The sequence below is a fragment of the Sarcophilus harrisii genome, chromosome 4 (genome assembly GCF_902635505.1).
Source record: "Sarcophilus harrisii chromosome 4, mSarHar1.11, whole genome shotgun sequence".
In the NCBI taxonomy this organism is placed as follows: Eukaryota; Metazoa; Chordata; class Mammalia; order Dasyuromorphia; family Dasyuridae; genus Sarcophilus; species Sarcophilus harrisii.
Genome location: NC_045429.1, coordinates 361,984,791 through 362,056,879, shown reverse-complemented (window position 1 = coordinate 362,056,879; position 72,089 = coordinate 361,984,791). Strand labels below are relative to the sequence as shown.

The 72,089-nt window shown below is 40.6% G+C and overlaps 2 protein-coding genes and 1 long non-coding RNA gene across 4 annotated transcripts; 1 reads left to right on the top strand and 2 right to left on the bottom strand.

The window, feature by feature from the left end:
* Positions 1-26,495: 26,495 nt before the first annotated feature.
* On the bottom strand, positions 26,496-30,187 carry ACKR1 (atypical chemokine receptor 1 (Duffy blood group)). Its single transcript, XM_003767882.4, has 2 exons — positions 28,366-30,187; positions 26,496-27,534 (listed from the first exon to the last, which is right to left on the bottom strand). Exons 1-2 carry the CDS (start codon positions 28,384-28,386, stop codon positions 26,614-26,616), a joined length of 942 nt encoding a protein of 313 aa, XP_003767930.1. The 5' UTR covers positions 28,387-30,187; the 3' UTR covers positions 26,496-26,613.
* A 192-nt stretch (positions 30,188-30,379) lies between these two features.
* On the bottom strand, positions 30,380-70,918 carry CADM3 (cell adhesion molecule 3). The gene is made up of 9 exons (XM_031966832.1): positions 70,622-70,918; positions 40,686-40,826; positions 39,978-40,130; positions 37,832-37,969; positions 37,347-37,514; positions 36,893-36,983; positions 36,011-36,180; positions 33,672-33,797; positions 30,380-32,858 (listed from the first exon to the last, which is right to left on the bottom strand). The coding sequence occupies exons 1-9, from the start codon at positions 70,701-70,703 to the stop codon at positions 32,740-32,742; spliced, it is 1,188 nt and encodes a 395-aa protein (XP_031822692.1). The 5' UTR covers positions 70,704-70,918; the 3' UTR covers positions 30,380-32,739.
* On the top strand, positions 46,219-56,942 carry LOC116423356. Of its 2 annotated transcripts, XR_004233943.1 has the most exons (5): positions 46,219-46,780; positions 49,482-49,577; positions 51,484-51,568; positions 56,146-56,252; positions 56,766-56,942. It is a non-coding gene; the product is annotated as an uncharacterized LOC116423356 (long non-coding RNA). The 2 variants fall into 2 exon arrangements; XR_004233942.1 differs by having other exon boundaries at positions 56,146-56,942.
* Positions 70,919-72,089: the final 1,171 nt, after the last annotated feature.

Here is a 72,089-nt window from a genome sequence, read left to right as displayed (position 1 = left end):
GTTGTGTACCCAGCGACCAGCAGGACGATTCCAGAGAGGCCTGGAGAGACTTACATGGACTGATTTTATTTTATTTTATTTATTTATTTTTTTGCCATAAAGGAGTTTATTCCTTTTTTTTTTTAATTAAATAACTTTTTATTGACAGAACCCATGCCAGGGTAATTTTTTTTATAACATTATCCCTTGCACTCACTTCTGTTCCGATTTTTCCCCTCCCTCCCTCCACCCTCTCCCCAAGATGGCAAGCAGTCCTATACATGTTAAATAGATTACAGTAGATTTTGGATACAATGTATGTGTGCAGAACCAAACAGTTTTCTTGTTGCTCAGGGAGAATTGGATTTAGAAGGTATAAATAACCTGGGAAGAATAACAAAAATGCAAGCAGTTTACATTCATTTCCTAGTGTTCTTTCTTTGGGTATAGCTGCTTCTGTCCATCCTTGATCAATTGAAACTAAGTTAGATCTTGTCTTTGTTGAAGAAATCCACTTCCTTCAGAATACATCCTCATACAGTATCATTGTTGAGGTATATAATGATTTCCTGGTTCTGCTCATTTCGCTCAGCATCAGTTCATGTAAGTCTCGCCAATCCTCTCTGTATTCGTCCTGCTGGTCATTTCTAACAGAACAATAATATTCCATAACATTCATATACCACAATTTACTCAACCATTCTCCAATTGATGGGCATCCATTCATTTTCCAGCTTCTGGCCACTACAAACAGGGCTGACACAAACATTTTGGTACATACAGGTCCCTTTCCCTTTTTTAGTATCTCTTTGGGGTATAAGCCCAGTAGAGACACTGCTGGATCAAAGGGTATGCACAGTTTGATAACTTTTTGGGCATAGTTCCAAATTGCTCTACATGGACTGATTTTAAATGAAATGAGCACAATCAGGAGATTATTGTACACAGTAACAGCAATATTATATGATGATCAATTCTTGTGGTCTTTTCTTCTTTTACATAATATGAGATGGTTCTCTGTGGGAGCAGGTTTCTTGGGGAGGCTTTCTGGAGGTAGCCTTAGTTTCATTTCAGAGGAATAATCACCTCAAATACAGCCAGCTGTTAAAATCCAAACATTTATTTCTTATCTCTTTCCAAGCCTGGTTAGCTTTCTTAGAGCCCTCTCTCTCCCCTTGGTTCTAAGAGCTCTTGCAGCTTTGTCCTTTGCTTCTACTCTGATTTCTTAAACCTCCAGCCAGCACAAAAGTGTAAGATGGAATGAATCTGATTCCACCTCGGAGAATGGGCTTGTGGGCTTCCTCCCAGAGTGCTCTGCCAGCTTCAGCTTCTCTTCTTCCAAATAGCTCCAGCCAGCACCAAGGTGAAAGTTGGAATGAATCTGTCTTGTCTCTGAGAGAGGGCTTCTGGTTCTCCCAGAGTGCTCTGTGTCTGGCCCTGAGAGCTTTTTGCTTATATATGCTGTCTAAAGGTGTGAACACAAGCATTGTTTCTAATAGTTCCACTTAGTACCTTGTTTCAGGTTCTGGCCCATAACATCTCCTCTTAGGATCAGATCAATCATACTGAACCATGCTAAATTAGATAATTGTTGTTTCTATCAACTCTAATGAGTTAACACTTTGTAAGGATTCTAACAAATTCTGATGGTTGTGACTGTTTTCAACAATGAGATGATTGAGGCCAGTTCCAATGATCTTGTGATGAAGAGAGCCATCTACACCCAGGGAGAGGACTTTGGGGACTAAGTGTGGATCACAATATAGCATTTTCACTCTTTCTGTTGTTGTTTGTTTGCATTTTGTTTTTTCTCTCATTTTCTTTCTTTTTGATCTGATTTTTCTTGTGCATAATGATAATTGTATAAATATGAATACATATATTGGATTTAACATGTATTTCAACACGTTTAGCATATATTGTATTAATTATCATATAGGGAAGGGCATGGGAGGAATGAAGGGAAAATTTGAAACAGAAGTTTTTGCAAGGGTCAATGTTGAAAAGTTATCCCTGCATATGTTTTGAAAATAAAAAGCTTTAATAAAAAAAGGAAAGAATCTCTTGATGGTCTTCCTGACTATAAACTCTATGATCTACAATCATAAATCAGCCTTCTGGTTTCATAAGAATCTCCCCAAAATTTAGTTAGTATTGAATCAGTTCCTGGGAACATAACTGCCCCCGAGTGAACTAACAAAATTAAGTAATCATAGTGGAAAGAACACTACATTCGTTATCAAAGGGTAAGGGTGTGAATCCTGGCTCTAAAACTTACTGTTTGCTATCTATATGACTTTGTTAGCTAAATCTCCAGATACCAGATTCCATGTCTATAAATTAAGAGATTAGATCATATGATTTCTGAATTTCCAACTCTTAATATGCCATCCTATAAACTGAGATAAGCCCAGCAAAATAGCAACAACCATAGAAGTCCCAGGAATGAACTATCAGCAGGCATTGCCCCTCTTCACCAACTATTAATTAAATACTTATGGTGTTCAGAGATCTGTGCTGGCACAAATTAAGATAACTTAAATGCCCTTGAGGCATTTGCAGTGGTTTTCCTCCCTCCCCAGTCAAACTGCTTCAAATTAAAAAAAAATGGTCTTACACAGAGCAAGTTTAATCTTTCAGGTTCAACTCCAAAAAGGAGTCTTTCTGTCCCTTATGATCCCATCTCTAGAAAAATAAACTTATAATATAATTTATGCCTCAGTTTCCCCAAGTATATGTAATAAATTCTCAAATGTCCATAAAGACTCATTGTAATTCATTAATCTATTCAGACATACATAAAGAATACTAATAGTCCATTAAAATAATCCCCTGAAAGACAAAACCAACTTTAGGAACTGATGAACAAAAATTTCCATTCACAGCAGACCTGAGCTGCCCCAAATTTGGGCAATAACAGGAAGAGAAGACCTCCTGAATTACCTACACAATACAGCTCTCATCTTCTAATATGCTTACTTCTCCAAGAAAGACACCGTGAAGAAAATCTTTTCTCTCTAGCAGGCTGTTGACCAAGTTATAGAACCTAGGAATTCTCAAATGTTCTGTTGCCTACAAACCAAACCTGAAGGCTGAGTTATCCACTCTTAGATTTTCTCTTTTCACACTTCATGTAAGAAAGTGTCTACTTTCCTCTTCCTCAGGAATTCTAATAACACTGCCATATCTTGGTCAGGAAAAGTCCACTCTCAAGAACTGACATGTTCTTAGTAAATGAAATAGAAAGACCTATGGTAACTAATGATGTCAAGTCCAGGAACTCTCTTATCACTCTACCTAGGCAAATACCTGCTGATTCCATGTGTTCCTTTTCAAAAAAATAAAAAATAAAAAACCTAATGTCTTTCTCTGTCTCTTCCCTCCACTTTTTAATTAAAAAGAGAAAAATATTAATATGAATACATAATCAAACAAAATAGTCTTGCATTACTCGTGGCCAAAAATATGTCTCTTCCTGCATCTCATCCTGTTAGGAAGTAGGCAAAATTGTGGTTAGTCGCTTCATTGATGAGATTTTTTGAGTCTTTCAAAATTATTTGTCTTTACAATATTTTTATATCATATAGATTATGGTTCTGCTCATTTTACTCTGTTCAAGGAAATCTTCCTAGGTTTCCATGAAATGTTCCTTTTTGTCATTTTAAAAACATGTTGGTATTCCATTACATTCATATGCCATGCTTTATATTCAGCTATTTCTGAATTGATGAGAATCCTCTGCTTCTAGGTTTGTATAACTACAAAAAGAGCTGCTGTAAGTATTTTTTTTTGTACAAATAGATTCTTTTTCTTTTATCTCTTTGGAGAATAGATTCAATAGTTGTATTTTCATGTACTTTTCCTAAAAGCTGTCAATAACAATTTATGAATGTTCAAGGAGAAATCTTCCATCTTCCTTTTGCTGCTGACTGGAAAAAAAGGAAGTTTTGAAAAGATATTGTCCTCAAGCTGGTCTCACAGTCTACTTTATATAGGCATTGAAGAGAAAGATTTCTTCATATTGACTGTCAACTAACAATAATTATCTTGAAGTTATCCCCCAGTATGAAAAATCAGAGAAGTCCTCTATCTTCCCAGCAATACATCAGCATGCATGCCTCCTCTCCTTTTGGAAGTTGCTCTTCAGAGTTCATATTTTAGTCCTTCCAAATTAAAGTCTTACCCTGCAATCAACTCAAATTGATTGGGATCATAGACTCAAAAATTTCAAGCTGGAGGAGATTTTAAAGGTCATTGAATCCAATCCCTTTATTTTACAAATTAAGAGACAAAAACTCAGAGAAGTGACTTTCAAGAGATCACACAGCCAGAAATTATCTCTGGCAAGATTTCAGTCCAGATCTTCTTAACTCCAAGTCTGCTCTACTCAGAACACTATGCCTCTCTTATATCAACACTATCCTCTTCTATTCCTTTGATCAAATCTACCAAGAATAGTAAAATAGCTGAACCAGAGGAAGACAAAAGTGTGCCATCAACAACTCTGTCAGGAATCAACAGCTCCTCATAGAACACTTCAAAACAACTGTTTGGTTGCATAGACCAAATTGACTTCCTAAGGAAACTGTTGGTTAGTTAATTTGTTCATTTGGAAGGAAAGAAGTAAACAGGACACTAATAACTTTCCAAAGTTAATGTGGCAAATACTATGTTAATTTTCCATTAGCATTAGGGGAAATGGAGAGTCAGTGGTTCTCTCTTGAATTTGGATTATAGCAGCACTTCCTTGGTCTCATTCAGCCTTCTTTTCACTGATTCAAACTTGCTTCTATTCCCTGATTGCGCTCTCTCTCTCTCTCTCTCTCTCTCTCTCTCTCTCTCTCTCTCTCTCTCTCCCCCAACACATTACTTTTCATCTTTTTTAAAGGAGCTAATTTTCCTTTCCTTTAAGTCATTGTTAACTTTTCCTGAGACTCTCATAAACTTCCTCACATTGCTTTTAAGATACAGAGAGTAGAATGGATTTCTCCTAAATTCAAATAAAAGTCATCAGGTCAGCCTTTCACATTGTCAGAATATCCTATGTATTTGAGGAATGCAGGAAATGCAATCAAACCAGTCTCATTCATTTATTTATCTTACACATACTTTTTAAGTGTCCACTTACTATGTTGAGCTCTGGGAGAGATAGGTTCATGGTTTGAATAAAGCAAAGTTATGGGCCACACAAAACTTAGAGACTCCTGGAAGATAAGGCAATGTAATATACGTTCTATGAGAAATTTATCAAAAAGTTTTGAAGTATTTTGGGGAAAAGGAGGATAGGAGGGAGAACATTTGATTTTTGATTATTTGAAAAAAATTTAAAAAATAAAATTTGAAAACAATTCAGAACAAAACATAAGGAAAAACATTATGTGATGACTACATTAAAGAAGTACATAGCCTAGTCCCAGAAAAAGTCTTAGAGTTATATAATTATTTCTGAAGGAGGAAGCATTTAAGTGAAACTTTAAAGAATTTATTAAGTTGGAAAAGGAGGCACTTTTTGCCAAAATAAGACACCTTGAGGATAAATTATTTGGAGAAGAGAAAAAGATTCAGAGTAAGAGGTATTTCTGTAAGGCAATCCCAGGAGAAATATAAGAGCACTGGAATATCAGATACCAAACACAAATTGTTCCCACTTTCCAATAGTGATGAAGTCTGAACTTTCCTTGAGCCCTCTCCTTTACCCTACTTTACCCTACTTTTCTGTTTTTAAAAAGTCTACCCAGGAAGAATCCAGGGGAGGAAAGTGTAAGTGGTAGAGTAAGTTATAGCCAAACCTAATCATGTTTTCTAGTTTTGTGTAGCCCCTGTAAGGCAGAGAGGATTTCAAGGGGGAAGTCCCTAAATTGTACAGTAGATATGGTTATGAGGTATGGAGAAATTAGGGGAAGCTGCTGATAATTCTGGAAAATGTCTTTGTTTCATGCATAATACAAATTTGTGCACTAATGGCCCAATCCCTAGAATTTTCTTGACCCTACAAAAAGCACCCAACAATGCAGCTTCTTACTTTACACATATCAAGTTTTCCACTCCATTCTGGTTGTATTTGCCACCATTTAAAATATTTTCTCTATTGAGCAAAAGAGAGAAAAGGAAAAGTCTCGGAACTTGTCTGAATTCACCTAATCTAAAAAACAGAGCAGGAATACCAATGTGTCTCTCTTTGCCCTTTGGGGAGTTATAGGTTATCCTTAATTAGATAAAATTGTTTTAAAATATCCTTTGATATATTAATGTCAGATGTTTTCATTACCTGAGTACCCAGAGGTTAGGAAAGTTACCAGTCACCACCATACTTGGGATGTGAACGAAGCAAATATAAAGTCCTTTTTAGGCATTTAGTGCTCTTTTCAACCTGTCTCCTTGCTACCTTTCCATTCCCCTTCTCAAACTCTGCAATACAGACATACTGGCCAGTTTGCTGTCCTTCATGCACAATACTTCATTTTCCAACTCCACACCTTTGCTTTGGCTGTACCCAATGTCTGGAACACTCTTTCCTCATTTCCACCTTTTAGAATCCTTGGTTACTTCAATAAAGAATTCAAATGCTACTATCTGAAGGAAGTTATTCCGGTCGCCTAGCTGTTAGAGTTTTCTCTTCTTGCTGTTCAGTTGTTCTTTTCCTTGACAAAGATACTGCAGTGGTCTTCCATTTCCTTCTCCAACTCATTTTATAGACAAGAAATTGAGGCAAATAAGGTTAAAAGTGACTTGCTCATAATACACAGCTAGCAAGTATCTGAGACTGGATTTGAATTCATGACCATGACTTTCTGATTCCAAATCCAGTGTTCTATCCACTGTAATACCTAATTGAACTTAATATCAACTCTGTATTGTGTGTGACATTTACATGTAGCCTTTCCCATTCATATGTAAATTTCTTGAGAGCAGAGACTATTCACCTTTCCTTATATTTGCAGGGCTTAGTCCAATGACTGAACTAATAAATGCTAATTAATTGATTCTTTCATCCCTCTCTGCTCTTGACACTGCAAATTTGACTTATCTGGAAGTCTTGTAGAAGACCTTACTCATCTAGATACTGTAGTAATTGTAATCTAATATGGGGTGGTAAGAGGCTGGAGCCAGGTCACTTTATCTTTTCCCTTGACTCTTGTTTTATTTACCTCTAATTTTATCCTTCTTGCTAATTCTTGAAATGAAGGCCTAATAATGTCCTATTAGATTATTATAGAGTAGAAAGCAGTCTTGGAGGTAATTTAGTCCAGTCTCTTGATTTTGGGAACTAAGTCATGAAGAGATAAAATGGCTTGTCCAAGATTACTTAAGCCATGGCTTTGGATCCAGGTCATTTGGTTCCAAATCTATCATTTATGGAAAGCATACTAGATTTGGGTTCATGATCAACCACACTATCAATCCTAGATCCTCAGAAACTTCAGTGAAAGAAAATGACATACTTGAGACAGGGCATTCTTTTCTTAGAGAGAAGAGTATCTACTCTTGTTCTAAAAAAAATTTAAAGCCTAAGGTTCCTAAGTAAGACTAAGGGAAAGGAGGCAGTTATTCCATAAGGTTAACTGCTGAGATATGTTTTCCTTAGGAAAGTCTTTTGCTGATCTATACTTGGGGTAGCTGCTTTATCAAAAGAATTTTTTGGAGTTTGGGATTTTTTAAGCCTCTGGTTTAAGACTAAGGGAGCATGGACAGAAACTATTCTTATGAGGGAGAGAAAAGCACCATAGTCAAGTTCATCAGGAGAATCTAGCAGTTACAGTTACAGAGAAACTCTACTACCACCATGTGCTTAGTGGGGCTATGCCTGTCAGTGGATACTATGTCTCCAGAAGAGTAGCAATTGACATCTCAGCATTCAACAGAGACTACACCTTCAATAGAGCAAATTGCAGTTGGAATGTACCCTGTCAACACTGTGCATTTGATGGGAAGTAGCAAGATACAGAACTGATGGAAACATTACAATCACATCTCTAGAAGACTTCAGTAGCCCTGCAACATTAAAGACATGTTTCTCTGTTCATATGTATACCCTCATCACATATGTTCCCTAAATCCATATTTCTCTATGAATGAACATTTATCACATATATTCTTACATGTTTGCTTCACCACTCACAATTCTCTCTCCTTTCCCCCTTTCCCTCCTCACCAGTGGCTTCTAACCTCCACCTCCCTCAGTCTGTCCTCCCTTTCTTCAGCTTTCCCTCTTAACCTTTTCCCCCTCTGCTTCTGCCCTCATTTTTATTAGCCTCCTCCTTTCTTTTCCCCTTCCCCCTTCTACTTCCCTATGGGGTGAGACAAATTTCTATATCAAACTAAGTATGTATGTTATTCCCTCTGTGAGTCAAAGCAAATGAGATTAAAGTTCAAACAATGTTCGTCCCCCTCCCTTCTTTACCTCAGCTCTAATAGGTCTTTTGTGCCTCTTTATGTGACATAATTTATTTCCATTTTACCTCCTTTTTCCTCTTTCCCCAATATAATTCATTTCCCACCCCTAATTTTTTTTTATATCATCACATTAGTCAATGCTACCTGACATACTTACACCCTCTAAGAATTTCCCTAACAAAGATACAGTTCTCAAGAGTTACGTATGTCATCTTCCCATGTAGGGATGTCTGCACACATTTCTTAAGTTTAACCTACTTTCCCATTGAGGGAAGATATCCAGACAGACAGACAGATAGATAGATAGATAGATGGATGGATAATAGATAAGAGTAGGTCCAATACTTATAAGAATGTTTAATTACTTTTCTTGTAATACTATCATTTCATCAAATGCCTTTTCTTTTAGTTAATTATGATCTCTGGCTAACTATTCAAGGTAAACACTTTTGGCAGAGACTTTTAAATGCAGACCTTCAAATACCTTGTCTGCCCTGCCCTGAATATTGGGGGAAGGAGTCACCCTCTACTTCCACAGATAAGTGTACACTAAATTAGAACATGATCAATGCATATGAGAAATATAAACACAAAGTTATGAGATCATCTTCTTCTGTCCATTGCAGTCAGGAAAGGACTACATCTGATGCTTTCCCAGATATGAAAGGAGGTGGGAGGGAGGAAGCCAAAAATCCTTAAGTAGGCTTCTGTATTCAAGCAGAAGAGACACAGACATGCACACAGCAAATTAGGAACAGACGGCTCAGATCAGCTGAGCGACCAGCCAGAGATGTGATCGATGATTCAGCGCCAACCAAGGAGACCTGTGAAGAGGGGTCTCTCCCCCCTCAGGGATCCTGATATGTCATACTATCCTCTGTGACCCAACTGAAGGACTCAAAAAGGTGTCCATTAACTTTGAAGAGGACACACAGTCCAACAAGGGGATTGGAATACAACAGAATACAACAGAGAATAAGGACGCAAAATGACATTGACAAATTAAACAAAAATGGATCTTTCAAAGCATCTCCAGGGTCAAAGTATAGTCAAAGAGATGAAAGCAGTTCTGTACCCTAGGGGTGCCACATTGTAATGAATGTCAAGTGAAATCGCATAAAGTAACATAGAAATATTATTATTATAATAAGTGTATTTAAAAGCCAAAAGGGTACCTAGCATAGTCCTAGGCTTATGGAAAACACTAAAGGGGCCCTCAGAGAGTTTACAAGAAGCTTAGGCAGGTCCCATATGGGAACATTTCTCTATTCCCATCAATTCACATCTCTCACTTCTTGGAATTCTAGACTGAGGCAAGTGTTTTTAGTTAAAAAGTGATGGGTGACCTCCAATAAAAGGAAAGGATCTCATAGTCTGAGTAAAAAAAAATTTTTTTCTCTCAGAAGACAGAGGAAGCTACAAGGGGTAAACTACTCCTCTGGAGTGAATTCTAGTAAAGTTCCTGTAAGTTCTCTGAAGGTTTCTTGTTCTTTGCTGGATCTCATGTGTCTAAGATATTGGAAGCATCTTATGGGATTAAAAACAGACTTAAAAGTTTACATTAATATAGCAATGAGAAGAAAGTATTTGGGAATTGAAAATGAGCTACAATTTATAATAGAACAAGAAATGAATCATATCCTGATGTGGCCTTTTAGACTTTGAATAACAAATCTCAAGTTGTTAAACATCAGCTTACTTTGTGGAGAAGCACCTCTTCTCTCTCCCTCCCCCACCTCCCTTCAATCTTGTCCACTACTTGAGGAGCTAAGTAGTGCAATAGATACAGTTCTGGACCTGGAATCAGGAAGATCTGAAGTCAAAGCTAACTTCAGACATTACTAGTTGTTTGACTCTGAGAACGTCACTTACCTTTTATTTGCATAAGTTTCCTTAATTGTAAAAGTCAATGTAATAATACTTTGTATGTAATAAATGCTTCTCTTCTCTTTCCTATTTGAAGCTCACTTCTAAAGCCACCTCATCTAAGAAACCTTGTCTGATTCCTTCTCCCTTTCTCACAAACCCTGATGGAGATGATCTTTCTCTTTGGATGTCATGTAGCCTTTTGTTATGTAATTCTTCATAGTCCTATAGAAAGTAAGCAGGAGGACAGAGATAGTTTCATTTTTGTCCCTCTATGGCCAGCCCAGCATAGCCTGGCATAGAGTAGGTAATGAACAAAATGCTGATTGATTGCAGCTCTCTAAACCATTTATGGAAAGTTTCCTATTTTCTCTATCTACTAATGTTTTATTTCCTCTGTAAGGTCCATGACAGGACAAATGATGTCTTCTCTATCTTTTGTATGGCCCATGGCGCCTAAAGTGTGCTTTGCACACAGTAGGAATTCATTTACCTTTTGTTAAATGAATGAGAATAATTTTTTAAATTTACTTTATTTCCTGTTTTTCACAAACATCTAGAACAAACAGCACCAACTGCACAAAAGAAAGAAGAACCAAGCAACCTTCATTTAAGTTGGTGGATTCCAGTCAACTCTCTTACTTTTAAAAGCAATATTGGGAAAGATGTTAGAAGTCAATCAATTGTTGCAGGGAGGGAATCAACTTTTATACATTGTTTACTATGTAACAATAACTGTGCTACACACTTTACAAAACATTTCATTTGATCCTCACAACAACCCTACAAAGTAGGTGCTGTTTTTATTTTCATTTTCCAGTTGAGGATACGAGACAGGGGAAAGTTGAGTGGCTTTCCGGGTGTCAGACAATAACTAAGTGTTTGAAGCTGGATTTGGTCACAGACCTTCTTGATTCCAGGTCCAGTGTCCTATCCACTGTGCCACCTAGTTGCTATTTATTAAGCCTCAGGAGGAGTCTACAATGACAAAAAGTATGAGAAAATTAATTCTTTAAAGAAAGTTAAAAAGGAGTGGGTAGTAGAAGGGTGGGAAAGGCAAGTTAAGCTCTGGAAACTTTTCTCAATCCCTTGATAATGTTAATGCTTCCTCTCTATTGATTATCTCCAATTGACCTCGTGTGTAGGTAGCTCTAGAGTACCGAGCTCCTCTAGAGTATAGAATAAATTTTGCCTTTCTTTGTAATTCCAGTGCTTAGGCACATTGTAGGCACTTTAAAAATGATACTTGACTGATTCAGAGAAAAGAAGGCTGAGACAAGAGACTGGGTGAGTTCACTGACAGACTGCCTGCCTAACCCAGGCTTGCACAAAAAACATCAGGTTTCTATTTCTCCCGATGCCAAGGGGGCAACCTTGACATTGTGTTCCCACATGAAACATCAAAAGTGAGTAGCTTCCTCCCAACTTCCTGCAAAAGGAGCCATTTCCTTAACAAATCAACAGAAGCTGTAACCAAGCAGCAGGACTGAAGTGTTCTAAGTGTGGATAAGGGCCGGGAGAGCATGATGCTTCTTGAGACTTATTGGGCCCTTGGTGATATTCATGCTGTTTTCCTCTCCCTCCTCTTTTTCAGTGAGTCTCCTCTGTCTCTTTAACTTCTCTCCATCTTCCCAAAACCACCTAACACAAACCATACTCACTGGAAATTCTAGCGTCAGGGCTCAGTGGGTGGGTGAGAAGGAAGTAAGAAGAGGAAAATCAAACCATGACAACCCCAAAGGCTGCAATAATCACATTTTAGCTTGAAAATTGCCTAGGAACAAACCGTATGTCAGTGTAGGCCTATGCAAATGATATGCAAATAAAATGCAAATGTGAATGGCCCTTCTAACTATTTTCTACATCTGGCCCTAGCCCTTGGAGAAGCCTCAGGAAGAGTCTGCTTTAAGTTGATGGATTGAGCTTGATGCTTTGCTCCCTCTAACATCCCCTTCCCCTTCTCTGTTCTTTCCTTAATGTAGGGATTAATGGAGGGAGAGGAGATGGGAGAAAAGGGTGAGATACTTAGCACTGTGCTTTGTGTGAAGAAACAGTCTAATAAACATGTTTTTCATTTGTGTTGAGATAGAAAAGATAATAACACTAGTGAGTTACTGAATTTTCCCAGGTGAGTCCTCTGAAGGAGCAAGATGATTCATAGACGTCTTGCTTCAATTCACTGTTAAACAGAAGCTTCACAAAATCATGGTATTACTGTATAGCAAGTTTTTATTTTCTCCAATAGTGCTGGAGTTCCATCCACATCTGTCTTGTTTTATCCATCAGGTCCTGGTCTCACCTTGTCCTGATTTGCTACCTCAGCTCACCCATATCTTTGCTTTGAAGTGCTCCTCTTGTCTCACATCATCCTTTGACCTCAGTTGATCTTTTGGAACCTTTATTGACTTCTTCCTTGGTGTGGTATTCCTCCGGTATCCTATTGTGACTACACCTTCAGTTCCCAGTGCCCTAGTTCCTTGCTCCTGTCTTTGGATTAGCTGAAAATTGATAATGCACATAAAAAGCTTTGCCTTGTTCCAAGGGATCAGAAGGTCCTTCACCTTCCACTGTTTATTGGCATGATGTGACTTATACAATTTTTTCTTTCCTGTTTATTTTCCTTTCTTTTCTTACCATCCTGGCCACATACTCTGGATAATAATAATGCAACAAAAATAATAAAGAGATCTTTTGGAAACAACTATACTGAACTACCATCAGTAAAATGCAAACAGTTTTGCTAGGAAATAAGAGAATTTTTCATAATCTACAACTCTTTCTTAATTCTGTAATAATCAGGGAAATAATGAGACCAGGGCTGATCCAAGAAAAACTGTGATAAGATAAAAGATAAGACACAAATTTGGGGTCATAGACTCATGTCTTTTAGCAGTAGAAGGAACCTCAATTAGTTCAGATAATAGAATAGATGAGGAAACTGAGGCCTGTGATTGAGAGATAATTTATTCAAGGGATACAGTGACTGGAATTAGAGACAAGGTATATTTATTCAAGTACTATACCATATAATCATTTTACTTTTCCTCTCTGTGTCCTCTCAGTGATTCTCTACTACATTCCTTACATGACTCCATCTTTCTCTTGGTCCTCCTGTTATGAAAAATCATGTAATGAATTATGTCATGTTAAGATATATGGAATTCACTTAACTTCTCTCAGCCTCAATTTCTCTGTCTATAAAATGGCCATACTAAGATTACTTGTCTCCTCTACTTTGTAAGCCTTAACATGCTAAGAAAAAATGCATGATGTTTTTATTATCCATAACTGAAAATGTTACCTCTCCAAGGAAGATTTTTTTTTAAGATTGCAAGGAAAGAAAATGCTTAACCCACAATTCTGGTACAATTCTGAGAAATAGTGTTCCCCAAATAAGCGATTATAATAGATATATTTTTGAGTAGGAGGATCAGCCTTCCCTTATCCTTTGGAATCACATCATTTAGATGATTTTCTAATCTACCAGGCCAATCCTGTCTGTGAGACAGATGGCCTGGGGTTAGGAGTTCAGTCTGTGGTCACAAAACAGTACAAAGCTCTAGCCCCACCCCCACTCCCAGGACTTGAGCCCCAATGACCTTGGAGTTATTAACAGCATCAAGATTAGACATCAAGAGGCTAAATGGTATCTGTCCTGCTCCCCTAAGGGAATCCAGAACAACAGTCCTCCTCACCCTTCCCCCACGTCGGTAGAAAGCTTATTCTTTCTCCTTCCCTTCCCTCCCTGCCTTCTATCTTCCTTCTCCTATCTCATTGGCAGTCTCCCACAGTCTATCTTCTTTACAGGTAAGATCCTTCACCCCAGGAAGCAGCAGCTTCTTTCAGCTCCTGTTGGCTGCATCATTCAGTCAGCACAGGGGGTGGAGGGGAGAAGGAGGAGATGCTGCTATCTTCTCTTGCTCTCGATTCCTCAGTTCTATATTTCTTGTAAGTACGGATGAGCTAGCGAGCTCTGCATTGAGGAAATCTAAGAGAAAAATGAGTAGGGCACACAATAGTCTCCCCTCATTTTTTCCAAAGAGACAGAGAAAAGTTATTGCATGAAAACTGATCCCCACTGCCTTCAGTGGTCTACACTCCATAAATTGACTTAAGAAAGGGAATCTGACACAGGGAAAGCCAACAGAAGGAAAGTCAGAAGACCCAGGATCAAGTACTAGCTTTATCACTAACTAACCCCAGGACACTGGATAAGTTATTTATCTTCTCAGAACCTCAGTTATTTCCTCTAAAAATGTGAAATTTAGACCAACTGATCCTTAAAGTCTCCACAATCTACAAAATTAGACAGTATACTCAGAAGCTCTGTCCTTTTATAGCAATGTAGTATAATGAAAAGATAGATTAATCAGAAAATTTGCGTAATTACAGACAGTTCCTAAAACTCTCTGGTCCTCAATTTCCTCATCTATAAGATAGAGACAACAATTCTTGTATGGATGACCTCATGGGGTTGTTGTAAGAAAGCTGCTTTATAAACATTAGGGCCCTAATGTTTTATTTATGAATCTATGGTTTTAAAACTCTGAGATTCCCAAATATATACTGGGCCTGGCAGGGTCAGAGGAGTTGAAAGAGGTCCAGAAACACAATTCTGCTATGAATATTGTCTGGAATTCAAGAAGCATCAGCTTTGAGGGCTATCTGCAAATGACTAAGGCTCTTGGAAATGTCTCCTCTCAAGGGATCAGAGAATGGGAGTGGGTGGGAAGTTGCTGTAATACCAAGTCTCCCAGCACCTTGTTTGGCTATTTTCTGAAAGGCTGTCATTTGCATCCTCACACAGAGTCTGAGTAGCATCTCCCTGAGCTGAACCTCACAGCCTAGCTCCTTCCGTTGCCTTGGTAATAATTCAAGTCTGGCATCATTGGTGCCTAGTGGACTTCAGGCAAATCTGAACTTTTGGTTCTTTTCCAAAGAATAACAAAAAACCGAGTCTTTGGAATCTTTGGATAATTAGGCAGTGTACTATAGCAAGAACACTGGACTTGGAAGCCAAAGTTCCAAGTTCAAGTTGGTGCTTTACCACTTAATTGATTTATACAAATTATTAAGAAACTAAACCTCCATTTTCTCATATGTAAAATAGAAAAGAGAATACTAGCACAATCTACCTCATAGGGTTGTCCCTAGGATTAAGTGAGATAATAGATATACATCTGATGCTTTGACACCTGCAATAGTGTTATACAAAGGTGAATAACAGCAGGGGTGTGGCTCAGTGAAAAAGTGAATTTTGCAAGCTGAATGATCTTGGGCAAGTCTTTTAACTACACTGAGTTTCCATTTCTTTATCTATAAAATGAAAGTGTTGGAGGACCTCTGAGACTCATCCCAACTTTAAGTATATGGTCCTGGTTATCTATAACCTGAAAGCCTGGGGATATCCTAATCTTAGGAAATAGAATATCTTGTATACCCTAATTGGAGTGGGCAGATGCAGTAGACGGAATCTTCCTGAGTTAAATCCAGTCTCAGATACTTGTTGTGTGACCCTGGCCAGGTCACTTAGTCCTCTTTGCTCCAGTTCTCTCATTTATGAAATGAGTTGGAGAAGGAAATGGCAAACCATTCCAGTATCTTTTTCAAGAAAACTCCAAATTGTTTCTTGAAGAGTTAGACTGAGTAACAATTCTAATCACCCAAGCCATCCACATGGGAGAAGAAAGTTGGATAATATAGGTGGTCCTTGATTCCTGCCTTCTCTCCTAAGGATTTCTGTTTATTTTGGTTTTAGATCACTGCTACTGGGTCTCCCTACTCCATCCTCTTTTTTATTTTTTCTAGATTTCATTGAGCTACTGATTAGCTCTTTGACCCTAGCTAAATCGCCCTGACCCTCCTGGACCTCATCTTCTCCATCTGTCAAAGGAGGAAATAAGATTGGACATCCTTCAGATTTCTTACCACCTCTGACATTCTAAAAAGTTCCCTCTCTATTAAGGATCCGGAGCCATCTGTGTGACTCCCTTTCCAGCTCTAAAATTCCATGATTTCAGGAAGTAGAATGGATTCCTTTTCACAAGGTTTTCTTCTTCCCTCCTGTGTGGTTCCTTATGTCCCTTGAAAAATTCTCTTCTGGGAGGAAAGGCTACAGTGACATACTCTAACCACCAGAGGGACCCCAGGTTTCAGCTATGACTTAAGTCATGGTACGGGGTTGTTTAAGCAGTCCAGAGGGTCCCAGGCTTAGTCTAGAGTCTGTGGGGAACTATAAACTGGTCACTAAGGATTCATAAGAATATCAGTTCAAGGCCCCAAGTTGTGTCTATCTGTCTTAACTGAGAACTTAGCTTTGGATTTAGGCATCTGAGTCACAAAATTATAGAAACTTAAAGGACATTTGCTCAAATATTCCACTAAATTCATGGGTTCCTTCTTCAGTTTCTGTTACAAGTTAGTAGCCATGTAGCATTTTTAATGGCTGAAATCTCACTCCTCCATAAGGAGGCCAGTATATTATTAGTAATATTTCATTCTTCCCAGCACATCGCACAATGCTAGACATAGGTGCTAATAAATGTTTGTTAAAATGGAATGAAATTGATTTTTTTTTTAAAAAAATTCTCTTTATATTGAACTAAAATCTGCCTCCCTATAATTTTTACTTGTTTTCCCTTGATCCTGCTACCCATTCTGAAGAGAACTCAGCAGGGTAGCAGAGCACTGGACTTGGAACTGAGGTGTGAACTGACATCTTTCTTTAGTTATTAGCTGTGTGACCCTTTGTAACATCTTCTCTTAGCCTCAGTTTGCTCGTTTTAAAAATAAGGCTAATAATAATACCTGCTTCACAGGGTTGTTATGAGGATAAAAGGAAATGGCATGAAAAGGATTTTGTAAACCTTCCAGTGCTATATAAATGTTACTATCATTTGTCATTTGTTGAGTTTCTACTAAGCACACAGTAATATAGAATAACTTTACTCCCTGTAAAATGAGAGCTCTTTCTGGCAGCTGCCTTGTTTCCTCTGAGACATCTCTTCTCTAGTACCCCAAATGTTTGAAAGAGATGTCTCCAGCTCCTGGCACTGCTTTTAATTTGTTCAGACTTTGGGTAAAGTATTACTTCTCTCTGGGCTTAAGTCATGCTTATACATAAACTGAGAGGATTGACATCTATTTTTCTATTTAGCTACAGCAATTTGCATATAGGAGAGCAGCTCATTTCTCAGGTCCCTCCTAGCTCTAATCATGAAACCATTTCTTATATGATACAGATTCTAGGCCTCTTGCCATCTTAGCCATTTTCTTCTGGATGTTTTCTGCATTACCAAAGCCCTTCTTGATGCAACATCAGGAATTAAACTCTATATTCCAGAAGTGTATACAGGATGGTCACTTCCTATGACTTGGATAATATACTTCTATTAATGCAATATGATACTGCATTATCTAACAACCCTATAACACTAATGCCTAGAACACTACCAAAAACATTAGCTCTTTAAATATATATGTGTATATATATATATATATATATATATAAATATTTTTTTTTTAAAGAATTAAATTTAAGCCTTTACCTATAGCATTGAAATGTTAGAAGACTTTCCCAGTCTCACAAAGGGATTATGTAACAAATTCCAGGAAAGACTCTAATGCAGATCTTCTTGGCTTGGACACCAGCTCTCATTTCATTTCACTATGTTAATTCTAGATTTTCAGAATATCTCACTCTCTTCTCTTTTTGCTTTTAATTCCCCCTCTTCCCTAGTCTTTCTGGAATTCAGCTGGTCAATCATATAAGAACAACTAGTTTTGTCTTAGGCTTAAAGATCTTTGAACTTTAAATGGACAAAGAGACAAGGTTCCTTGTGTCAACTACCAGTGGCAGGCCAGAATACCCGCTTTTACTGCCTCAAGACACTCTGCCCAGACTAGATTATGGAAGTAGATTTAGAACTAGAAAGGTTATCCAGCTCAACCACTTCATTTTTTTTTAATTGCTAAGGAGATTAAGGCATAAGGAAGTTGTCACTTGTATGATTTTTAAACAAGGTAGTAAATGGCAATGGTAGAATTTGAGTTTCATACCCCTAACTCATTATTCTTTCTATTATACCATTTGAAATGAAACTTCTTGGGAAGTTCACTGCTCTCTCCAACTGGACAAACTAACTTCCTATCTCCTGTTTTGAGGGGTGAGAAGAGGAAGGAAAAAGAACTGACTTCCAGGGCTCCTCCTCACCTATTCTTTTTGTTTGTTCCATATGTGTCTACCAGAGGTACCAGGGCATTGCTGGCCGTAGAGATAAATATAGATATTTTATAAAGGCAGAATAGTCTTGAGGAAAGAGGTCTGATCTGGGAGATAGATCTACTGACTTGCTGGGTGACTGAACTAGTCCATGGATACTGATACATCTTATTCTCCCCATCTTGTATACTAAGGATGATTACTCCATTACTATTTGCCTTCTATGGGAAAACATGAGACAATGACTGTACATTGAAAAGAAAGAACATAACCTGCATATGGGAGATTATAACACTTCATTGAGTGTTATCCTCCCATGAAAGTCCATGAGCTGGGTCAGTAGAGAGAGGCCTCCCTCTCCTTCCTTGACAGAAACAGTCACTTTTAACATTCATTCCATTGTTCCAACCTAAAGACATTTGTAGCAGTCTTCCAGAATTAAGATGTCAACCATGTATAAGTACTGGGTTCCTCAGTATCTTGACTTGACGATGGGAACAGAAGATCTTGCCCCCGAAAGAAGAAAGATTCCTAGGATGCCAGAATCTCCAAGTAGGAAGGAATCAGTGGTTCCATAAGTCCAAAGCATTCCTGAAAACAAATCGAATTCCCTCAACAGTATACCTGAAAAATGGTCATTTAACCTTTGCTTGAAGACCTCTAAGGCAGGGTTACCTGCTCCCCCATGAAACAGTCTATTCTACTTTTAGATTGTTTTGTTGAAAGGGTTTCCTAAAATTAAGTCTAAATGTACTTCTTTGTAACTCCTATCTGGCCCTTCTAACCCTGTCCATTGGGTCAAATAAAACAAGCACAATTTCTTTTCCCATATTACAGTTCTTAAACACTTGGAGATAGATAGCTATTATGTCCTCTTTGAATTTTCTCTTTCCCTAGTTCCTGCAATCGATCATCATACAGCTGAATACCATTCATGCTTTGGGTTGTTCTCCTCTAGATACAGTCCAGTTTGTGTTCTTTCTCAAATGTGCCTCATAGTATTCATGGTGTCTGAGCCAAGTAAAGCACAGTAGAACTATTACCTTATTATACCTGGAAGCTATACTGTATAGCTTGTAGATCCAGAAAAGTCTTCATTAGCTGTGGAACTCCTACCACAGAAGCACCTTCTGCCCCTGAAACCCTCTGATTGGAGGCTGATGGATTCCTCCCAGAACTTTCCATTAAGGATAACATCTAGACTAGCCATCTCTTTATTTTCCATCGTGTCACTACATGCTGGGTATCTTCTTCTTCTGCCTTTTATGCATTGTTTTTTTATGTATTCCCCATTAAAATGTAAGATCCTTAAAGGCAGAGGCTTTCTTTTTGGCTTATAGTTGTATTCCCAGATCTTGGCACCTAGTAAGCACTTGCTGTTGATCCTACATTCTCAAAAAAAATCAATGACATCTGTAAGGTGATGTCTAGATTTGTGAGTGAATTGGATTTAACTAAGGCAGAGCTGTGCAAATCCATTACTTACTCTTTCCTAAAACGCTTGTTGACTGTCTGACTAATGCATTGCAAGATCACATTATTTTTCCTACTGTAATCATAATTGACATTTATATAAAGCACTTCACCATTAATAAAGTTATCTTATTAGGTATATTATCTCATTAGATACAATTTTGTTAATATCCCCATTTTACTGATGAAAAGGTAAGTCTCAGGGAAGTAACCTGCCTATGATCACAAAGCTGGTATGTGAGGCAAGATGAGAACCTTATGATTCTAAGTCCATCATATCACATTTAACCTCATAGTATGTGGAATATCATATTATTCTTGGCTATCACATCCCATAGTTAAGGTGTATGGGCCTGTCAGTTCCCCAGGCCTTGCTAAGTAAATTGTTCTCTAGCTATGGTAGTTATTGCTCAGTCATTTTCACTCATAACTGACTCTTTTTGACCCCTTTTATGATTTTCTTGGCAGAGACTAGAGTTGTTTGCCATTTCATTTTATAGATAAGGAAACTGAGGCAAATAGGGTTAAGTAACTTGCTACAAGGTCTCTGAGGACAGTTTTGAACTTAGGAAGATGAATCTTCATGAATCCAACCTCAGCCTCCTTCCACTGCACCACTTACCTGCCTTGTTATCTAGCTATCTCTCTTCCCATTTTGTACTTGGAAAATTAATTTTTGAACCTACTTGCAAGACATAACATTCATCCTTATTAAATTTCATCTTATTTAATCTGATAAATCCAGAATGGCTAGATTAGCTTCTTTTAAGATTTTTTTAAAATATTCTGAATTTGTCATCTAATATGTCTCTTAGCCCCCTGGAAAGAAAAGAAAAGATTATGAAGAATGAATTAACCTATTATTGGTCCAAGAAAATGGTTGGGGACTGAATATCACAGAGATTGATGCTTAAACTCCTAAGTTCTGACATGAACATTTTCCTTCTGGCTTATGTCCCTTAGAAAACTGGGTGTCTACCTGGCCTTGTATATGTAGGGTATCCAAACATCCTGTAAACATGAGAGGAATGGAGGTGAGAAGCCCTGCTGAAAAAAGATAAAAGGTACTGAAGGGCCAAGCAAAGAGAAGACAAGCATTTTTCAGGAGTCTGGATCCATGAGTCTGTTCAGGGAATTGAGTTGCCACAGGGCAGTGACAGAGGTCCGAACAGGATTGAGTAGGGAAATAGAAAATAGGGGTTCATTAAAAGAAAAAAAATAGGTGGTCTCATTTTGCTTGACATGGAGGATTTTCTGTTATTTTTGTTAAGTAGTTGAGGGGGAGATAAAAGAAGTAGCTTAGCAGTGGACCTGAAAGCCAGATTGTTGCAGAAAACTATGATGTGATCAGGGAAGAGAACAAGCATTTATTAAGTGTCCACTATATGTTAGATACTGTGTAAAACATCTAATGAACTCTTATTTGATTCTTCCAATATCCTGGGGGATAGGTGCTACTATTATCCCCATTTTATATTTGAGGAAACTAAGGCAAGCACAATTAAGTGATTTGCCCAGAGTCCCACAGCTAGTAAGTGTCTTAAGGCTAGTAAGAGTATCTTTCTGATTCTAGGTCCAGTAGTTTACACACAGTACATAGGTTTTATAGGTGAGTCTAATCAGAGAAGATAATCTTTATTATTAAGGGAGTAGTCTGAATTTAAGACTGTCCTCTTGAGAACATCGATGTGTAGTTTGCATAAATGTTAGTACCTCTAACTGGGTTCTGAGCCTATAGAGTCCTTTCTCCATTCCCTGAAATCTTAATGGAATTCCTTATGATTATTTCACCTTTAGGCTTTGAAAATAATCTAACTTAACCTTTCCCTAGGCAATCTAAGACCCAGGAAACTATATTGGGGGAAAAAATTGGATCTTCTCAAAATGATGCTTGTAGAATGCATTAAAACTTACCCCAATTTCAGCCATTGTAACACAGACCAGAAGATTTAGAAAACAGTTAAATTCCTCATTTTACAAATCAGAAAATGGAGATTATGAAGTTAAATAGATACCTTGTCATAATCTCCCCAATATCTCTTGCTTCAAATCACCTAAATTAAGGGATACAGGGTCAAGGACTCTGTTTTTATATAAACCTAAGCTCAGAGAGACACCCAGAGGCAATATCCCTTGCTGCCAGCCTTCATGTTTTAAACCCTTTCAGTTGCTGTCTCCCTTAAATCTCCCTTCATATAGTTTTAATATGCTCCTCTTTTCTTGTCAGTATATCTGTAGAATATCTAGGTTCCCTTTTTTTCTACACAGAGATCTTTCAGAGACTTAAGAGTTATGACCCAAGGATATACTCTCCACAATCCAACCTTCTTTTCTCTAGATTCATTTGGCTCCCTCTTTTCGCATTTTCTTTTTGGCCCTGTTTACCAGTGTTTAATATTTCAGGTTGTCTTTGATTTCTTATACTACCTTTTGTTTTTGGTTTTCAGGGGTCTGTGAGATTAAGAGCACACCTCAGAACTCTATATAATACTGCATTTTTCAAACTAGGATGGACTACCAGAGCACTCATCACTTAGTCAATGCATCTTCCCCTACTCCTGAAATACTCTAAGAATTCACAAGACTGTCTTTTGACCCCAGGAAGAGGTTTAAAGAAGGCATTGTCCCTCCCCTTGAGGATTTACTGGTCTGATAGGAAAGCTAAAACCTAGATGCCCAAACACATGGAAACTTCTTATATAAACACAAGACTGTTACTTAATAACAGGAGAAGGTGGAGTTAGTCCGGGAAAGCTTCCTGAAAGAGGCTTGAAGAGTTTTCAAGGATGGCTAAATGAAGGAAGAGGTGAAAGTGAGTGATAGTGGCAGGAACTCTTAGGGGCATCTTGAATTGCAACAATCTAAAGGCCGGGGTAGAGTAGAATTGATTTGTTTCCTATTTCCTCTCTTTTTTATACAATTGAGTTTAAAAACAGATCCTATATTTCCAGCCTGGACATAAAGACGCCAGATATGAACAACTCTGGATAACAGCTCAAGAAGCTCTGCTAATCAAATTTCTCCAGGCTCTTTACTCCCTGACTTTCTCCCCACCAGCTTGCCAAGTATTTATATAAAAAAAAAGGGGAAAAAAAAGATGAACACCAAAGAGCATTTTCAATGAGCTGATGTCTCTCCCCCACCCACCTTTCAAATCACCTGGACTTCGATTAGAGATGGTTTGAAGGGACCCGAACTTGTTAATTAACCTAAACAGTCACATTCCTCATTTGCAAGGTGCATTATTGTTAATTAAAACCCCGATTCTCTCGTTGTTGTGCCCAGACATCGAGCTGGCTGTTGTCAGAATAATTAGATAGCGTGTGATGGTTTTAATGCAAATCCCTGGCAATTAGAGTTGGCAGTAGATTGGAATTGAAATCCCAGCAAAATTCTCAATCAGAAGGATGCAGACAGTGGTGGTGGAGGAGGGGGATTATATGGGAAGGAGGGCTTAGACTAGGATGGGTAATAAAAAGGGAGAGCCCAATCACTCATTTCCCAAAACCTTGCTGACAATCCAAGCCTTATTTAAACATGCATTGAGGGTACAGAGTGGGGTTTGAAATGATAAGGAATAAACTTTGACCTAATGTCCAAAGTTGATCATCATTATTACTTGCATAGATACTATGTTATATTTATTTGTTAATATATGTAAAACAGAAGATAGCTGCAGTGAATTGAGCACAGGCTCTGGAGTCAGAAGGACCAGAGTTCAAATTCAGCCTCGGATCCTTATCAATGGTGTAATTCTGTGCAAAAAAAATTAATTTTTCTTGCCTCAGTTTTCTCATCTGTAAAATGAGCTGGAGAAGGAAAAAGTAACGCAATCCAATATCTTTGCCAAAAACACCCCGAATGAGATCACAAAGAGTCAGACATGACTCGACAATAAATGTCAAACATATTTTACCCTCAAATATATATTTGAATAGCTATGATAGAATCTAAAAGGATTCATTTCAAGTGATGGCCCTCCCAGAAGACTCCTTTCTCCCCAAGTCTTGGACAGTTCTTTTTCTTTTTATATTTTTCTGAGAAAATTTCTCTTTAATCAAAAATCTTGATGACATGACACTGATGACAGTGATCACCTAAAGTCCCTTCAAACTTTAAGAAATTAACCTTTGCAATAGCGATGGTTCACATGTATGCAAGAACTTTAAATGCATTGTTACCTTATCTAATCCTTGTAATAATCCTGAGAGGTAGGTGTTATTGTCGACCTTACCTTATTATTGAGAAAACTGGGATTCAGAGGGGCTAAATGAGTTGTGCAGTATCATGCAGACAGTGAGTATTTAAGGTGTGTTTTTGACCCAGGTCTTCCCAACTGCAAGTCCAATGGCTTATATACCATCTATCTATCTAGGTGAAATTCAGAAAAGTTCCAAGGCAACAACAGAGCTCAGAACTAAGTTTTAGCATTTGTTGGTGCACTGTGGGCTGTATCAATAAATAGTACTATGGTTTTCTAGGGAAAACCCCAAGGAAATCATGGAGAATGACAGCAGGAACAGTGGAGGCTGGACAATAGGACTACCTAAACACAAAACTAATTAATGACAGGAAAATGCAATCCCATAAGCCATGTATTTCACCAACACTACCTCTAGTTTAACTAGGTTGGGCTTTGAATCTGACAGATTGCATTCTAAAATAGGGTTCTACTAAAGAGAGAGAGGCAGGGGCTGAGAGGATGCTGGAGGGAAATGGAAGGGGTTGGGTGGACAGTGATGAAAGTGGGAGAAACTGCAAAGGGATCAAAGAGAGCAGGTAGGGACAATAGGATACAGATGTAGGGAAGGTTGGGGACCTCTTCACAGCTGGAACCCCACCAGTCTCTTGTTTTTTTGAGATATCTTCTCCACCTTTCTTGAGGTCCAGAATGTCTTCCTTGTTTTCTTTGGCCATTTAGTCCCTCCCTTCAATTTATTAACAGAGATTTATATAATCAGAGAATGGTCAAGTTGCTGCTAAGCAACAGAAGATGGGGGGTGGGGGGAGGATTTGGAAATTACACCACTCTCTCCATCCCTCTCTGAACCTGGAATTCTTCAGTCCACCTCTGTCCCTACTCCAGCTTTGAGAGAAATGGCGCTTTTGGGAAGTAAAACCAGGTATAGCATGTCTAAGGAGTGCATTTGGGTCCAACCAGCTGTAGGTTAGAGAATGTCCTGTGCTCACAGTTTTCAGTCTTGTAGAATTCAGTAGAGGAACACCTTGACTTTCTTGCAAAGTGTTTGTTGGTTGGGAGGGCAAAATGAGGAGAGGTTTATTTGGTTTACTAGCTCTGGGTTCCACAGTGCTCCCTCTGTAGGGAAGGGAATTTGGATCTGAAAATTTCTTGTTCTGGGTGTGTGTTCAGATAAGGACAAGAGTCTAGTGGGCCAAAAGTAAGAAAAAAGCTTTAGGATGTAGAAGATTGAAGGAAAAAACAACAACCAAAGAGACTAATCTGTAAAGGATTGGCCCCAGAACTTGGATCTGGGGAAGGAAATTTAGACAATTTCCAGTTAAAGGGTGGGTCATAAACTAGCTTCTACTAGGTCATATACTTTGGAATCCTTCCAGCTTTCCTTCCCTCTCCTCCCCTCCCCTTCCCTGTATCCACTTTCCAGAGAGGGCAAATTGAGGAAATCAGAAGGCAAGAAGTGAAAGGAGATAAAGCATGAGTCATAACCATGTCCCTCCCTCCTAAGAACAGAAAGAAGAATAAGAATTGGGGAAAGAAAGAAGAGAGAATTTGGATTGAGAGGACCAAAATAAAAAATTTTAAATTGACACACAAAAACCTCATTTAGCATGTGTATACACACACACACACACACACACACACACACACACACACTTTTAGGCTTATTTCAGCAAGAAAACAGGCATAATGGTCACCTCTAATGTGGTTTTCAGCTTAAAAATTGCTTCCTAGGAAGGGTCTTTTACCTGGCAGCTCAGGTGGCCTGAGAACTTAACTCAGGAGATCTGTAACCAAATCAGGAACTTTTAGGGTGGAATCAAAGCATTTACTCTAGAAAGAATATGTGGTGGTAGCCTAATAAGGAAGAACTCTTATAGAGTCCCTAATATGCCTTTCTTGCTTCTTGGCAGAAAAAAAAGATGGGAAAGAAAGAAGAGGTAACTGAAAGGAGCAAAAGAAATATGAGAGCTTATTCAAAGGAGAGTAAATGAAATCCAGAGGTTCGTTCCCACCATTCCTCCTCATTATAGCTTCCCCTCTCAATTTCTATTCCCTTGGGGTTCCTTAGACATCTAAATCCTTCCAGTTTCACCTACTGAACTAGTCCCCTTAGGAATTCTGCCCCCCAGTTCCTCTGTTTTAAGTATTAAGACATTGATCCCAGAACTCAGGAGAATCTTTGGGGTCTATCTGTCCTACTTCTGGGCTAGTCTCTATCCTGGAAGCTCATGTGCCATGATGATTTCTCTTCCCCATCCCTCCAGGCATACCTGATTGGTACCATTTGGGGAGACAGGTGCTGGTAAGAGTGTCTAAGGTAGAATTGGGCCCACTATTGTGGCCAAATAAGAAACCATCAGCTTCATAGCAACATAAACTTTAATGTCAGTTGGCAGCAGGGAGAACTGAAGCTTGCCTCCCAGGATGCCCAGATGCCAGGATAAGCTTGGGAGAGGTGAGAGGTCGGGGAAAGGAAGCTCTAGAGTGGGTTGACTGTGGGGGGCCAGGTGACATAGTGGCAAAACAGTGCCAGCAGCAGTGGAGTAACTAGGCAGTGCAATATCCCCAAGATCTTTGCAGAATCTAACAAGAAATCTAGCGTCTGCTGGACAAAGCACGTTTTTATCACTAAGGCATCTGACCTTACCAGGATATCGGACCCCATCACCACTGCATGAAGCCACCAGAACAGGAACCAGACCCACAGGACTTTAGCCCATGGCCCTGACCTTCCACCTCTTATCCTCTGTACTACCCATGCTCCAACCAGGCTCAGGGGAAGAATGAAGAAAATAGCAATGCAGACCACAATATGGATCACACACCAAACCCACACATCTGGGCTGAAGGACAGGGTGCAAACTCCAGTGGTAACATCACTGGCCAGGGCAACAGGCAAGGCCATCAGCAGAGCAAGACCCCACAGAGTCAGTGAGAGCTTGAGGAGCCATCTTTGGGGCAGTTTGGGACCCAGCCAGATGTGCACACACAGCAGCAGAGCCTGGGCAAAAGCAGAGGCATACCAGAGTCCATGCCCCACACTACAGAGGATGATGTCTGGGGTGGGATTCAACCCTGGGGCCAAGATGGGCAAAACAATACTGAAGAGGGTACTGCCCCCAGCCACTTGGGCCAGGATGGCCCGGCCTGGGCATAAGTGCTGGCAGACAAGGGGTTTGAGGAGGACAAAGAGCAATGCCCCACCAGCTAGGATGCCTAAGGCACTAGTAAGGGCAAAAAAGGGCAGTGAGGAGCTGTCTAACAGGAGACAAGAACGACAAGGAGCAGCCAAGTCCAGGTCAGCATCAGTATAGTTGTAAGTGTCATTCCATAGAGCATCCCACTCTTCTTCCAAACCATTGATGGTCAAGTTTTCAGAGATCTGAAGCTTGGATCCTGCCTGGGAAACATAGCACAAGAGGCCACTCAGAGAACCTTTTTATTCCTTCTTCCCACCTATAGTATGTAGAATGAGGGGGTGCGCAGGGAAAAGGGAAGAATAAGGCTGGGAGTGGGGAGGGCTGGGATTAGGAGAGTGATGGAGGTGGGTTAAGTGAGCAATCAAGGGGAAGATGGCAAGAAAATAAGACAGAGGAGGGACCAGTAAGAAAGTCATAATAGAATTAGGAGAGGAACATAAGTTCTAAGGGACTGGGGGCTGACAAAGATTGCATAGAATTAATTACGAGGATGTTCCAGTTCAAAGTCTAGATAAAGAATGAGATATTAATAGGTTATACAGGGCTTTGAGTCTGTGAAGAAGAAAAGGAATAAAGGGAAGGGAGTGATGAGAAGGAAAATGTGGGAAGAGTGTGGAGTGCCTGGGATGAGGGCAAAGTTGAGAATGAGTATTTAAGAAAGGAAAGGTGAGAACAAAAGGACTGAGGACAGCAGAAGGTGAGGGATAAGATGGAAAGGTTCGAGAGGAGAAGGGAGTGAGGCATAAGTGGCTGAGGAGGGAATGATTAGAAAGATTGACGAGAGAAGGAGGTGAAGGTTGTGAAGAAGTAAAAACTAAAAAGGAAAAAGTAAGCAGTTAGGAAGAAAGGGCTGATGAAGGAAGAATGAGAAATAAGGTAAGGAAGGCTGAGCAGGTAAAGAAGCAACGAATGAGCATGGAAAGGATGAGCCAAAATAAGGAGAGGAAAGGAGCGAGAAGAGATGGGAATGGGTTAAATTGAAGTGAGAGAAAGAATAGAATGAGTCTTTGAGTCTTGGCCCACACACTCACCCGATGCAGACAGTTCCCCATGATTCTGGACTGATCTCTGAGCAGACAGGGTGGGCCAGGAACAGAGCTGGCAGTGTTGGTGCCTGAGCCTCCGAGATAAGAGCTAAGAACTAACAAGAAACTTCATGGCCCCAGGGTAGGACTATAGGGTGGAGTCAGGATGGGGTGGGAGTAAGTGGCAGCATCTTCAGGAAGTCTAGTGCTATACCTAGGGCTTCCTGCTTGGGCCAGTATTGACCTGGGATCTTCAATTAAGTCAGGAAAAGGATGGGGGCTGGAAAATGGTAATTCTCCTGAAGGGAGGTGTCAGGGAAAAGAATTTGGGACTTTCCTCCGAGAGAAGATGGGTTTGGACAAGGAAAATACAAAGGCATACTAAGGATTCAGGGAAATAGAAGGGAAAGAACGCCCAGTGATGTCCTCTGTCACTTCAGCACTTTCAGCCTTCTTCTAGGGGAAAATTCCCCCCAAACAAAAAAACAAACAAAACCAGGGAGCACTAAGAGCTCATTTCGAACAAGAGAGATTGCTACCTCTTGTTATGTGGTTAGATGCATGTGATTATATCATCAGGAATGTATATGTGGATTGTGTCGGTTTTCTAGATACCCTTCTGGATATATAGCACTGTGCCCACAGGCAGCTGGGCATGAGGGTGCTTACGTGTGGGTGTGTCCCTGTGTATCAGTGTGAGTGGTATGTGTCACAGAGATGGGTGTCTGAGTGTCTCTTTCTGTCTGTTCAATGTGTGAGTGGGGAGGGATTAGGAAGATGACAGGCCAGAAGGAGGCTATCCTCAGAGGCAATTTTCCATTTTCTTGGGAGTTCATTGGGTTACTTACCCTGGGATGTCTAGTGGGGGAATTTAAGAATTTAAATTTAAATTTTAAATTTAAGGATTAAGGCTAGAGATGAGAGAAACTTTTCCTGTTAGCCTGGCATCCTGGGGTTATGCAGTCTACTATGGAGTGATACAATTTCTAATAAGTAGGCAAATGAATGAGCATGAGAAGCTGCTATTCTTTCCCTGTAGATCCATCACTTCCTAATAAATGTCTTTTCTTTTTGGTTAACCTGTTCAATCGCACATCTTCCTATGGCCTCAGTTTCCTCCATTGTGATTACTGGACCAATTCTTGCAACCACATAAATACCTTTGGTCTCAAGATTGGAGGGGTCTGGGATGTGGATAGTTGGACTCAGTGGTTAAAGAAAGAGTAATAGTTTAAAGACGTTCAGGGTGTGTCCTGGGCTTTTGGCAGGACCCAGTTAAGGTTGCTTAGGTCTTACTCTGAGGTAGGGATGTCCATCTAAGATAGAAAATAGTGACAGTGGAGTGACAAGGTGAATTATGGGAAGGCTATCTTATACTAAAGTAGAGTTAGTGGTGCTGAGGAAAGTTATTATTTTTTTTAATGCAGTTTTTCCACCCAGGTGTTCTACAAATCTCACAATTATAAAAGTCAGCCTAGGGAGTCCTAGCTCATACTAGGTCATCTAGAGGCTGGAGTACAGGACCTGGAGTCAGGAAGATCTGATTTTAAATTCAGCTTCACATACTGACTGGTCAAATCACTTAACCCCAGTTTTCTCCTCAGAAAAACGGGGGTAATGATAATTCCTACCTCAGAAAGTTGTTGTAGGGATCAAAGGAGAAAGTGTGTGTAAAATTCTTTGTAAATCTTGAAGTCCTATATAAATATTACTTACTATTATGAAATGTTAGCTGTGCCGTCATCCCTAGAAAGGATATTTTTTACTCCCTTTCAAAATCTCTCCCAGGACTCCCATACTTGGGGATGGGAAGTTGTGAAGAAGCCACAGTCCCCATTTCCGCTCTGGAGCAGAAGGGACTCAGCAGACATGAGAGAAGACAAGCAGCATAGACCCTTTCTTCTGAAAGTTATTCTATTGCTTTGGGGGGTTATTGTCCTGAGTTCCATCCTTCCCTCTCCTCCCCCCAACCATCTGGGCAGTATGAGCAAAACATGAAACATCCCAGTGACACGTATAATCCAGATATATTGAGGGGTGGCCCCTCTGAGATTAGCACAGGAGAATTAGAAAGGTTATAAAGATACACGATCCCCTCCCATCCCATCCCTTCCCCTCCCACCTCCCTGGACAGACACACACAGCACGACAGGCCCCCCCTCCCCCGCCCCCCCGTACAAATATGGCTTCTGTGTATATGGACAGAGTGGTTCAGCTCGAAAGAGTTAGAGTTGTTTGTCCTGAAAGGGGATGCCAGGGATGGAGAGCCCAGCAGGGCTGGGGTCCCAGCATCCCTTTCTGTTGGAGGGGGATTGGGCCCCTGGTCTGGGTGTGGGGCTGCCTGCTGTGCCCAGCATTGGGAAGATTCAGAAGGGCATTTACCTGAACTGAAGGGAGTACACTTTGGCAGGGAGGGAGAGAGGTGAGTTTCCTTGCCAGGTTGCGAATGCCCCTCCTCCCCACCATTCTTATTGGGGCAGCTGGCACAGGCTGGGAGAAGAATGAGGGGAGTGCCAAAAGGAGTCCCAGGCCTGAGTTGGGGGCAGGCCAGGAGCCCTAAAGCAGTGGGACTGAGCAGGGTGGGATGGGGGGGGGGGGATGAGCAGGCCTTGTCTCCATGGCAACCAGCTCAGGGCCAAGGAGGCAAGATGGATGATGAGAAGAAAGGACGGGGATGCAAGGACAGGAGACCTCATCCCCAACCCTTCTGGCCCATCAACCCACTGAGCAGACTGGGGCGGGGGGGAGCAAGCGAGTGGGTAATGAGGGTGTTAGAAGGTAGGTATCCAGGAGAAGCCTGGGGTGTGCATAGCAAGGACTGTGGCACAGACTTAGTGTCAGGAGGGGGGGAAGGGGATGGGTGTATGTGTGTGTGTGTATGTATGTGTGTGTGTCCTTTGAGGGGGTTTATGGAAAGGGGGAAGATGCTGAATAGAGACCCACCCTGAGATTCCTCTGTTTGAGGCAGATGGGCACTGGGAGGGTGACATGGTTAAGACTAGGATGGGGTATAATCCCAGGGTGAGGTATGTACCCAAACCTCCGAAAGCCCTTTTGTATGCCTTCCCACACTCATCATTTACCCCTGGACCTCCCAAACTCTCTTTGTCTTGGGATCTTGGGCAGGGAACAGCCCCATGCAGTTTAAGATCTTTCTAGGTTTTTTTGTTTGCAAATGCGGTTGTTATATCTGTCTTTCTGCTGGGGGTAAGGGGCTTTGGCATGGGATGGCACAGGAGGGGAGGGCTGGTTGCTTTATAATGCCTTGAAGAGGGTTGCCATGCAACAGTTCTGTGCCTTGGAGAGGAGTTTGGGGCCCCTTTATAGGGGAAAACAGGCTAAGTTTGTCCCCCAAGGCAATTCTTCTTCCACAGCTGACATAAAAGGAAGGCAACTGTATTTGTCCTGCCTTCCTTTCCTGGTTCGCCTTATTTCTTTCTCCCAGTTGTGCCCTGATCCCCTAGCTGTGCTGCTTCTGAAGAAGGGGGAAAGTGGGGGGAGGAGGAGAGGATGTCATATTATATAATCTTGGGAGTTGGTGGGGAGGGTATGGCAAGTCAATCTCAGCTGCTCTTTCACTACAGACTTCTTCCTTTCTTCAGGTCTTAGCTTCCACCTCTGAAGCTTCACTGACTGGACCGTTTTTCTAGTAACTGTTCCAAATTCCCAGCCCCTTTTCTTCACTTTCAGGGGTGGAGTGGGGGTGAAGGGATTGGTGCAAGATAAAGTAGAAAGGCTGGCTTCTCCAGTACCACGATGGCAATGCCCCTGAGAACTCGAAGTTCCCAGAGCTTTCTGCTTCTCACACCTGCCCAGGTGGTTCCAACCTATCTCAGGGGAAAAGCACCCTTACCTGGAGCCCAAGGTAGCATGCCCCGCCTCATTTCTGGAGCTGGCGCTCCTGTCACATTAGATTGGAAAAATTGCTCTTCTCTAGGGGATGGACAGTCCTGCAGAGTGGACCCACCATAATCTCTCCTTTCTTCAGACCTCTCTATTCTTTGCTCCTTTGCTTTTCCTCTCTTAATCCTTCAGTTTCTGCTCTCCCCTACCCAAGGGGCCCCTGCCCCCTCCAGCCTGGACACGGATTTGATTCTGGGATTGTTAAAAATAAAAAATAAACCCAAACGCAGAGAAGCCACAGAAAGGGCCGAGGGCAACCCTCTCTTCCCCTCCCGCCCCACCCCTCCCCATTTCAAACCGAGTACAAAACCTCGCCCAAAGCAGACATTCTGTACAGGGGGGCGGGCTGGGCTGGGGAGCAAGCGGGAGGGGGCGGCCCTGGGGTCGCTCTGTACAAGTCCGGGTTGGTGCCTTGGCCCCGGCAGGCCCTGGGCTGGGCCCCCCCAAGAGGGGGGCGTAACGGACGGGCAGACACCCCTAGATGAAGTACTCCTTCTTGTCATCCCCGCCTGACTGCCCGCCCTCTGCATTGATGATGGCCGTGTCCGCGTCTGGTGCGTCATCTGAGCCTTTGGCCTCATGTGTCAGATACGTCCCTGGACAGAGACAAGGGCTTTCTCTCAGAACCAGTCCCTGGCTTCGGGCACTCACCCTTGCCAGACTTCCCCTTCCCTGTCCTCCACCACAGATTGTGCACTTTCTCCCTCATCCTTTCCAACCTCCCCTATTTTCCCTGCCCAGACATTCCTACCTAGGGTTCCTTTTGGATCTCTTACCTTCAGGACCCCCAATGCTATGGATATTTATGGACTTAAGAGACTTCTTTGGGAGTAAGATAGGTTCACTGTGCTCAAGGGTCCAGTTAAATGCTCATGGGCACTAGGACTCCCATTGATCTGCCTCTACAATCAAGCTACTGGTTACAGGTAACATTTGGGGAAGATGAAATTATAGGGAAAATTGAGAAAACAAATGAAAAGCAAGCAAAGGATACAGAGGCAGGGAGAAAAGAGAAATAGATAAGGCTGCAAGATGAGAGAGGATGAAAAGGAAAGAAAGGGTTAGAGAAGAGAGTGCTAGTCATGGAGGTATATGAAAGGAATTGGGAGGGGGGACAAAAAAATAGGAAGCTTGTGGCTGATTCTGTACAGTAGAACCCTAAAAGTAAGAAAAGCATGGGAACAGCAGCTGGCTGAGTGGGCAGGTTTTGTTTTATTTGGATGATCATCACCAAATTATCAGACGCTATTCTAGGGTTGGCAGGGACAGTGTTGGCAGTGAACAGCTCTTCCCTTGCTCCAAGTCATGGGGGTTCATTAGCCTCAGGTGGTCCTCCTTCTATCCTTACTCCCCTAATCTTGCTTAACCTTCCTCCCTTTGGCTCCCTTGGGTCTGTTCTACCCCCTAACCTTTGTGCCGGATCAGGTAGTGGCCCAGGATGATGAGCAGGATGAGCAGTAGGAAGACGATGAAGGCCACGATTCCCCCAATGACAGCATGGTAGGTGCTAGAAGTTGAGATCACTGGGCTGTGGTCTAAGGGGGGGAGATAACAACATGGTAAGACCTCATCAAAGCTCCCACTGTTCCCTATGAAACCCCTGGGTTGGGTATGATGAGTCCCAGGCAAAAGGCCTGGGTCAAGATTTATGTCAGGAGATTAGGGATTATGTCTTTGCTGTCTGTTTTAGGGCAATGTATCTTGTGTTAGAGGACTGACTTTAGTTAAGGGTCCTGGCTTTGATCATCAAATTTTATTTTTTCTTTTCCTACTGTGTTTCTTCTCTAACTCTTGCTACCCTTGATTATCTTTCTGAAATTTAGGCCTGATTCCTCTAGATGATTTATCCTAACCTAATGACCTATAATTCTAAACTTGCCAGGTAAGGAAAAGGGAGAAAACTGTTGTGGAATGGAAAGAAGACCCTAGAGACAATAAAGAGGGAAAAGGGAGAAAGTACGGGGGCCTCCATAGGAAGGCTGCTGTTACTTTATGATAAGACAAACTTAAAGTCTTGCTCCAGTATGACTGAAATTGAAGGCTCAAGACTCCACACATACCCCTAGATTAGCCAAAGAACTTTTTGGCTGATGGAGCAGTTTTCTCTCTGAAGATCTGGACCTATCCTGAAAAGAGGGGAAACATCTTTTGGGAAGAGATGGCACTATCCTTTCACAGTCACAGATAAAGTACCCAGGCCCAGGACCTAAAGGGGTCTGATATTCCCCCAGACTGAATGTAATCAATAGTAGATTTAGTTTCACCTCAGATCTAACTGGGACAGGCTTTTTATTTTTCTACCTATCAGGGCATCCTGGGAAGATAATATGTCTGCCTTCTGACTCTGGTTTCAATGTTCCTCATATTCTTATGGAGCTAGTGAAGGTAGCAATTGTATTTGAGAATCATAAATTTCTTTGACTGGAAAGGGTCTCAGAGGTCATCTTGTTCACTCTCCTATTTCTGGTCAAGACTCAGACTAATTCAATTCCATAGATAAAGTAGTTTCTACCATTAATGATATTCCAAGAAGGGAAGTGGTATAATCTATTCTACCAGCAGGTTTTAGTGTAGCTGATGAGCCAGATTAAATCAAACAAGATTCATGCTGGCTCTTTGGCAGTTTGTGGGAACTTAGGGTAGATGGGGGAAAGTAATCTTCATGGACCTGGTCACTTTGGGGAGAAAACTTTTAAAGTCCAAGCACTGTCAGAATTGGATTAAGAAGCTTCCTGGGAAGAGAACTCTTTGGATCTCAGTGTATTTTACTGGTTCTTGGGATTATGTAGTAGTCTTATCAGTAATTGTCTTGAGAATTGAGCTGGCCCCGTGGGACTGGAAATCTTGAGACTTTTTGAGGAGAGACAACCTTTAGAATTCAAAGCTCTCCAAGGTAGTGAACATTTCCCAACTCCTCTTACAAATAGTTCAGATGAGGGTCCCTCTAATATCTTGAAAGTACCCTAGATCCTAACACCCCTATCTCTATTCTCATTATCCTTGGGATTTTATTGTTGAAGACGGCTGGATCTGACTACTTGGCAGGACTCCATTGCCATTTAGACCTGTCAGAGAAGGGAAAGTTGCACAGATATGGCAACTCTCCCACGCAGAGACACTCTCTCGGCTTGTTATGCTCCCTGAGACCTGACCTAAGTCAAGAGTCATAGCTTTAAGTCAGAACCTTTAAGAAAAAAGCAGCTATAATCCTATAAAGAGATATAGTTTTTCAGAAGTAACTTTGTGCTTTAAATTGTTATTATTTGTCTCCCATCTCTTTCCTGGATTCAGTTTGTTTGAAGCTTACAAGAAAGGGAAAAGTCCATAACATGTACCCCCTAGTCTAGTAACATGACTGGTCTGAGTAAGTAGCCTTCTGGTATGAGAAGAACTAGAGGCAGTCTAGAGAGCTTCATCCGTGGATTATTGTCCTTCTTGCCAAGGTAAGGATTGCAGTGAGAATGGTTCCACTTTAACCAATACTATTGGGGCCACCATTCATTCCAACAGGCAGATGGGAGGGGGACATTCCTAGCCCCTCCACTCTTCCTTATTATTCCTTACTCTTGAGCTTAACTCCTCAGCACTGACAGCCAACCCAAACTCCTTCCTGTATTCTATTCTCAGACGTATTATTGGAATGGCTAAGAGGAGCTAAAGAGGTGATTAGTTAGGGTAGAAGAAGGCTGGAGATAAGGTAAGCCAATTAAGAAGGGGGGTTGGAGGGTTTGGAATAAGGAGGGCTCACCGCTGACATCAAGGGTGTAGTAAGCTATGTGGCTGCCCATGTTGTTTGAGGCTGTACATTGGTAGATGCCGCTGTCGCTCTTGTTGAGAAATGGAAAGATGAGGGCACTCTCATGGGTCATCAGCAGTGGTGGCTCAATGCCCGTCTTCACCCACTCGTACTGCTGGGGGCTGTGGAGGCAGAGAGATCAGAGGGCTGCAGGGAAGAGGAGGTTGAGGAGCTGTAGGAATAAAAGCCTGGGAGCAGGGGAAGTCAAGTTGTTATAGAGAAGGGGTTCAAAATGCTTGGGGAGATTGGTAACGTGGTGAGGGAATGGCACCTAGTAAGTGCTTGCTCTGTGCCAGGCACTAAGTGCTTTACAAATATTTTCTAATTGATCATAACAACCCAAGGAAGGAAATGGGCTTGGCAGCTTTCAGAGTCTGTGGCAGCTGACAGGGCTGTGAGAGCTACCTAGAGACAGGGAAGCAGTCTCTATGTGAGGAGAGGACCATTCCTTCTGAAAGGAGGAGGAGGTCTCCTGCACATACTCTTGGGTTAGGGTGAGCAGGTGAGATGGGCACTTTCATCACCTACCTCACAGGTAGGTTTGTGAACAAAGAACTTCCTCATTTCAAAGCATTTTAAAATATATACTTGTGCATTATTGTTAGCTTGTATAGTATAGTCCTATAATGGATATAAATGCCATCTAGAAGCATCAGAAACAAAGCCAAAATTGTAGCTTTTGCTCTGCTGTTCTCTCCCTTGTAGACAAAACATGCAGGATGAAGGGATTCATCAAGCAAATTGGTGGACTTTAGGGAGCACTGATGATGCGACCTGTATGTAAATTTGGGGAATAAAGTGGGGACTGAGGTACCAGTTTCTGTTTTTCCTTACACGGGATTGCCATGACCTTCACATTGTAGCATCAATTTCTCGCCTTCTCGGGGATGTTGGGGATATGGCCTAATCATTGCTGTTGGTGTGTCTGTAGAAACACAACATAGGTCAGTCCAAAATTTCACACATCCTCTCTGAGACTCCCTCCCAACCCTTGCCCCAGTTTCCTTTGACATCTTGGTATCTCTCAAAATTTTGACTCCAAAATGCCTGATGTGCCTAATTGAGTCCTTCCCTTCTATATCACATTTTCTATTATATCTAATTCTTCTGTACTGTTCTCCATTTCTGCACTGGTCCTGTCCCACCATTTCTCTCCTCTTGTGCTTATCCATTTTTCCATTGTTTAGATTCTTTGCCTTGCTGTCCTACCCTCTCCCCAGCTCCACTCTTGTCTATGTCTGGGTCTCAAATGTGATCCCTGCTCCACCCTCCCAAACCCAGGACGTACAGAGGACTTCGATCCTCTGAGAGGTGGATCTGTCCATGTCTTGCAGGGACTTATGCTTTACAGAGCATGTGACATCAACTCCATCATCTTCCCGGAAAACCTGGAATTCCACGGAACTGCTCACTGTGAATGTTTTATTGTCATCCTCCTGAACCATGTTTGGTTTCCCTATAGCACAGAAAATGCACATAAACACACATGTGGAGAAAATAGAGTGAGTAGCAACATATACACACACACACACAAATTATATGGGTACCATCATAATTGTGAGCCCTAAACACACAGAAAAATCCAAATAGAGACATATTTAGATGTAGAGGACAAACATACATGATTATACACATTTGTGCATACATAAGCATACAAAATGTCTGTTACCGTCCCTTCTTGCTATTTATATAAGGCTATCACTCACCTGCACTTATACAGACACACCCTGACGTGCACCCCGACAAACATAATATAGTAGAAAGAGAACTCACCCTTGAGCTCCTGATCACCCTTCCTCCAGCTGATCTCTGCAGCAGGCTTGCTCCCTTTCGACAGACAGGTAAGGCGGGCTTTCTCCTTCTCCGGGATTGCAGACACATAGCCAGTGATTTGGGGCTTCTGTGGGATTCCTGCCATAGATTGGTGGGGGTATGGCCAGGATAGGAAGGAGAGGCACTATGAGTCTAGTTCTAGCCCTATCACTCCCTGTCTCTGGGGATCTTACTACTGAAAGGGAATGTGGTGTAATGGAAAGATCAATGAATTAAGAGTCACAGGACCCAGTTCTGCCATTAATTGTGTGTGATTCTAAGCAAAGTCATTTCACTTTATACTTTCTAATAACTTACTACTTCTTGATTTCTGTGATTCCAAGATAGTCTTGGATAAGTTATGTCACACACATGGGCCCACAGAGTCCTCCTTTGAACCCCAGATTATAAATACCAATCTGGGAGTAATGCCATCCATCTAAAGAGTAAGCTATCTATATAGCCTAGTTATCCAATAAGGGAAAGCCAGAGGTTGAAGGACTAAGAAAGTTTGGGAGCCTGCCAGTCTGGCTCAGATAAGGCATGATTTCACAGAATTATTCTCTTTGAAAGATCCAAATTCTTTCTCCCAAAACACTAACATGAATCTCTTACTAGAAAGAACATCTCTGAGCTGAAACCTAAAGAAATGACCTCTAACAGAATAACTCCTAAAAGATGAGAAATCTGGTTTTGGGGGTTTTTGTTTTACCTAGCTCCAGTTATGTTATTAACTAGTTGTATGTTATGGAACAAGTAAATGATTTCTCTGTACCCAATTTCCTCATTTATAAAAGGAAAAGTTTGCACTAAAGAATTCTAAATTCTCTTATTCCTAAAAAAAATAATGTCACTCAAATCTTTGACTCCTGAATAAAAGGTTGAATCTCCATCTTGCCCTGTTTCCCAAATTGGGGAGCATAAAGTAGAGCAGACCCAGGGGAATGTTGGGAAGTATTTTTGCACTGGCAAGTGGAAATGGGTATTATATAGTTAGAACTATAACTAGGAACTCACATGCCCTGGGCAAGTTCAATTACTGTGGAATGATGGAAAGTATAGTCAGCATAGAGGAATACTTGGAAATGGAGAAAATGGTATTAAGATATGGGGAGAGTCATAAGAGATCAAAGTCACCTTGATCTCAGTTGTCTGCAAAAAGACCTGGAAATTCCTCTATGACTTTAAATCCCAGATGGTCTACTCCAGGTTATAGTAATGCCAAAAAAGCAAGCAGTCTATTCCTCACAGAGTTCAGCCCAGGTCCTTGCAATATAACCAACAATCTCCAATCCATTCAACATAATTATTCATATATTGTCTTTCTTCTTTAGCGTATGAGTTCCTTCAGAGAATGGGCCATATTTTTGCCTTTCTTTATATCCTTTGGGCTTACTACAGTATCTGCAATGTAGTAACCCCTTAATAAATACTTGTTGACTGACTAACTAGGAAGGTGATGAGGGATGAGAGATGGAAAATAGAGAGAAATAGTCTTTGGGAGAGAGGTGCTACAATATCACCACCTTAGTGAGTGCCAAGGTTAAATAGGGGCAATCATACCACACAACACAGACTATTGAAGGTCCATGAGACAGTCAACCAGTTAAAAAGCATGTACTAAATACTTGTTGACCAACAGACATAGGCATTTCAGAATGGAGGACTCCTGGAAGTGACAGGACAGACTGTGTCTCTTGGATTTGGTAAAATCTTGGTAAAATATATATCAGAATTTTTCATCACCCAAATGGATAGAAAAATTTTTGAGCCACTGGTCTTGTAATATGAACACTACAATGACAACGAAAACACCTAAATTTTAGTTCCTGTTCCACCATTAAACATCTACATGACTTTGAGTGATTCCTTTAATTGCTGTGCCTTAGTGTACCAGTGTCAAATGGGAATTAATAGAATTTGCCTTAACTATTCCAGAGGGTTGTTGTAAGGATCTAGTGATATAATGTATGTGAAAGTGCTAAACAAACACGACAAAGAAGGAAAGAGGGTGAATGAAGTGCTTGATGTGGCTAAGGAATTGAAGGGGAGAGCCTAAAATCTAGAGGGAATATACACTGGGAAGACTGGGATTTGGGCTCCTCACCAAGCACAGTGACGAGAGACTTGGCAGTGCGCACAGGCATGGTGAAGATGGAGCAGGTATATTCACCCTCATCTGCCAGGGCCACTTTGCTGATACTGATGGTCAATTCGTTGGGGGTCGAGCGCACCAACTGGATCCTATTGTCTCGAAGTGCTAGGGAAAAACAGGACAGTTGGAAATCATATCCTCCACCCATTCCCCATCTCAGATTGTACTCTTAACACTTTTCATTTCTATTTTCCTTTCCTAGTCCTACTTTCTTATCGTTGGCAGAAAGGTGAGGATGGGGAAGGGAAGGTGTTGCCTTTGAACTATTTTTTTTTGAGGAGTCTTCAATTTCCTTTCTAGGATCAAGAGATATATGATGAATTGAAAATTATTTAAGCAAAGATTGAAATTAAAATCAGGTGAGGTCTTGTTCAATTCTGGATTTGTGAGCAGATCTTAGAAAACCAACTTAATCTTTTCCATAGTCTTCTAGAGGGAGGTCACTCTAGAATAATAATAGACTATACATATTGGTTATTTCAGGTCAGATTTGCAATCCTAAAGCTTCTCCAAAATGAGAATAGGTGTTCTTAAAAAAAAGTATTGAATCACTTTTGCTTCAGTCACCAGAAATAGTTTACTCCATTTCTCTTCCCCTCTGATCTCTAAAAATCATGTTCCAACCTGACCTTACTGAAAGGCTGATCTAGAAGATAGTACCTCTCTTCTCCCCAAAGTAGAGAGTCTGCTGAGCAGGGTTTGACCACTGTAGGGATGAGGAATCAGGGTCTTTTACTTGGCACTTGAGTTGCACGGTATCACCAGCCACTACTGTCATATCATATGTCCAGGGCTGACTTTCTGTAGGAAAAAGTAGAATCAGTTTCCTGCATATAACCACTAGTCCTCAACTTTTGGGCTAATATCTAACCCTCTTTCTTCTCTCCTCTCCCTCCAACGGACATCTGCACAGTGTATTTCTTGCCTTCTCTAGAACAATCAATGCAAGAAATTAAGAGTATGGGATAGAAAAACATTTTCTTGTTGAATTTCTCTGTGAGGCAGATATTGAGGAGAAAATGCATGCTGAAAAGATACATTTGTTGAATGTCTGCTGAAAACCTAAATAGAATACAAAAACACAAATTTATATACACAAGTCTGGGCACACCTTATATGTTATATACTTGTTGGACTACCTAACCTGAAAAATACATATCTATCCTATCTATGTCCTCTTCTTCTTCTACTCATATAACCTAGGTAAATGCAGGAACCAAGGGATCTGGGTGGGTTCCATGACTCCAAAAGTCAAAATAAGCAAAGCTAACCATCAAGTTTCCTAGCTCAGGTACAGATACACATAATATTTTAGTTAGCAGATTTGTTAAAACTGTATAATAAAAGAGCAAATCAGAAAAGAAAGTGTTAGTGCATATGCATCTATTTCCCTAATAATGATCCTCTACATTATTCCTAATTGTTTCCTAACACCAGTTTCTTAAAACTAAAATCCTCTTGGTCAATTCTACTCACCATCTTTCTCTCCCAATCTAGCACTCTTAGGAAAGTACTTTTAAAAGTCATAGAAAAGGGTTTCCTCCTACTACAGCAGCAGAATGCATTTCCCATTACCACATTAAAAGAAAGGATGGGTGGAACAGAGACTCGAATTTAAACCTTCCAATTGTCATTTTAAAAGAAAGGGTGCTTAGAGTATCCTTAATCTTAATAGCACTGATTTATCCTCAGTATGATTCCCAATCTTCTAAGCACTAACTTCTTCAAACTGCTGGTTTGGACCTGACTTCCTCTGACTTCCAGGAACTCAAGGACTTTTTTGACTTTTCCTTCTCCACTTTCTATATCTAGGAATCCTTGACCTCATATTACCATAATGACTTTTTTCCATTCCAAACCCCAAAGCATCAACCCCAAAGCATCAACCCCAAAGCATTATCTGCTGAACTGGTCTCATCTTGATCCAGAACAAAGGGGAAGAGAAAAGAGAACAAACATTTATATAGTGCCTATTATATACTAGACACAGTACTAATATCTCATTTGATTTTCACAGCAATATAGATAAGTTATTATCCCCAGATGAGAAAACTGAGGCAAACAGTGTAAGTAATTTACCTAGGGTCACACAGATAATCTGAGGCCAATCTGAACTCCTCTTCTTCATTCCAGGCTTGGGACTTTTGTTACCTTGCTGCCTTAAGATAACAAATTAGTTTAACCCAACATTGCTGTACCTTAAACCCCTTAAGGACTTCTCTTCCCCTTTTTTACATCAACAGTGACCATTTCAGAAATGAGTTGGCTCTATACATTTAACCTCTCACTGATATTACTTCCCCGCTATCTTAGTCATACCAATTATTTTCCCTTCAACCTACACTTGCATTAGAAGCTTTTCCTGATAGAGGGGAAGATACTCAGATATAAGGACTAAGTACACTCTTTTTATCTCCTATATTGTCCAATAACTCATAATTCCAGGCCAAGTTTCTGTCTAGCTCCTTGTGATTTTTATCTTGGACTGTTCTTTATTAGGAATCAAAGAATTTCAATTAGAAGGGAAGTAATTTAGTCCAACATTTTTATTTGACAGATTGTGTAACCAAGTCTCAGAGAGGATGAGATTTCCTTAGCATCTCTCAGGAAGTTAATGGAACTACTAGAATCCAGATCAATTGACCCTGAATTCAAGGTTCTTCCATTAGAACATCATCATCACACACACACACACACACACACACACACACACACAGAGCAACATTGGAACCCCGAGATTTAGATTGTCACATTTTATTGAATGAACTGATTGGGAAGTAATTATAAGCCTCAAATGCACCAAATTTATCATTTCCAAATTACAAGTGCTATTTCCTAGTAATAATGCTCCAACTTTTGAATAATAATTCCTTGATTCTTAATTTCTTTGGAAGACATTTCCCTGGATTGTAACTTTGTGAGATTCAAAACATCCTCAACATATTCTCCCTTGGAATTCTTTCCTTTATAGCAAAGGTGTCAAACATACAGACAGCAGGCGGCCAGCAACACTCTAGAGAACTAGCCGAACTAGATTAAAATGTAATTGGGAAATATTTAACAAAATAAATAAAAATACAATAAAACATAGAAAATATATTTTGAAAATCAATATGAAGCCTGCAGAGATCCTTATGTATGGATTTGTGGCTCCCATTTCTACTTGACTTTGATACCTCTGCTTTAATGGGATGAAAAGCTGGGGATATAGAAACCTCTTCTATTGGAGCAAGTGGAAGAGAAAGAGAGAAAGTGGAGAAGGACAGTAGCATAAATTGGTACTTAGGATGTTCAATATCAGGAAATTGGAGTCCTGGAAAAGGGAAAAAATGGAAAAATGACTCAGAGGGCTGGGACAAAAAGAGTAAAAAGGGGAGGAACAGGAAGGATATTGAGAAATATTGGCATAAGGTAACCTTGAGCAGGATCTGAATATAATTTTACTGACCATGTTCCCGGGTCATTCCAGACTTCAGAGCTAAGAAACTTGGGTAACTGGGACAGGAGTTTCTAGTGCTTTAATCTTCTTGTCACTGAAGGAAAGGGAGAAGAAAATCTCTGCTAGAAATGACTCCTAGACCCACTCTGTGTGTGTGTGAGAAGGAAATCTTTCTATGTAAGAAAGAAAAGACACTTGAATAATAATGGTGAAAATTCTTTAAGATACAAATGAGAGAATCCTTCATGGAATTTTGGAAAGACAAGTAGAGTCCCCTTACAAAATGGTAAGGTGGTAAATTACAAAAGAAGGTTAATTTTTATCATAGACACTTAGATTATAAGAGTTTGAAGGGAACTCAGAAATCACCTAATTCAAAATGAAGCCTTGAATAACTTGCCCAAGGGCATAAAGCTAGTTAGTTGTATAATGGAAACTAGAAACTAATTTTCTTGACTCAAAAATCAAATCTTCCACTTTTATTCATCACTTAAAATAGCAAATCACAGATTCTGGGTTCTGAGGGACCTTAGAAGTCATCTAGATGAGTGTTTCTTAAACTTTTTCCACTTGTGATTTCTTTTTGCCATAGAAATTTTTACATGATCTGGGCATATAGGTATATAAAATAGGTCTACAAATCAAACATTATTGATAATAAATTATAATTTTGCGACTTCCATGTTCAATTATGAGACTCCATTAGAGGTATTGAACCACAGTTTAAGAAGCTGGGATTTAGACCAAACCCTAGTGGAATAAGAATTCTTGACAGCATTCCTGAAAAAGTTATCCAGACTTTGCTTGAAGACTTTCAGTGATGGGTAACTTTTTAACTTCCCATGCAGTTCCACTTTTGCTTATTTCTCATTTTTAGAAAGTTTTATTAATGTCCATCCTAAAATTCAGCATCCATAAGTGGACACAGTTTTCAAGATATGCTCTGATTAGACTCATTGTAGGTATAATCTGATTATAGCATTTATCATTCCGGACATTAATTCAGACTAAGAGCTTTTTATTCACACCATTGACTTATAGTGACTTTGAGTTTTGTTAAATTCCCCACCTCCTAACTCGAGACTGTAATATAGCTTCATCTCCCTTATCTTGTACTTCTGCAACTGATTTTTTAAACCCAGGTATACCTTTATATTTACTTGTGCTACATTTTATTTGTCACAGGCAAGATCTGAACCCAGTTCTTTCTGAATCCAATAATAAAATCTCTATTTAGTACGCTCTGATATCTAATTACCTCCCCCCTTACCTTAAACCCTTTCTTCCAAACCTGTATTTAAATTTTCAGTGTCCCAAGCAATTTTCTAATATTGACAATTCTAGTAGTTATTTAGATATAGATCTTTGTTTGGGGAGAGTTTTCTTATCGGTGATATCCTATACAATAGAATTACAAGTCAGGTCATACATAACATAAATGTGTGTGTGTGTGTGTGTGTGTGTGATTCTGCCAGTTTTCAATTATTTGTTCTTGGTTTTGTTTGGACCAGACCTGAGATTTCATAAAGAATTGCCTCGGCTACTGAGAAGTTGATTCGCTTTGGTTAGTCCACAGTCAGGTACCAGTCAGGGATTAGAATGGAGTTTTTTGGATTCTTTGTGCTCCAGCCTATTAGCGGTCCCTCCCAGCTTCCTATCATCTGCACACCTGGCAAGCATGTCATCTCTCTACCTTCATCTGACTCACTGCTGGAGAGATGAACAATAATGGGTCAACAACAACTATACAGACCCTTGAGGTACTCCAATAGACACCTCTCTCCAAACTGACAGCGATCTTAGATTATCCTTTTAGTAATCTGATAATCTTAGATTATTACCTTTTAAGTAATCTGATAATCTTGTGCCCATTGAGCAGCTAGCTGGTTATTGTAGGTGACTCTTTTTCCTCCTGAAATCTAGTCTTCAAATAGACTCAGGGCGAGGAGGTTAAGGATGGGGAGAGTAAGAAAGAAAGAACCTTTACTTCAGATTCTCGGTCCCTTCAGCCGCTGGTAGCAGCCAATCACATGCAAGGCTTTCAGTGAGATCACCAGTTGCTAGGCAGATTCTGGTAGTCCTGCCTCCTTGAAATCTGCGGTAATGAAACCAATTGGTATTTCCCGCCAAATTCGGCTGCTTGGGTTTAGGGAGGGAGGGTTGAGGTGGGTGAGGAAAAGGAGCAAGAAGAGAAAAAGAGAGATAGAAGAGGGAGGGAGGAAGAGCGGGGAATGTGAGGGGAGGGGAAGATAGTGTGGGAAGAAAGGAGAGCAAGGGACATGATGAGGCAGGAGGAGGAGGGAAGAAGGGAGATACCTGGGAGAGATGCAGAAGGGAATTAAAGAGAATGGGAGAGAAGAAAAGAAAATGGGGAGTGAGAGAGAAAAGGGGAGAGGGGAAGGGAAATGGGGGACATGGAGCTGAAGAGAAAGAAGGGAGGAAATAAAAGAGAAGCAGAAACAATAAGAAATGAGAGAAAAGAAAAGGAAATGGCTGAAGAAGAGTAACAGGAGCAAGGGAGGAAAAAGAAGATGGGCCAGAAAGGGAAGGAATGGAAAAAAAGGAGCAAGAGAGGGTGAAGACAGGGAGGGAAATGGGAAGAGAGAGGGAGGTAAGAGAAAGACAGAGAGTCGGACAAGTAGACAGACAGAAACAGAAAGACATGCAGAGAGACACTCAGTGAGAGAGACAGAGATACACAGAGACAGAAAGAGACAAGAGACAAAACAGAGACAAAGAGAGGAGGAATGGGAGGGCGGGAGGAAAAGAGAAAAAGGGAAGGGGAGAGAGCAAGAGAGAAGATCTGAGGATCTTGGTTTTAGGAAAGGACCTGAGTGATCACTCCCCCTAATAAGAATTTTTGTCCTAAATTATCCTAGGGTTGATCATTTGCCCCATCCTTACAGCCACCAGGGAAAGTACCATATAGAAAAAGGGAACAAAGAATAAATAGGAGAGAACATATCATGGGAGTGGTACAGGATAGAGTAAAAAGGATTCTAGGAGTTAGGGTAATCACAGAAGGAAAATAAGACAGGAAAGAGTCAAGGTTAAGGGGACAGGTGATGAGCAAGAAAGAGGGGAAAAAAGGAATTGATAGGTGAAACCTGAAGCCCTGACTCTTTTCTTGGAACAGAGAAATAAAGGAAGCAGAAAGAAGTTTTGCTAGTATCTGGGTTTGAAATATTTTCCCAATTTTGTATCTTTTAAAGACCTAGTACTGGGACCAGCTGAGGTCTGTCCAAAGGATCAAGATAATATAAGAGAAATATACAGTCATCTTAGCATCTATTTCATATCTTCTAAAGCGTGGAAGGTAAAAGTAATAAATTATCCACTTACCCAGGCACAGTCTGGAAATGATGCCCTAAGGGTTATTTAAGGGCAATATAAATGTGTTGATGGATATAAGAAAGAGAACTGCTTTAAAGGACTTGCTTAGTTTGGGAAATTCTTGATCCCTAGCTCCTTGTTTTGAAGTCTTAGGAAACACAGGCTGCATCCAAGACAACTGTATAAAGATATAGATGGTTGTAACCTTTCAGATAAAGTCCAGATTTCTTAGCTTGACATTGAGGACTCTACAATCTATTGTTAGCCTGCCTTTTTGGCTGTAATCCAATACCCTTCCCAGCTACCCTTTCCCACCAATACTGTATGTTCTAGCCAAGATAAACTGCTTGGTATCCTCTTTTCACAGCCCTTGTTTTCCCAATCTCCATTTGATTGAAATGACTCTCCCTTCACACCCTGACTCCATCCCCACCCTTAACCCCCAGTTCTTCCTGTTGAAATTTTACTGGCTCAGAGTAAATGCTCTCTTCCAGGAAGCTTCCTCTAATCTGACAACCCTCTCCACTTCCAAAGGCTTTGACTGGCATATAAAAAATGCTTGCTGAATTGAATTGTCAGGTTTTCATTTTTAAATAAGCTTATAGAATCATTATATAAAGCAACTAGGTGGTGCAGTAGTACTTGACCTAAAGTAAGGAAGACCTGAGTTCAAATATGGTCTCAGACAATAATTAACTGTGTGACCCCCACTTAACTCTGGGCTGCATTATCATCATCTGTAAAATGAGCTAGAGAAAGAAATGGCAAACTTCAGGTCTCTTTTCCAAGAATACCCTAAAATAAAGCCACAGAATAAGACACAACTGAAACGACTGAAGAGCAACAGAATTTTTCTCCTCAGTTATCTGACCCTTTGGTTTTACAGATGAGGATAATACTGCCCAGAGAATTTAAGTGACTTTCCTATAGTCTTATAGGTTGTAAGCAGCAAATTGGGATTTGAACTAGTGGTTTTTCTACCATACCAGAAAACTGACCCCACTTCCCATCCCTTTTCTATAATGAAATTATTTGTGTGTTGCTTTCCTTATATTGTGAACTTAAGTACGGAATGATCTGTGCCTTATAATAAAAATTAACTCACAATTATTTATGATAAGGACTATGAAGCACTATCTACACAACAGCCCTATGGGGTAGGCAGTAGAGTGTTACTGGCACTTTTTAACAAACAAGAGAACTAATCTTGAGATGTGAACTGATTTGCTTTTGTACATGAACAAGTTGTGTAACCAGAAACAAGTTAGTCTACCAAGCATTTATTTAAATTCCAAGTGTATTTCAGTTACAACCAGAACTTGAACCCAAGTCTCCAAACATTAAGCTCAGTATTTTTCCACTACACCATCCTACCTTTTTATACTTTGCTGAAGGTTTGATAAATAGTAGGTACTTCATTAAAATTTGCTGAATTAAAAGTCAATAAACAGCAGGGTTTTGTGACTAATTACTATGGTGTACTCTTGGTTTTATGAAATATACACTCGATCACCATTTTTGTGTGGAGTTTGATTATTAAAAGATAATATTTATAAAACTCAGCATAGGGCTTGGCATATAGAAGGTACTATATTAATGCTAGTTATAGTTATTATTATTTCATCAAAGTATGAGATTCCCCATTTAGAAGCTCCCTAGAGGGAGCTACCACTATAATTTTGCAGTCTTTGAAAGTTGCTTTGGGCACTAAAGGGTTACATGGCTTATCCACACTGCAAATATATGCTAAAAGAAGCACTTGGATATATGTTTTCTAGACTCCAAGGTCAGCTTTTTATTCATTTAGCCACACTGTCCTTTACAGCAAACGTTTAATTCCAGACTTGTTTTCTTCAGCATATTTTCCCCTCCCCCGCTTCAGTACTCAAGAAATGGAAATTCATTTTAATATTAATTTAAGCAAGACATAATTAGAAAGGTGAATCTTCATTAAAACAAAAACAAAGCACATAGTGCTTTCTACAGTCAAGTATAAATTAACTTTTGAACTTTATGTAGAATATAGATGGATATCAATGATATCATAATCATCCACAAACATTTATTAAGCATCAGCAATAGGCTAGGATACAGAGTGGACTATTCCTCTTTAATAATCTGGATTTATTCTCTTCTCACTTTCTTTTTTCATCTCACATTTTTCCCTTTACTTGTTTCTTTCCTTTATCTATCTTTTTTCCCCTGCTCATCTGATCTGCCCTCCCTCCCCTTCTCTATGTCTTAACTACTGACTGTCTCCTCCAAATGCCAAGTGAGTAAATAGTGTGTTGATGTGCAGATTCTTAGAAAAACAAGAAAAGTACTGAGTAGTTGTGATGTTTATTGGCTCAGGAGGGGACAGTCTGAGTTTGTTATTAATGTATATTTAGTCTTATAAGTAATCGTGAGATTTATTTTAAGGCAGAATGTTGTTGTTTATCCTTCATTTTTGAAGAGGGCCAGTGATATCATGGATAAGGCCTTGACTCATAGGTGAATTTGATTTAAGTGAAGCAGAATTGCACAAAGTGGTCAGCCTCACTCTCTCTTCCAAAGTCACAAAATAATAGTTAATGGCAAGACAAAGACTGGCATTACCAGTCATGCAGTGAAGAATATGGGGCAGGCAATAGCACAGTTTGCCTCCTATACCTGCAAAATATTTCTTGCTTTTCTTTTCCTAGAAACCACGTTCTGTCTCTGAAGATGAACACACAGACACACACACACTCAAACTCACACAAATTCACCTGACCTTGGCCCAGCTCTTTTGCTCCCAGGTTTGTGCCAATTATCCTGAGTTTTATTCTGAATTAAGAGCATCTCATGTCTCCTGCTACTTGTATTGCCCTCTTCTGGTAGGGGGTGGTATGAACTCTTTATCCCACTATTTGAATCAAATTGTTGAGAATCACAGCATCATTAAGAATTGGAAAGGACCACAAAAAATCCTCCTCTAAAACCTATCCGACAAAGTGACCATCCAACCTTTCTTCCCTTTTCCCCTATGAAAATCTCTAGTGAATAGGAACTTACTGTCTTCTTAGGTTGTAAATCTGCCTCTGTAAATTCCACTCATCCCTCCTAATTCAGCCCTCTGCAGTCAAGCAGAACAAGCTAATCCCTTTTCACTATCATAGCCCTTCCAATACGTGAAGACAGTTATCATGTCCCTACATCTTCTCTTCTTCAGGCTAAACATACTTTTAACTAGTTCTCATATGACATGAACTTGAGGACTTTCACTATTCTCGTCATCTTTCTTGAGATAATCTCCAGATAATCAATGTCCTTTCTAAACAGTGGTGTTCAGAATAATGATCACAATAACACTATTCTTTGCAACTTAGACATAAGACAGTTAAGTGACACAATGCTTAGGATGCCAGGCCTGGCGTTAGGAAGTCTTAAAGGCAAATCTGTTTTCAGATACAAGCTGTGTGATCCTGAGCAGGTCACTTAACCCTGTTTGCTTCAGTTCCCTCATATGGAAAATGAGCTGGGGAAAGGATGGACAAACTATTACAGTATTTTTGTCAAGAAAACCCCAAATAAAGTCATTTAGAGTTATACTGAACAATGATAACCACTTAAACCTTAAAACTAACATTTTCAGAGCACTTTGTCAATATTTCATTTAACTTTCACAACAGTCTTGGAAGACAGGTGTTATTAGTATCCCCATTTTACAGGTGAGAAAACTGAGGTAGACAAAAATGAATTGAGTGTCTGGGGCAGGATTGGAATGCAGAGCTTCCTTATTCTCAGCCTAGATCACCTGGCTGCCTAATATAATATTGTTCTTCTTCCAGTCTTGTCTGACTCCTATTTGGGTTTTTTTTTTTTTTTTTTGCAAAGATATATTGCCATATAAGGAAACAGAGGCAGTGTTAAGTGACTTGCCCAGAATCACACAGCTAATAAGTATGGGAGGCCAAATGTCTTGAAACCCATCACTCTCTGCACTATGGCATCACCTAGTGTCCAGTGCCACCTAGCTGTCACTTGACTAAGGCTGAATAAAGTGAGGTTATTATCTTCCTAATCCTGAGTACTAATCTTAACTTGGTCTATCAGTGCTTTAGCTTTTGTGCCTACCATATCCCAGATGATTCATATTCAGTTTGTAGTTCACTCAGATTCCCAAATCATATCTAGGCAATATGAATATTTAGATGAGCCTCCCTCATCTTATATTTGTGAAAGGGATTTCTAGAACCTAAGCATAATAATTCACACTTTTCTTATTACATTTTATTTTCTCAGATTGAGCTCAATACTTTAACCTGGAGTGGTGGGTAAAGGAGTTCATACTCATTTAGCTACACCTTTGTGTGCACCATTTCCAGGAATCGGGAACAGATCTTGAGCATTAGGTTAATTGGAACACATCCCACTTTTAAATGTCCCTTGAACTAGTAAGGTCCTATCCTCATATGTGCTTGCTGAGATCTAGCCATTCTTAAAAACCCAGCTGAATTACTGCCTCCTTGAGAAAGCTATCTCTGATTTCTGAATAGAAATAATCTTTACCTCATATTTTCTGATAGCATGTTATATTGTCCTATACCTTTTATTATAGTTTAATTTGCAACATATTTATCTTTGTATGCTCATTCACTTGTAAACTCTTTCAAGGTAAGGATTGTTTTTTTTTTGTTCAAATTTCTTCTTTTCTTATCCTAGTTCAACACAATGCAAAGCATAGAAGAGTTAATAAATGTGTGCTGAATAAATAAATACTTCACACATCCTGAAGAACCCTAGAAAGGTAAGGATCCTTAATTAAAGAAGGAACAAAACTCCCAATTTTAAAAATCATCATATTACAGCTAAAACTAAAAGGTTTAATGCTATCTTGTGGTTAGTCTTTTGTTCCCTAGGGGGGCCTCTTAATTACTGGTTTATTTCATTAGGGGTTCTTTCCTTTTTAGGGTTCTTTTAAAAAGCACAGCAGTTCTTATAGTAGCTCCACTGATTTCTTCCTGACTGATTGTTCAGATTAAAGGGTCACAAGGTGGTTGCCAGAGGTGGTAACTAGCATTATGGTCTCTTGAAAATTTTCTGGCATGCTCCTTTAAACCATATAGAAGCACCATCAGGTTTTCATTTAAAGGTAGAGCTAATTGTTTTAGATTTGTTTTAAATATATTTCACCATTTCTGTCCATCTCTTTCTCTCTCCCCCCATAATTTGTCTTTCTATTTCTCCCCCGCTGGAACTGCAGCAGTCACTCAAGGACTTAACCCCACTGCTGATCATCACAGAAGCTTTAACCCATTCTATTTCATACCTAGACTTAATTTGTTTGACACCTCCCTCCCCATTCCTAAGGCTCAGCACTTTGTTGTTAGACAACTAACTTGGCTTTAACTCTATTTAAATTCATAGTCCCAAGGTCAAAGGATCCACCAGTCTCAGCTTTTACCAGTAGCAGGGGGTCGCAATCATGTACTATGTAGTATTGCAATGTGAAAAACTGGGCACATACTGAAGGGCATTGTACCATCATGTGGTAATTTGGTCTACTTTGCCCCATTTTGTAAATGAAGAAACTGAGGTCCAGGAAGATTTAAATGATTCATTCATGATCACATGTGAGCTTCAGAGATAGGACTGAGCTAAGAACATTTAACTTCAAAGCCAGATCTTACTGTTACACCATTTAGAAAGGAACTTTCTCTGTCTCCCTCGCATTCCCTCTGTCTCCTCTTCTCCCACTCTCTTCCTCCCATTTCCTTCTCTGTCTATCTCTTTCCTTCCCTTTCTATCCTGACTTTGTTTCTCTGTGTGTCTCTTTCCTTCTTTCTCTATCTGTGTCTCTGTCTCTCTTTTCTCCTGTCTCTATCTCTATCTGTTTGTTTCTCTTTCTTCATAATCACAGGCTTGCCATGGTAGTGCTTGATTAAATAGCCCCACTTCTACTATTTACTGGAGAGAATCATCTTTACTGAGTAATATTTGATGCTGCTGATGTCAATGATGATGATGATGATGTTGATGGTGATGATGATTCAACATTTCTCAACACCCTATTAACAAAATCTTCTACCTACTTATTATTCCTCACGACTATTCTGACAGGTGGGTGAGCAGCATTATTTTCAAGGAAGAAAGGTGATGGGGGCTGAGGCTGAGAATAGAGAAGAGGCCTTTCTTTTAGATCTGACTCCCCCACTGTGACTTATAGATGTTCTCATTCTCTTTTCTGACCTCAACTTCTTAAGATACTTCTAGATCTCAGGAAGTGAGAAAAAAAATAACATGACAAAATCAGGATTAAGACTGAACCTCAAGTATTTTAATCTTTTGCTTATTTCCTTAATCAAGCTTCTCTTTGCCTTCTGCTGTTCTCCTTGTAAATCTCCTATCAACACCTTTGGGAGATAGGGCCAATCTATTCACTGCCTTATTCTTCAAGCACTGATTGAGGAGATTTTTTGTAGATTGATAAGGATGAGATAATCCTTAGCAGTCATGGTGACCTGAGCTAACTTTAAGGGTGGCAGGTTGGTAAAATGGAAAAGGCATGAGCTTAGGAATCAATCAACTTCAGATTCTGGCTAGATTATATACATCTATCTATCTATCTATCCATCTATCTTCCTAAAATACCTTGAGAAAAATCATTTAATCACTCTAGACTTCCATTTCTTCTTTTGTAAAATGAGGAAACTAAACTGGATGATCTCGAACGTCCTTAACAACTCTGAATCTACGAGCCTATGAACTGTCTGGGCCAGCAGCTTTCCCTGTAGACTAAATGATCTACAGCTACAGCATGGTCAACTGTAGGTATTATCAACATATATTCTTTCATAAATCTTCCCTAGTAGGGCTTCCCTGTCACTCCGATTTGCTAATCTCTTTCCTCCATTTTCAGGTATCTGAGACATTTAGCTCCCCGAATGAAAATCCAGGTCCATATGAAGAGAGAGCCATTTTGCCATCTGGGATATTCTGTCTTTCTACTTGCATTTCCTTCCATTCATGTTTTCTCTTGGGGATATGCTTCTCTTCCCTTATAGGCAGCAGGATCTCCTTATTTCAGCTCAGATGCACTTCAGCTCACACACATTTCAACATAGTCATGCTTCAGTTGTCAGCCTCCCTGACCTAGGATCCCTTCTTTCTGCTCCCCTTTCTAACTGGGATACTAAGGTCTTTCTCCTTCTTATTTCCTCCGCCTTCTTTACACTCTTAAGATGCTCCTTGGTTCACTCTCCCCAAGCTTTGTTTATCATTTTCTCTCTGTCAGGACTCCCTGGGGCCTTCCTCCTCCCTGCTTCTGGGAGTACAGAGGGTATCTATAAAAGTTGGCAAGAAGAGGTAGAGCTTTTCAGTACCTCACAGTCAAAATCTGGGTGTGCTGCTTGCCCTGAACCTGATGTACCACAGAGTCCCATAAGCTTCTAGGTTTATTCAAGGCTTCCTGAGGTCCTGGGCTTTTAACAACCTAGTAAAAACAGACTATCTTAATGATCCCCACCCTCCTCATTCCAGAAACCAGAATTAATTTTAGCTGTAAGAATATAGAACTTTAATCCTTAATTTGAATCTGGAACTGTTCCAGCTTCTCAGAAAGAGGTCCTCCTAACTATTATAAATCTGAATCAGGAAAGGCTCCGGAACTGACTATTCTATACAGGGCCACATCAGATTCCCAGGTTGTCTTAGAATCAGGGCAAGTGAATAGGGAGAGGGAAGGAAATAAGCATTTATATAGCACCTACTATGTGCCAGGCACCCTATTAAGTGGTTTTTTAAAATATTATTTCAATTGATCCTCACAATAACTCTGTAAGGTAGGTACTCCATTATCTACATTTTACACGGGGAAGAAACTGAGGGCAACAGGTAAGTGACTTGCCCAAAGTCATACAGGTATTAAATGTTTGAGACCAAATTTGAACTTAAATCTTCCGGATTTTAAGCTAAACACTCTATTCATTGTGCTACCAGGTATCACTAATATTCATCTAATACTTTAATACTCTTGCATCATATCACCAGGTAGTTACTAGTACACCAAAGACAGAATATTAGAATTTCAGTCTTGTAAGGGGACCTCATAAGCTGGCTGGTCCAATCCCTATCTGATCTGAATCTTTTCTACCACATACCTGATAAGTGATCTTCTAGCTTGAGCTTGGAGCCCCACAGTGAAGAAAGAATTGCTATCTCCTGAAGCAATTCATTCTACTTTTGAATAGATCTAATGGTTAGGATTTTTTTTCAAGTTTCAAATCAAAATCTGCCATGACACAACTTCTTCCTGTTGCTTCTAGTTTTGTCCTTTTGAATATGATCTATATTTCAACCCTACAAATCATCATTTCCCTCTGCCTCTTAGTCTTACTCACCTCTAGCAGGTCTTTGAAAATAAACCTTTTTGTTCCTCTATTGATGAGGTTTCAGAGATCCCTTCTAAACTCAATTTACTCCCCTCTCCTTTTCTGACTCCTGCCCTCCTGCATTCTCTGTAATCATTCTTTAATTCAGTTCAGTTCAACAAATGTTTATAAATTATCAATTTAAATTAGGAGGAAGGGGTTGTGGTGGAATTTTCTCACTGAGTATTCCCTTTGCCAATTTCTTCCCCTCCCCTCCTGTCCTCCAAAAGATTAGCATATTTTTGTTACCTTAGATAAATTTTGGACTCTTGTTGTTTGTTGAGTGATTTTCAATCACTTTCAATTCTTTGTGACCTCATTTGGGGTTTTCTTGGCAAAGATACTGGAGTGGTTTGCCATTCCTTCTCCAGCTCATTTTACAGATGAAGAAATTGAGGTAAATAGGATTAAATGACTTACTCAGGATCACACAAATAATTGCCTGAGGACATATTTAAACTCACGAAGATGACTTTTCCTGATATGAAGCCCAGCACACTCCCTATCCACTGCCTCAAAATTTAGGATTATAAATATAAAATCAGATAGTGGCTGTCCATTCTAAAACTTTACAATCTAGTGTAAGAGATATATACATATTAGATAATACCTGCAAAGAAAAGGTCTACACATATTTCTAGGGGAAATTTGAGGAGGGAAAGATCACTTCTACCTGGGGGTTAATATAAGGGCTTCATGGAGAAAGTAGAAGTTGAGTAGAGGTTTGAAAGAAAGGAAGGACTTCAACAGGTAGAATGGCAGGTGGAATTTATTTCAGGCATCTGAGGACAACATAAAGGCACAGAAAGGAGAAGGCAAAATAAGAATGGGGAGAATGAAATAGTTCAGTTTGATGTGAGCATAGAGTATTTAGAGAGGAGTATTCTGACATAATGTTAAAATGGGTTAGATCCAGATTATGGAGGACTTATGAGTCTATACTTTTTTTCCATAGGCAAATGGAGAATGATTACTTAGACTGTGGTGTGAAGGATGGATCATGGTGGGAAAAACTGGAGGCAGGAAGATAAGAAACCTATTTACAGTAGGCCAAAATGAGAGGTAATCAGAGCCTGGACTGGGGGGGAGTCAGTGGGAGTAAAAAAAAGAGGGAGAATCTTCCAGATATTTAAGGGGGTGGATTTAGCAGGACTGGGCAACTCATTGAGTGTGGGCAGCAAAGTCAAGGTAAGAGTCAAAGATGACTCAGGTTTCAAGCTTGGGAGAATGGTAGAATGAGACAATCATAGATTTAGAGATGAAAGGCATTTTAGAGACCATTCAGTACAAAAACGTACTTACAGATGAGGCCAAAGCTAATCAGATGAATGGAAACAGAATTTGAACCCAAATCCTTTCGTTCCAAGACCATTGTGCTTTTCCATCAATTCCCATCCATGTACAACATAACTTTTCAGGAGAAATAGAGAGGTTAGGGAAAAGATCAGGTTTGCAGGGGAAGATAAGTTCTGTTGTGTACCTTTTGCTTTGGGCCTTTTAGATTTCTAAGTTCATGAAGGGAGTACTTAGTGTGATTCCATCCCAGCTAATCAACACTACCATTTTCTTTGGTAGGCTATGACAAAGAGTGTTATATGGCACTGAAGATCTTTGGTAACTTTGGGAGTTTTCTTCTGAAGATCTCAGCTCCTGCAGAGGAAGAGGCCAGAGAACAAAGATGTCCCTGTATCCTTAGTAACGAGGTTGGGTGAGGAAGAAAGAATTTGTATAGGAGAAGGAAAGACAGACAGACAGAGAGAGGGGAAGAGATAGAGACAAAGAGTCACAAAGAAGTTCAGAGATAGAGGGAAGAGAGAGGGACCAGAAAAAGAGAGCTATTGAGAGAGAGAGAGAGAGAGAGAGAGAGAGAGAAAGAGACAGAAAGAGAGAGAGACAGAGACACAGAGAGAGAGAGACAAGAGGGGGAGAGAGAGAAAAAGAGATAGAGCAGCAAACAGACAGAAAAACAAAAATACAGGGACAGAGAGAGTCAGAAAGAAAGACAAAGACAGAGACGGAGAGACACAGAGAAACAGGCACTCTTTCTAGTTCATCTTTCTCTCTGTCTTTATCTGTTTGTCAGAAAGAGAAAGGGAGAGAGAAAGGCAGAGAGACAGATACATAGAGAGAGAGACAGAGAGAGACAGAGAAACAGAAGTAGAGAAAAAGAAAGAGACAGGCAAAGACAGAGATAGAGGGATAGAGAGGAAAACCAACAGAAGGACAGGCAGGCACAGATAGAGACAAAGACAGACAGAAATAGAGATAAAGGGACAGATAGGACAAGAAAAACACACACACACTGAAAGATAGAGACAGAGAAGCAAACAAATAGAGTTACACAGAAACAGGGACTGGAAGAGAAACAGAAAGAGTCAGAGATACAGAGACAGAGCTAGAGAGCAGACAGAGAAAGGGAGAAAGATAAAAAGGGAACAATTTAGAGAGACTGAGGCAAAAACAGAGAGACAAACATAGAAAGAAAGCAACTGAAAGACAGAGATGGGGATAAAGAGAGATGGGCAGACAGGGAGATAAAACGGCAGACTGAAAAAGAGAAGGAAGGAAGGGAAGGAGAGAGGAGGAGACGGAGAGAGAGCAAGAGAGAATGAGGATAGAGAGACAGAGTCAGAGACAGGGACACAGAGAAAGGATGGGGGGATAGATACTGGACAGATTGTGAAGTGGGAGCTGGATTGGAGCAGAAGGGGTAAAAAGAAGCAGAGAAGAATGTCCTATTCTTGAGAAAGAGAGCTACACAGAGGCAGGAGTGGGCTTGTAGTAGGCTGACAGAGGGGCCTTCTCAGAGCTTGCCTAAGATACAGGGAAGCAGAGACAGGGAGGTGGGTGGCAGAGAAGGAGGTGGGGACAGCTGTTACTTTGATTTTCCATTTAATTAGTGTTCTCAGGGGACTGGATCAGGGAGAGTGTCCTGGACCAGTTCCTCTGAGGGCAGCCACTCCCTAGTAGGCCAGAGCTGGGTGAGGATTTTGCATACTGGACTCAGAGAGATAGGTATATTTCCGCGTTCTTCCACAGAGTGACTCACTTGCCTCAGTTACTTTCTTACAGGCCAGAGCTTTATCACTTCAGCATTCCAAGCTACCGTTTTACCTTCTGAGGTTAAGTTATGGATGATAATAAATGAGCAATGAGAAGAAATGAGCAAGTAAGGGAGTGGGAAGTGCCTCTCTCCTTCTACTTATCTAACTAACGAACATTTCTAAACCTGGGGTCCAATCAGAAGTAGAGCTCATTTCAGACCAGCATCTTAATTCCAGTTTAAGATAAGGCACATGTATTTAGATAAAAATGAATCTAAGTTCTAGACTGGCACCAAAACTAACCCAATGTTTGAGGTTTTCTTTAATAATCCTTTTTCTCTGGTTTTGCTTAATTATTTATAATTAATCACTGTGAGAGCTTGGTTAGATGTCATTACCACCCTCAGATGGGGAATGACATGCAACAAGAGTTCATTGTGGAAGAAGTTTGGATTAGAATACAGGGTCCAGTACAAATCACTAACTGCTTGTGAAGCACCGTTATGCAAAATCTTCAGAATTGCCACCTTTTGGACCCTTTCTGATCTCCATGCACGTCTACTGGTGTTCCAGAGCAGGCATCTTGATATGTAGAGAGGGAAGAGAAGGAAAAATATGGAATGAAAAAAGAATTGGAAAACTTTGAAAAATCAAAGGAATTATACAAGAACAGCTTGTCTTTAAGAATGAAAACACAGACAACAGCAGTTTCACATCAGTTTTCTTCCTTATCTGTCCATATGAAATTGAGGTTTGCACTGAAGAAAATAACCATCTTTGCTACTTCTGATATAAGAACTGTTTTTTCCCTTTCTTCCTTTCCTAAATGATAATTAAATTTTGCAAAAAGATTTTGCATGAGATGCCCCTTAGCATGTATCATGGCTATTCTTATTTGTCTTATCTTCCATTAGACTATAAGCTCCATGAGGGCAAGGTCTATATTCTGTTTAGACTTTATGTATCATCTATCATATTAGTGTGTATTTTTACAAATGTATGTTTAATTGAATTGTATATAGTTTGTTCTTTTCCCATGTCACTTAAATACTCTGTTTCAGGAACCCCACTTTCCTTCCAGGCAAACATCTTTTCTTTCTTACATAGTTTAAAAAGACCAAGGTCTCCTATTACATCTGGGGCCATCTCCAGTTGTCCTTATCTATATCTTGCCATTGGACTCAGATGGCTCTGGAGGAGAAAGTGAGGCTGGTGACTTTGCACAACTTTCCTTCACTTAAATCCAATTAATTTGCAAGTCATGGCATCACCTCCTTGATGTCATGGTCATCTTTGAGAATGAAGGACAAATAACAACAACAACCCTCTTACCAAGTATCCAAATGTTTTCTTATCTAGTCATGTGTTTTGACCCAGATAGAGCCCTCTGCATCCTTACTAAAAAAAAAAAAAAAACCTTTTATCTTAAGAAATTCCATGCATCAAGCATTTATTAAGTGTTTACTATGTGCCACGTCCAGCATTAGGCACTGGAAATTCAGTGGCTCTCACTACATGTTTCTTCTCCTCAATTTATCAGGATTCACAATCTATTCCTCTAAGCCACCAATGTAGGGATTCTTAAAGCTTTTGTGTCATGGACCCTTTTGGCAGTTTGTTTATTTCAGGTTCCTCATCTGTAAAATGAGCTGGAAAAAGAAATGGCAAACCACTTCAGCATCATTGTCAAGAAAATCCCATCTGGGGTCAGGAAGAGTTAGCCGTAACTGAAAACAACTGAACAACAAAAATGGATTTCTATCAAGAATAATGCTTTTAAATGCATAAAATCAAGTACATAAGATTACAAAGAAAACTAATGGTACTGATATGCGGTTACTAAAATATTTTAACATGAAGCAAAACAAAACAATTATCCTCCCTTCCCCTAAGGAAGTTTATAAATCCCAGGTTAAGAATCTCAAATATAAAGGATTATCTCTCCTGCCAATGATCTATTCTATTTGTTTCAGAAAGTGGCCCCTACTTTATGGAAATTGGGATAAAGTTGCTTTTAAGCAGTTATACTGAGTAAATAATGAAAATTTGAGAGGCCCTCACTAATGTTCACATTTGTGTGGGATTATGGAACAAAGGAGGGATATAGTAAACTGTAGGATCTTTTGATTCTATGCAGTACATGCTAGTATCTGTTTCTGTCATATGTAACATTGGTCCCTCACCTAAATACAATGTAGTAAGAAAGATGCTCTAGACCTCCTCAAAAAGTTGAGTATAGTTCTTTGACTGGAGTCAATGCTAGATTGCCTTTGAAGTTCAGAGTTGGTTCAGTCAGAGATTCGCTCATGCTCACTTATATATTGTTTTCCTCTTCTTATAAGTTCCCCCTGTTATGATATGATATGATACTGATATCACGTTAGCATATAAAGGCTCTGGGATCCTAAAGAAAGTAAAAGGGGAAGAATAAAGAATGGTTTTCTTTCGGATCTTGGCACTGAGGACTCCCACTAATGTTTTTATCATTATCTCCAATCATACTTCCTACCCCCCCCCAAAAAAAAATTGAATGGAGATTGAGAAAAACAAAGAACTGATTGGCTCTTCAAGTGAATGGTTAAGGCACTGGCTTCCTTTTCTTCTTTCCCTAGGGCAAAGTGATGTTCCCAACCTTTCTGACCCTGAACTGAAGGTAAATGAGCTAAAGTTAGGGTAATTAGCAATCAATAGACAATTAGTAGGAGCCTGACTGAGGGAGAGAAACATGAGTCCTCAAAAGAGAGAACATTCTGCCCATTCCCCACTAATTTCCCTTCTCCCCTAAACCTCTAGGTTTAGGCAGCAGGTGGATCATAAGAACAGTAAAGAACCCAAAAGAGAAGAAACTACAGATTCAGGGCTAAAAGAACAGATTATAAAATGGAACAATTCAAACAGAAACAAGACTTCCAACCCTGTCTAAAAATATCTAATGCCCTTGAAGGTGTTAGGAAATTTAGGAATGAGTGTAAGGGAGATATCTTTAGCTTTTGCTATAACCTTAAACCTGCGGATCCTCCTTTTGAATACCCAGATCTGTTCCTGCATGAGGGACAGGAATTTTTCCTACTTAAATGAGGAAACTGAAGAATTGGGAATTCCATTCCAGAGATCTGCACTCCAAAGCTAGACCCCGACTAGTGTAAACATTGGCATGAGGAAGGAAAGGAAAAGGTGAAGATTTGGCTGTATGGTTCTGATTAGGTGTGAAGATCCAGTCAGGAGGCAGAGAGCCAAATCCATCTGGCAGTGGTAGAAACTCCAGCTTCCTGCCACATTCAGTGTCATTACATAATCAACCTCCACAATGTCTTTTGCATTGGTCCACTTCCCTCTATTCACATGGCCACTACCCCACTTCAGATACTCATCACTTCTCTTGTGAATATCTGTAATAGTCTCCTAATTGGTCTCTTAGCCCCAACTCTTTCTATTATCCATTCAGCTTCCAAAGTGATATTCATTAAAGCACATCCCTGACAATTTTTTTTTTTTTTGCTCAATAATCCTAGTGGCTCCCTATTACTTTTAGAAACAAATAAAATCATTTAAAGTATCCCATAATCTGGCTCTGATCTATTTTTCTAGATTTATTACACATCTCTTCCTTTTATGCTGTTCCTCATGCACCAAATTCCACCTTTTGTTTCTTTGGCCAGACCGTTCCCCATGCCTAGAATTTCCTTCCTCCTTACCTCTACCTCTGTCTCTTAAATCCATAACTTTTTTCAAAACTCATATTCAAATGTCGTCATCTGAGGATTTTCCTGACCTTGCTAGTTGCTAGTGTCTTGCCTTTAAATTATATTGCATTGATTTTGCATGGATTTTATATATATATATATATACATATATGCATATATATATATATATATATATAATATTCACTCCTCTACAGATTGAATGATAAAACGTGGATATGGATTTAGGAAATATCAATTAGGTTTTATTCAAGAACCTGGCTTAAGGAAATATCAATTAGTTTTTATTCAAGGACCTGGCTTTTGGGGTCATGGTTTTACATTCCAAACCATTTATTTCTGTTCAAGGTGGTTATGAGGGTGAGACCATAAGTCAGGGTACTGATACTTTTCTACCAGGCCTCTAACATATTTCAGTCTTTTACAATGCATTCTGATAATTCTTTATAAGTATCCTTTGGTTTCCTATAAGTTGCATAGAAATATGACAGCCAAAGGATGATAGATATTTGACCAGCCTAACAGGACAGTTGAGAGAACCTCACTGTGATGCTTCAGGTAAGGTTGAATATTGAAGTATGAGAAACTCTCCATTTGGATCTGCATTTGTATATTAGTAGTTACTGCATGCATATGCATGGTGCCATCTGTCTGCTACCCACAGCCCCTGGGCCACATTCATGCTGTCTTGCTTTTAATCCATCTGTGAAGGAACATGAGTAAAAGTTCTAAGGCTGAAGATGGCATGTGTGACAATGGCAGGGATAATGTGATACAATGAAGTCAGAGGATCTGGGTTCGAATCCTGCTTATGTTACTTATTATCTATGAGATATTGGGCAAGTCTTTGTGCCTCACAGAGTCCCAGTTTTTTCATTTCTAAAACAAAGGAATGGAACCAGATGGCATCTAAGATGTCTTCCAGTTTTAAATCTGTGATCCCATGATTATGAAGTAGCTAAGTGGCACAGTGAATAGAATACTGGGCTTGAGTTCAAACCTTGCCTCAGATACTTACTAGCTACGGGCAAGTTAGTTAACTTTGTTTTCATTTCAATTTCCTCAACTTTTATAAGAATAAAAATTGCACCTATCTCCCACACTTGTTGTGAGGATCAAGTGAAGTAATTATCATAATGATTGAAATATTGTAAATACTTAATAAATACTTGTTCCCCCATCCCCCACCTCGGCCTTCTTGCTAGGAACCTGTGGCCTCTTAAGACTTGGAAACTTCCTGCCTTGTTATTTCATTATTCAGTTTTGTCCTCCTTGGACAAGATTTTTTTTAGCTGCCATGAGACTAGATAGATCTGTGTGCCTGGATTTTTTTTTTTCCATCTCAAGAGATTCTATTCTAGCTTTGGGTAGCACTAGGTATAGAGAAATAACTGTATTAGGAGAATGGCAGAACCATGGAGAGCAATAGGGAGAGAATTCCACAAAGGTAGAGGCAGTACCATGGAGAGCTCAGAGCACCACCAGTCTGGGAGCTTAGCTAAGTGGAAAACTTGCTGAGAGGGGCGGCCAGCTGTGCCAGACTGTTAATACTGAGACAACTGACAGCAGGGGCTGTCTCCAGACTCTACACAACACCTATCATTTGATTCAAATCTCCTGAAGTTTCTTGTTTGATCCTATCAAATGCACTCCTGAGATAGTTATATACTCAGATGTGAAGAACCCACCAATAGGCTAATTTAGTTTAAGAGTAGTACATCAATCAGTCAGTCAGTCAGTCAATCAACTAGCATTTCTGAAGCACTATGTGTGAGATATGGTAATAGCACTAGAGATACGAAGAAAGGCAAAAAACAATTAGTCCCTCTTCTCAAGGAGCTCACAATCTAATGAAACGAAACATACAAACAATTTTGTACAAATAATATTGTTAGGGGTCATCAAAGAGAGTGGATGCTGAGATCTTTAGGGAGATGGAAAAGGCTCCCTGTAAAAGATAGGCTCTTAGGTGGGAGGCACAGATGAAGAAAGAAGGGAGTTCCAGGCATGAGGAATAGCCATTGAAAGTGCAGAAAATCAGGAAATGGATTATTTTGTGTGGCAAACAGCAAGGAGGTCTGTCTGAGCCACTGTATCAAAATTTACCTAGAGGATAGGAAGTCTGAAAAAAATGGGAGAGGACTGACCAGATTATGAAGAGTTTTAAAATTCAAACAGAAAAATTTGTATTTGTTCCAAGAGTTTACAGAAAAACACTGGGTTCACTTAATATGGGAATGATATGGTCAGTTCTACACTTTAGAAAGATCTCTTTGACATCTGAGTGGAGGATGGATTGGAGATAGAGATATGGGGCAGCAGGGTACTGTAGCAATGTAGGTATGAGTTGATGAAAGCCTATACAAGAGTGGCAATAGTGTGAGAGGAGAGAAGAATATATATGAAATGTTAGAGAACTGACTGGATTTAACAACCAATTACATATGGAGAGGTGAGAGAAAGAAGTTGAAGGCACCTAGGTTGTGAGACAGAGAGCCTAGGAAGATGATGGCACTGTAGGCAATAATAAGGAAGTTAAGAAAAATGAGAGTTTGGGTAGAAACTCATTCCAAGAGATATGTAGTACTGGAATAATATTCCTCTTTGAGGAGTAAGTTCAAAGACAACCTCTTAGTGACAACACAGAAACATCAGGGTACTTTAGAGTCCTACATTGTGAATCACCATCATAAATATCTCTCAGTATGGGGCCACCATGATGTACTCTGGTAACATACTCAGCATTGCAGTGGATGATCCAGACTGAGGTACTGTAAAATTCATTCAGAGAATAGAGGGAATGGTTGTCTCTCTTTAAGAGGGAACATTGGCCATAGTTGGCGAAAGGCATCATGCCATATGGATATCAATCAGTTGGAGGAAATGGGGAATTTTGCAATGACATGGGATATTTATAATTATTTTACTGATTCCTTTTGGCATACTCTCATCTTCTTGGTTCTTTATTGACTGTTATATTTATCTATGATTATAAAAATTTCCATAAGTCAATATAACCATTCTAGAAATTATTTAAAAAAACATTTTGGAAAGAAATTGGGGGTTTAGGCAAAGAAAGTGCTAAAATAATCATATCCTTTGCCTAAGAAATTCAATCATGAAGTCATTAGAAAAAAGGCTCCATAAATACCAAAATATTTGTAGCAATACTTTTAGTGGTAGCAAAAAAAATGGAAACAAAATAGATAACCAGTGATTGAAGAATAGCTAAACAAATCGTGGTACATGAATATAATGGAATATTACTATACTGTAAGAAACAATGAATATGATGAATATGGAGAAGGATGGACAGATTACATGAACTGATGAAGAGTGAAATAAATAGAGCTAGGGAAACAACATATGCATTGAGTTTATTAATGTAAATGGAAAGGACATCAACCACAAAACAAGTGGAGATGAATGTTGAAAAATTATAAACAATATAGTTAATTCTTGAGAACAGCTATTAAAAAATACTTCTCTCCTGTCTCTTTTCAGAGGTAGTGAGTCAACAGTGTTGGAACATTGCAGGTAATGTCATTTTTTTCTAATGTATTGATTGGTTTTGCTATTTCTTTTGAAACCTTTTTTTTTCTTTAAAGCTTTTGTCATATGGGATGACTCTCTGGCAAATGGAAGGGAAAGAATATGTAAGAATATAGGTGATATAAAAATAAGGATATTAATAAAAATCTATTTTAAAGACCCTATAGAAGCAGATGATTTCCTTAAAACTAGTGTGACACCAATGCTGACATTAAAATAAGTTGTGCTTATTATTTGCTAGAAGTGTTATGAAGAAAAGGCCTGTAGCCAAGAGTTAAACAGGAAGTGACAAATATCAAGAAGATATGAATGGAAAGCATTTTCCAAGCTCTGAGTGTGCCCTTAAGGTTATTAGCAATCAGCATGGACCTGACCCAGCCCAGGGCCTGCATTCAGGGGGTGAAGAAAAATTTGCAACTAGATTATCATCCTTAGAAGAAATTTTTATCGTGGATAAGATGACAGAGGAGGAAGAGTTGAACTGAATTGGAAAATAGTGAAAAAAACATGCTACCAAGCAGAGCTCCAAGTATTTAAATCCTCTTGGCAGGATTGTAAAGATTCTCCCCAGAGTATGGTCAATGGAGGAGGTGACTCCAAGTTTGGCTTCACATTTTCTTCTGGATGTTCTGCTCAGAAGAAGACTAATACTTCATATAGGAACGTATAGAGCAATAGGCCTAAAAAGCAGGTGGAAGTGCACTTGCCTAGTCTGCTGTCTGTCAATGACCAATGCACAAAGACAGGACTTATCTGTAGTCAAAGATTATATGGGAATTGATCTAGTTATATGAAGGTCTTTAAAGAGTTAGCCTTGGTTTTAAGCTTAGAATTTATTTTTTAGAAGGGTTAGGGAGAAAGTCTGAAGGGAGTAACATGCAAAGCACATACATAATTCTTTATCTATTTCCTTTGACCATCAGCCTTGAGGAAATCATGAACGGCAACAATCCTGCTTATCTTCAAGAAGAAATTACATTAGAATTTGCATCACAACTTTTGGCAACATATCTGGCATTCCACAACATGTATACCCAATCCCCTATGGGGCGGTCTTTACCAGGAAGGCTGGTTCTACTGAGACAAACCAGCCCCCCTGATATGAAGAATATTTTTGTTTAATTCTCATCTTTCCTATGGTAAGTAATACATCTCCAGCATCCAATAAGTAGGCAGATCATCCTTCAGGGGCTGTGCCTATGACAAGAGACAGAAACAGGGTGGTGAAGTGCTGCCAAACAGCTCTGTGGGCAGGGCTGGCTGGGTCCACCCTTGCGCACTGGGCATGTTCTCCACACTGGGAACCTGGCCAAAGGGCTGCAGAATGGACAGCAATGGACAGAAGGTCAGCAAGCTGGGAGAAAGGTGGTGCAAGGAGCAGTGCAGCATAAGGCAGAGTTGTTTATTTGAACCCTGAACCAAGTTAACATGAGGCTCTCCATTCTATTCATTTTTTCCCAGATCAGCTCACAGCCTATTAGAGACATCCTAGAGAGAAAGAACTCAGATATAGTGTTGAGCCTGGAGGGCAGCTCCAGAGAAGTGAAGGTAACTTCAGGGGACTGGCAGTGCCAATCCTGCAGTTTTGAAATGGAGGGAAGGAGACAGGTGAAAATCTGAATACCCTAGAAATCCTATAACATTTACACTTAATACCATGGTAAGTTTCAGAAATATCTTGTCATTGCCAATCCCTGCTGAGACTTTCAATCTTTAAAACTACATTCCTGGGGAGCAGTCAAGGCCAAAGAAGCATCAGTCCTTGCATTTTGGTTTCTATGGGGAACACACCTCTTCTATCCCAGTCTACGTGAGGCAGCTTCCCATTTGCCTCTCTTCTACTATTTATCAACAATATTACCAATTCCTTTGGTTATGGAAGTTTATGCAGTTATTGTCAGTTTTATTGTGTGATGCTCATGACATGTAGTGGTGGTAGAGGTGGGCTGAACTTGAACAAGTTAAAGGACTGGAAAATTGGAAGGGGGAATAATAGAAATAATGAGTAAGAGCTGGAAGAATTTAGAGGTTATGTAGTCCAATCTCATTTTATATGAGGAAATTAAGGCCCAGATAGGTTAAAGAAGAATTAAATTATTTAATACAACATTATGGCTGTTTCTAACTATTTTTGAGACTGGGATCTTGGTTGTTTTCCTTAACTCCTCTTCTTCCTCTTCTTCATCCTTCTCTTCCTCCTCCTCCCCATCCTCTTCTTTCTCTTCCTCCTCTTACACCATACACACACACACACACACACACACACTTTATCCACAAAGTAGACATTTAAATTCATGACTTTTCCTCCAAGAACAGTTTTGTCCCACCTCCCTCAAAGTCTCTAGGGAAAAAGTACCAAGTCTCAAAGCATTAACCTGCTATATCCTTGGGACTGTTTGGCTTTTTCTGCTTTATACCAGTTGTTATCCTGGACTTAGCCAGTGTTAGATATTTTATTGTCCTATTGTACTGTATGAAAGGAAGGCAAATTTATAATGAAAAGAACTTCTTTTTTGAGTCTTGTTCCTAAAACAAAACAAAACAAATAAACAAAAAACACCTTGCAGAGTGTCCAGGTATCAAACAGCACATAAAGCTAATCTAGGAGAGGACATTATTTTCCTTGCTCATTATAAAGGTTGAGCAGGTACTGAACTCATTGACAGAACAAGAAAGTGTGATAACAATATAATAGCAATTATAATAAATAGGTAGCATTTATATAGTGCTTTAAATATTTGCGAAGTGCTTTACAAATTTTATCTCATTTCATTTTCACAACAACCCTGCTAGGTTGGTGCTGTTATTTTCCCCTTTTTACAGATGAGAAAACTGAGGTTCAAAGTGGTTAAATAACTTATCCAAGGTTACACCTCTAGTAGGTATCAGAGGCAGAATGTATGAACACAGATGTTCCTAATTCAAAATCCACCTCTATATACTGCTCTAGCAAAAGTGGCTTTCCTCAGTACAAAATAATAGAAAAACAATGACTTAGAGTCCCTTTTACCTCTAAATTTAATTGTAGAACATTTCATACCTTCTCTCTTTCCATTTGCCCCCCTTTCTGATGCCTCAAATACCCCTGTATTAGATGATCCCATACTTAGTCATACCTGGTTGTCTGTCCATACCAGGCCCTTAATAGTAGAATAGGCTAAATAGATGGTGAGCTTGAGGGCTGTTGTTGGTTGACAATTAGAGCTCAGCAAGTAAGAATGTCCTAGACGGCACTTCCAGACGTGGGTTCTCTTGACTGCCCTTTTTTCCTTTCCAAGTTAGATCGAGAGTTGCTAGTGTAGCTCCCCAGAGGAAGGGAAAGAACTGGGAGGGGGTGTCCCCTTATGGGAGGAGTAACTGTTGTCTCCCTGGTAACTGGGGCTTGAGCTGTGTTTGGGGAGGGTTGGGGATAAGAGGGGAGGAACAAGCTAACGAGTCAGGCTGGCGGCGGCTGGGAGGGGATTCCCCGGGGTCCCCGGACAGGGGGAAGCTCCTTCATCAAGATGAAGGCGGGGCTGGAGGAGGGTGTAGGGAGAGGCGGGACTAGAAACAGACCGATTCTCAGTTCTTACATGTTCCCCTGGGCTGTTTTATTTCTTTCTCTTCGTCTACCCCCAACTCCCCCCCCTCACTCACCTCCTCACTGCCCCGCCCTGTGCCCAGCCCCACCGGCCATCCGGAGTCCAGGAGTCGCTTGGACTGTCTCCTCCCCTGCGGTTCCCTCTGCTCTCCGCTGGCATCTGGCCTGGCACAGCGGTACACCCTCCATCCCTGGGCTCCGCTGCGGTCCAATTGCCCTCCCTTCTTCACAATCCTCCCCCCTTCTCCATCCCCATCCCCTCCCGCCATGATAGGGATGGAAGGGAAAGAACGATGCATTCCTTTACTACCTTCTCAGGCCAGCTTCCTTTCAGGGACCCTATACCCCTCAACGCCTCCCTCCCCCATAGGCATCCTTGCGCAACTAGCCCCATCTCCTTATTAACCGTGGCTTTCAGATCGCCTAGCGGTCCTCGCCAAGTTGACCTACATAGCCCTGCCCAGAGCGGGAGGGGCCTTTCCCCACGTATCTTCACCCCTGGATAGCCTCTCCTTCTTCCTCCTCCTCCCCACGGATCCCCTTCCCACTACCTCAGATTCATCTCCCTTCTTATCCTTCCCTCCGTCACCCGAAAGAGATTTGGATCACCAGACTGACAGGACTACTTAAGTTCGGTGGAAAGGAAGGAATCAATGCCATCTCTAACCCAGCGGAGCCCTGGGCTTTTCAGCCATCCCGAGGCTCTCAGATCTTTTACAACCCCTGTTATCTGCGATCCTTTCCTTGTTATGAGTAAGATCTGACCTCTTGTTTGGATTTCCTATAATAGCCTTTGCCTCGTCCAGGTGATGTTTCAATCCTGGGTCCCAAGAGTCCCCCCCCCCCCATCCTTAGCCCCCGTGTTGTTGTTTTGCTTCGTGAAGAAGCTCCCCCTCTTTCCCCCACGCCCCCCTCTACAGCCTCGCCCTGTCCCCCTCCCTTGCCCGCCCGGCAGCGGGGCTGGAGGGGGTGGTGGTAAGCGGCGGTGGTGGTGGTGATGTTTGCATACAGCAGTCCGAGGAATCTTACTGGCCGCTCAGCCCCTACAGATACACATACAGACACACAGACACAACACCCCGACACACGACACACACCCTGGGAGAAAACACTCAGACGGAAATTCACCCCGCCCCCAACACACCCCGACACAGACATACACACAGACACTGACACAGAGACGCAGAACCAGACACCAACACAGACACATACACACACGCACACACATATAGACACAGATACACAAACGGACACCAACACACGCACACAGCAATAGAAGAAACCCAGAAATAGAAACATTTGGCTCTACAGGCAGACATAGATTTTGAAATTAGGGGCACTGGGGATGCACACACTGTTACGCCCCGGGATGCACACACCCAGAGATGCACAGACAGAGATGCCCAGAGACAAGACAAACACAAGGATAACACCATCAGCTGGCTACTTATAACCCTGGGTACCTAACAAAGCCAACAGGCTCTCCACCCCCTCCCTGGGTGCCTCCCCGCCCCTTCCTCCCCCCCACCCCTTGTCGCCCCCTCCCTCACTCACCGTCCTGGGAGAGGTTGGCCCCGCCGGGCGCACAGCAGCAGGCGAGCAGCAGTAGCAGGGGCAGGGCGGTGGGTGCCCCCATCGCGCTTCCCGGCCGGCTCCCTGGCTGGGCGCTGGCGAGCCTGGGTCCCCTGAGGCAGGGGGGAGGGGCGGAGAAAAGGGGGAGGGGGTCCGATGACGGTCTTGGCTGCAAGAGCGTCCCCGAGCCGCAACGGAGCCCGGGGCCGAGGCGGGGACGGGGAGGGAGCCGGCGCTGCTGCAGTCGCGGGGATTAAATAGGGCGCTCGGAGCAGACCATTCGGCTGGCAGCGGAGGGGGGGGGGGGTGACGGGGGGCTGGGCCAGGAGGAAGGGGGGGAGCCGGCTGCCGCATTCCTCACTCCCCCCCGCCTCCTATCCCCCCCACCCCTCCTGCTACCGTGGTGCGTTCCGCCTGCTCCCTCGGGAGCGCAGCCGGCCAGGCTCGGGTGTGGAGCTGAGGGAGGCAGCTGGCTCAGCAGCGGGGCTCGGGGCGCACCCCACGTCGGCCCGAAGAGGCGGGAGGGGATCGGGTGGGGCCCGGGGCCAGCTGGCTAGACCGTGCACTGCAGCCTTGGGCAGGGCGTGCCCAGTGGCCCAGGCTAAGCCGGTTCCAACGTCCTACTCTCTTGTCCAGGTTCTGGAACTGGTGTCTCTGCAGCTTTCGGGGCCCTTTCTACGAGCAATCGGAGTCCTCAGCCTTTTCCCAAAAAGAGTAACTAGCTACCATAGTCCTCTTTCTAACGATAAACAAGTCTCCCTAGATCCTTCCTTTCCAATAGTAAGTGCCCTTAGTAGTCACCAGCCCAGCAACAGTTTACTACCCTTGACAGCCTACCCCCTGGCCAGCAAGCCCCCAAACAATGTTGCCTTATGACAGAAATTACCAACCCTCCCAGAGCAGCTGTACCCTTAACACATCTCTATCCAAGTGTCTTCCCAAATCGTTCTCACTACAGGGGCCCAAGTTCTTCTTAAATCCAATTCCTTCTTCCAATTTCTCCTGTTATAATCTCTCTAGGAAGCCTGTGTCCTTGTGTTTTTCTGGTCTATCTTTGAAGAGATTGTCCATCCTATGCTGACAGAAACCTTTTTATGACACTGGGTGAATTCGCGGATGTTACTAGAAAGGGCTTTCAGAAATCTCCTGTCTCCAGATGGACAAAAACTAAAACAGACCTTGGAAAAGGTAAAAGGGATAGGCAGAAAGAATCTATATACTCATGGCCCAATGGATCTCAAGGGAAGGTTTATAGATTCTTATGATCAGATATCTTAAGGAAAGGTCTTCAGTTTTGAAAAGGCTGCGCTTAGTTCTCTGTGACTATTTAATCTCCAAAGATGAGAAAAAAATATCTAAGTTTTAGTTAACCAGTGTAGATATCAATCTTTGTAGATATCAATCAGCTGGCCCTATCCCCTTACTCTTCAGGTAAATACTCTGAAAACCA

Bases quoted from the DNA above. Each gene is read 5' to 3' on its own strand.
- ACKR1 (XM_003767882.4), bottom strand. From the start codon at position 28,386: ATGGGGAACTGTCTGCATCGG. The intron at 27,535-28,365 runs GTGAGTGTGTGG...TATGTTTCCCAG, and splicing joins TGGGGAACTGTCTGCATCGG to GCAGGATCCAAGCTTCAGAT.
- CADM3 (XM_031966832.1), bottom strand. From the start codon at position 70,703: ATGGGGGCACCCACCGCCCTGCCCCTGCTACTGCTGCTCGCCTGCTGC. The intron at 37,970-39,977 runs GTGAGGAGCCCA...AATCTATGGCAG, and splicing joins GTCTCTCGTCACTGTGCTTG to GAATCCCACAGAAGCCCCAA. The intron at 36,984-37,346 runs GTACGTCCTGGG...GTGTTTCTACAG, and splicing joins TCAGAGGATCGAAGTCCTCT to ACACACCAACAGCAATGATT.